At 45.6% G+C, this 72,089-nt stretch overlaps 1 protein-coding gene and 1 long non-coding RNA gene across 3 annotated transcripts; one reads left to right on the top strand and one right to left on the bottom strand.

The window, feature by feature from the left end:
• Nucleotides 1–25,769: 25,769 nt before the first annotated feature.
• Nucleotides 25,770–45,143, bottom strand: LOC119463719 (endothelin-converting enzyme homolog). Its single transcript, XM_037724544.1, has 3 exons — nt 44,745–45,143; nt 31,451–32,128; nt 25,770–26,810 (listed from the first exon to the last, which is right to left on the bottom strand). Exons 1-3 carry the CDS (start codon nt 45,141–45,143, stop codon nt 25,770–25,772), a joined length of 2,118 nt encoding a protein of 705 aa, XP_037580472.1.
• An 8,721-nt stretch (nt 45,144–53,864) lies between these two features.
• Nucleotides 53,865–57,653, top strand: LOC119464836 (uncharacterized). 2 transcript variants are annotated; one of them, XR_005194624.2, is made up of 6 exons: nt 53,865–54,252; nt 54,919–55,586; nt 55,657–55,842; nt 55,988–56,087; nt 56,165–56,312; nt 56,390–57,653. It is a non-coding gene; the product is annotated as an uncharacterized LOC119464836 (long non-coding RNA). The 2 variants fall into 2 exon arrangements; XR_005194625.2 differs by having other exon boundaries at nt 55,938–56,087.
• The last annotated feature ends 14,436 nt before the right edge of the window (nt 57,654–72,089 follow it).

Raw genomic sequence — 72,089 nt, 5'->3', positions numbered from 1 at the left:
TTCTTTGCAGTGACGAAAGGGCTTGTCATGTATGAACATGTTGTGGACTAGTCAGAATAATATGAGACTCGATTTATTCATACTGCTGCAATGTATTAGACAATAAGGATAATGTTAATAGGAAACGTGGTCGCCAGTTCAGCAGATAAAAGTTCGTAACACTGCTGCCCTCTGCCTTAGTTAGTCATTTCCAACTCCGTGTTTTTGGCCATTTGGTGGCGCACTTCAAGCACGGTCTTGGGGGTAGGGTGTACCGTTTCTAACCCTTGACCCCCGTCAACATTAGTCTACAGGCGATTGTGCTTGTCTGCAGAAAAAGCCTCCTTTAAGTACCAGTGCACGCGTTCACAAAACCTTCTTAGGCTAAGGTTGTTCGTAAGAGAAAATTTAAGCCAATCCTGTTGATGGACATATTGTTAGCGAAAGCGGTTGGCCAATGGCAGAGAGTACTTACGAATGTAAAGCTTTGTGAATTTGGTCACAGTTCTTCTGGCACTTACGATTCTATGCGTAGTTCACTTGTGCTTAGTTCACTTCGTTACAAGTGCCAAGGGGATCTAGGATGCTTGACAAGGAAATAATGGTCACCAGACGTACTTGCACTGAAAAGTATCGCACACGTCTTAACACATTGAAGGTTCGGCATGATTATTACAGTGGCACATACATACTCTAAGATATCGGCCATGAATTGGGGCAGCCGTATTCCATAAAAAGTAAACGAGGACATAACATGCATTGTGTCATATCATAAATAGATCTGGGAGCTACAGAGCCCGAATTTTACGTCAAGGTTTAATGTCCTGCTTTTTGGTTTCATGAATTTATGATTTTTAGATTGTTCACGTAAAAGATCATTCACGCTTTTTGTGGCTCTAGACTGCACATTATAGACTGCAATATAAGTAGTCTATTCAGGACGAAACATTACTTGCGTACAAACACCAAAATTGTAGGTTGGGCGGGTGGGGGTTGTTAGATGGAAACCTTTTAAAAGAACGAAAAGCGACCATGGACTAGTGGTAATTATTCTCAGTCTCAAAGTCTACTTGTGTTGCAGCGAAAGCGATGGCGGCAAAGATAATTATATGAGCCAGCGTGGAGGTTTCAACAATCAGGCGACATGAAATACTTGTTCAGCATTTTCGGTGACGAGAACAAAGCACCATACGTGGAAAGCAAATGCTGCGCCTTGCCTTCATGAACAGTGTTAGTCGCGATGGAGCTCAGCAATTTATTATCGCCTTTGTAGCGTCGTTCACCGGCAGTTTAGTCTTGATAATGCTGACGGATGCGAGTTTAAATCCAAAAAACAGCATGCACATATCATGCATACTGGCCATATTTGGAGTAAGCGAGGCTTTCGTATCTGCTGCACTGCTGTGTCATCTGACTTTCCATGCTCAGCTATGAAGAAGTCCAAGCAGGAAAATTTAAGAGGAGAGCTGGGAGAAACACGCTCAACCAAAAATTTCAGAATCCCGGATCAGGACAGTAGAGTCGAATTTGCTGACCTGATGAGGGTATACCACGTGGAAGGCCTCATCAATCACTTGTTCTCTTCTGTAACATTATGGTGTACAATAAAAGTAACCTAATTACACACGTACATGACAGTATGGAGAGTTATTGTCAACGCTTTCCATTTGTTAACGACACGTGAAGGTGAATGCGGGAGCGATTCCTCAATAACCCCTGCATTAGGTTGATTTATTGCGTGGTGCAGAAAAGGTAAGCGGTGGTAATGCGTGATGTGTGATGTTCATGTTACACCTGAACATCATGTGTGATGTTCAGGTGTAAGGGAATTCAATCATACGCCAATTTTCTAAAACGAAATGAAACCAGCCCACCCAATGCCCGCACCTGCCAGTATCCTGTTCCGTACTTTGTGGTCGAAACAGCGTGGTAGGAAAAAGGAGTATGCACAACCAACTAGCCCCCATCGGGCTAGTGGCCTTCTACAGGTGATGACGGACTCAAGACTTGCGGCTCACGTAGCCCAGGAGCAGCTGTTTTCCATCAGCGAAGCGGCAGATTTTTTAGTTTTTTTTTTGCTTTACATTGAGACCGTATGATTTGATTGGTCTGCGTTTTTTTTCCAAGGGGCCTGAGATGTATTTATGTTATAGACAATGATGTCTTCCTACGAGAAAGCGAGACAGGTCAGCCGCTTGAAGCGATCGAACATTGGGTCTATCAAGCTCTTAAATATTGCGTGCAACAAGCAAAGCCTAAATGGCATCATCATTAACTCGAAGAAGCCATCCGTCTTGTTTTTTTTTCCAGCAGAAACTTGGAATGCGCACCAGGCAGTGTAGGTGCCAATGCCTACACTTAATTATGAAGTACAAACAGTAGCATCAACAAGCGTCGCGGCTGGCGAGACCAGTGTGTGTTTCGAACTACTCAAGATGTTCCGTGCGTAGCAGCATTTGTTGGCTTTGATTATAAAAAAAGTGAACAAAGTTTGTGCTACCACCAGAAGTTCGTGTACATCAGTCCAAAGCGCCGCAGTACTCCACAGAAGCGTGAATCGGTGACTTTGCAGAAATTAATGGAACGCCCGAGTTTCATTACATGGCGCTGACGCAAACCTGCCTAAACCATTGCAACCAGCAACGTTCCAGTGTTATACAGGCTTATGGCGCGCCTCAATAAATTTGCTCGCACTGTGATGAAGCAAGCCATGGCTGCCACCGATGGCCGTGCTACCAGACGGGACTACAAGGCTTCCTTGCTAATGCGCCATGGCTGATACAACGCGAACAGCCAAGAAAGATTTCCGGTGATATATGAGCAACTGAACGGAGACCTCTTCGCTCGCCAGGCAGTTAGCATTCGCCCCAGCAGCAATTAATTGCGCACTAACTCTACCGAAGGGCGGTCTGGTAGCATTATCCGGAAAACTTAAACTGAAGGTAATCTGGGGACACGTAGGCGGTAATTTGAGGAAACTAAAACTGCGTGGAAGGGCACTCGAGTTCGCATACGTGGAAGTAGCGTAACAAAGCTGACTGGAATCTGCATTGTAGGACTCACCGTGCGGCCTTCGTTAATAAAGGTTCTTTGCTCACTCAAAGTTTTCCTGGGCGTGGTGTTCCCGAGCATTAGGAAGCCTACTTGACAATAGCGCTTGCATGTAGGCTCCCTACCGAGCATATACGCTGCAAGCATCGTCTCGCACTACAAGACAATAACGCTGTCCACAAACGCTATACTATGAATTAAGACTCGCAGTCCCCGCGCTTTCATTGTACTTTAAGACCAAGTCAGGATCCAGCTCCGCTCCTGCATCACCATATTCGTATGGGATCAAGAAGCAGCAGCAGACATAAAACGCATCGTCTTGCTTGGATGACAAGGCAATAACATCGGTGTTCGTATTGTTATAACATTTGTCGTGCTCTGCGAGGTATGTGAATGTAAGGTGTACTTATGACACACGGAAATGCTATTGCGCCAGCCTGTCGCGTAAAAAAATGTTGCTAGGCGCGAAAATAAAAAAAAAACAATTTACCTAAAGCAGTAGCCAGCCACTTCGCTGAGCACTGCCATATATTTGATAAAGAAAAGCTCTATATACTACAAATTTCAGTTCACCTTGCAAGAGGAAATATATGGACACATACCTCACACCCGACAGGAGTCAATTTGGCATGTGGCTACTTAGAATCCGCAAAAGCTGTAACTTAGCCCTGAAATGCTCATATCATTAACAAAGACACAAAACACCTTATTACACCACCTAACGGCGATTATTAAGCTAATTTATTCTTCAGTTTCCTGCTCTTCCTTGTCTATCCGCTACCACTCAATGTATTATTTTCTTTCACGCCTGTACACATATATTAAGCAAAGCATACGAGCCCATAAACTTGAAAGACCAAGCCACTACGTTCGAACTACTTCAATCCATGGCCTCTAGACTCCGTGTCACCATCTCCACTCCTTCAAAATTACTCGACGTATTACTGCTACGCTGCTTTTTTCAACTCATGTATTTTTGTTACTCCCGCACTGAGCGGATGAGCGGCTCTTCTAAAACCACAAACGCACGCCGCTGACGGCACGTATCGTTTTTGTTCAGTTCTCTGAAGGCTTCATAAAGTCTCGTTCCCTCAGCACCCTAGCTGCTGTGTTCATCCTTTTCATTGCGATACCAATTAAATGGGCACCCAAAGCGCATTTCTGCCGTTGCCATCGAGGTCGCCGTGATATTAGGTATAAAATCCAAACACAATGGTCGTGCGCTGTCAGCCGACGTCAGCCGACGATCACGGCTCAATCTGATGCGCGCGTGAGGAAGAAATGCGGGTCGGAAGCGCGCCGTCTTCCGTCGCGCACGAGGCACGGGGGCGAGGTGAGGGAGGGGGGGGGGGGTTGGGGGTATAATCCGGCGGCTGATGCTTACGGCGCGGCCGCGTCGGCGCCGTGTATTGATAGCGATCTCTGACGTGGGCAAAGTGCGCGCATGCGCGGGCCTCCTCTTCAAAGCGATCTGCGATGTGGACAAAGTACGCCCAGTGCCGGTAGCTTCATATGCGCTGTGCTTTCGAGTTTCCGCGGCCATTGTGCGAGATGTGTTCATATTCACCTGTGCGCGCGTGACACCGTGCTTGGTAATTACGTTAGTAAGCGAATCTTTGGAAGTTTATACGAGCGAATAAACTAATATCTTTACTTCGTAATAGCTGTCTACCAATTTGCTATCGCAATCCATGCTTCGCCTTTCGAGCGAATCTGCGACTTTTTCTTCTGCCGCCTTGCTACTCTCCCAATCTTGACCCCTTGTCTTAGAACCACGTCTACAGTCGGGAAGTGACAGTGTTCATTTTCCTTTGAGTATCTCTCTTTACAGGCAAGTCGCCACCGACAACGACCGCACGTGACGTCACTCTACCAACCTTGTTAAAGCTAACCTGCCGTCATTGAAGAAGATAGGTCCTCCTATCGCAACTTCGACCAGCCTTTCTGAAGCAGCTTATATCTTTTTGCAACTTTTAAGCCAGAATGTGCTACTCCATCTGTCCGCCCCCTTCTTGATTTTATACATCTGCATTCTGAATCTCGTATGACCCCAAATTTGTTTCTTGTCTGACACAACCACCCCAATGTGTCACTCATGAAAAACATTGCGATAGTTGAATAAACACTAAACATACACCCCTTCTTAATCTGGACGGTGATTTAAACTGCAAAAACTTTAAAAATACTCCGTTTCTTGGATTTTTGTGTGAGAAGTAGACCCAATACATTCTCTGAGAAGAAAAGAAAAACACATTTTCAGGAGTTGTGGTTCATATGGACTTTATTGGTTGGCCAAACACACAAGTGTAAGATTTATTTCACGGTAATCCTATTAGGTTAAAAGTACCTCTTTGATATATACCGTACATGATACATCCAGCGGTAAAGGGTGATTTATATCACAGTGCGTACTGGTAGCATTCAATATACACCTTGTCACATTGGGAAAAAAGGTCATAAAATGGTTTACATGGTACAACTGCTCAGGCATTTTGACAGAGTATTTAGTAATAAACCTATCATTAACGCATTGAACTTCAGACCTTCCTGGTGTACGTGCTGTCGCTTTATTTTTTATTGCATGTAATCACGAAACTCGCTCAGTTGGAACGTTCATGCGTGCAGTTTGTCTGATAAACACGTGACATAGATTTTAAAGTTTGGGTGCAGGAATAAGGTATGTACCGCACAATATCAATTGCGCATCCTAAATTGTGTGGCAAATTCTGAATATACGGGCATGTCATATGAATGTGTACTCATGATAGTGAATTCTTCCAACACGTTCTCACTTGACTGAATGCTTAAAATACTGTAGAACGTAAGATGACGCTCGTACTGCGAGGGGCGAGCATGATGGCCACGCAATTTGGTTGGACATTATTGTGCTTTTATTAACAGCGCTGCCAAGTTAATCATTCCATCCGAGGGCGCAAGTGGAACCAATAAAACTTTGCTACTATGCTCTTGTTTGGGTGCCTGTCGGACAGCTAGCGCTCGTCAGTGCCACGCAACACAATAATTGGTGCACAATAGCTACAAGGCTGAAATGGTTGGGTGACATGTATGGCGCACTATCAGCCATTTGTCTTCAGTTCTTTGATAATTTATTTGTCTTCTATTTACGGTATACATTATGCCAACATAGGCAGCTTTATTTCCTAGTCATCAGCTATTCTAAATGTGGGAACTTGTAATAAAAAAGTAATTGCCTTCCCATATTTAGAAAACAGGTTTGTATATAAAGAACCCGCATGGAAGAAGAAGAAGCTCTGCCGCTACTGTAATTCTGCAGGCATTCAACTTCCTCCTTAATGTATCACATAATTTTGATGTCCTCAGATTATGCATCACAAGGAACTAATATTTGTTGTAAAACAAGATCACCCTCTAGAGAGAGGTGTCGGTTGTCTTTCAATCCAGAAAGTATCAAGGCGTGATCCAAGTGACTACGTGTACAAATTTCGCTATTTGGAGGTGGACAGAGCTACAAGCGTAAAACGACTGTGAGTATAATAATTGCCTCACAGCCCTATAGAACTGCCTAACCATACAGCACTCTTCTCCGCAGGATTGTCTTTGTTGGGGAGTTCAATTTAATAAAAACGGGCGGTCACACAGTACCAAATGCTGCGAATTACAGTTTCTGCAAAGGTAAGGTATGCTTCTGCAAGACCAAGCAGAACCCATCTCATCGTGGGTGTCAACGTTTATTCGATAAGCATTGAAGCAATGTAGCGACACTTATAGCGACACAAAAACTCGTCATGTATAAGGCATTGTATGCAGCTTCGCATCTTTCTCCTGCTTCCCACTGGACACGCTTTGCCTTCTAGCGACAGTGTCACGAAACACGCGCGTGGCACGGGCGTAAAATATATATTCACAATACACACAAATACTATATACATATATATACATATCCCGAGTTTGATGTCGCCCACCACCAGCGAAATTTTAAAGGCTTTTTGTTGTCATTGAAGAGATACTCTTACCCAGCAGTATATACCGAGTGACTCAAGTTGGTGTCAAAGAGGTTCACTTAAGAGCAGCACATACCATGCGGCACGTACCGAGCCCCTAAATTTGACCCCAGTGGGTTCATTGAAGGGCGGCACCTGACCAGAGGCACATAACCAGTGAAGCAAGTCGGCGTTAAAGAGGTCCATTGAAGAGTGGGACATACCCAGTGGCACATGATAAGTGACCCTAGATGGAGTACGCGGTCGACTGAGAGCAGCACATGCTAAATGTCACATATTCACGGCCCAAAATGGCCGGGTGGTTGGTTTAGAACTAGGTTTCCTCAGCATAGCAGCCTGATGCTTAACCCATTTGACCATGGGCCACCTAGTGATCCAAGTTGGCGGGAAAACGGTGACAGACATAGTCAGCCAGCCAACGGTATTTGCGTGAAGTAATCTAAAAAATGCTAATCCGAATAAAACTTTCCGGTCCGAATGTACGAAACCTTCAACGCTCCTTTTAAGGCGAATAACAGTGCTAAATATTTCACACACTCTTATTCACAAACTCAATATTCACACAATAAATACTCCTGTTATCATGGGTCACACTGTAGCCCATGGTCTAAAGGTTAGTCCATCACGCGGCTGTGCTGAGGGAACAAGGTTCAACACCACCCATCCGACGAGTTTGGGTCACAGGCTATCTCCACTCATCAACGAACCCCAATAATGCCAACTTGGGTCCCTCGGTATGTGCCGTAAATCGACGCCACAAAATTTGACGAGCCCTTCAACAGGTTTGGCCATCGTTAAAAAACAAACGGAGAGTATACATTCCGCACTGACGATTGTGCCAGCAAAGTATTACGGCGCTGCCTGCCACAGCAGAGAGCTGAATTTTCAAACCAAACGCCGAGCTTCTTCACTCTCGAAGCAGCTTTCGCCTAGTCAGAGTCACCGTCGCAAACATAAATGGCTCTTCGCAGGGGATGTTTTGTTACTCGCCATGGCTAATCAGTCAATACGGAGAGCACAAACTCCAAGAAAAGTGGTGGGGCTCGACTCCATTGCACGTTCGTCCACTCCGGCATGGAAGAAGGTAGAGAAGGAACACCTTCTTGGGAACGCTTAGGGAACGCTACTAGCCAAAGCGAGATAGTTTCTCCGTAGGGTGGGACACTCGCGTCACGGCCAGCATGGTCACTGGAAAGTTAATTTCCTCTAGGTCCTTGAATAATGAACCAATATGAAAATTAATTTCAGTAAAACGCTCCTTAGACGACGGTTTAGAGCTTACAGAGCATCACCGAAGTTTTCAATGGACCCAGGTGAAGGGCCCTTCAAAATCTCTTAGGTGCCGGGTCTAATCGAACCCACTTCATGTAAAATTAGGCAATCTTGTCTGAATGTGTATTCGAGCACGTACGGAGTTCGCGGTGTAACCAGTGGAGAGCTCACCGCGTGCAGTGGAAAGCTCGACACGAGTCCAGCGGCATACACGACTCCTGCATGACGCGTTTCGGCCTTTCTAAATTCGGTGTGTCGTTTTATTTCTTCAATGCTAATCTCAATAACGTGCAAATTCATCGAGCAATAGGTTGGGTCGGCGTTATGAGACCTTATTATAAAAAATAGCCTCTGTAACTTTTCAGACTTTGATGGCAAAGTCTAAAGTTCTATCAAGTTTTGCATAGCATGCATCAAGAAAACACCAGAAGGATGTCTCGGCTATCGATACTATTATTCTATTTAGTAACATTAAATTGTGGCCCCTGCAAAAGAAAATAAACCAGCTACGTTCATCAGTGCTCCCTTCACGGAGCTTATCCGAGCCTCTTGTTCGAAAATATTTGGACGCTAATATTTCCAAAGTAGAAAATACAGATAGAACTATATATATATATATATATATATATATATATGTGTGTGTGTGTGTGTGTGTGTGTGTGTTTGTGTAAATTAGTGTTTCGTTAGCGAATTTTCGACTTGTAAAAGGTGTGTTTCGTTCAAATAGTAAAAATGAAAACAAAAGTTCGTGTAGTTTAGACGGAAGTTGATGCTAGTGCAGACCCTTTTGAATGATAATGTTACAGGAGAGAATTGTGGGTGATGTGGATGTGATACGGTTGCAGAATGAGCAGACAGTAGAGTCAATTATACACAACATTTATTAACTGTTATGTAAGCCTGTCTCGCCTTAGGAAGCCGAAAATTTTGCTACCAATTTACGCCAAAACAATTTATTATGCGCTCTGCAATGCGTTTAAATACAGTATGTGCTGCTGTAGGAATGCCCTGAAGTTCTTCACTTTACTACAAGCATGTGGGGAAGTAATATTCCCTTCTTCAATGCGGTCATTATCACGGTATACTATACACAGTCATATTTTTTTTCATTGGTCATTTACAAGTTCACTAGCTTTACAAAAATAAATTCTTCGCTTTCACGTGCTTCAACCAAGATATGATTATGACGCATGCAGTAGTGTGGAAACTACGGGTGTGATTTTGACCACCTAAAGTTGTTCACCGTGCACCCAATGCACTTCACCAGGGCGTTTTTGCATTTCGACCGGATGAAGATGCAAAGGGCATGGAATTTGATCTCGCACCCTCAAAATTAGCAGTACAAAGCCAAAGCGACCACGTAATCACCGTGGTCAGCTCGTTAGTTTACCTCAAGTTCAGTTAGATGGATTTTAAATTTCAAATATAGTGAACGTGGATTTATTTTTAACAAAAAAACTTCACAAGAACACATACTTTTTTCATAATCAAGAACGTCGAATATTTCATTCTCTATCTGAAGGCCTTTTTCATAAGTACATCTATTTTAGTATTCGACGATCTATATATCCGTATGGTTTTAATACTTCATCGCAGTAATGAAGGAGATGGCGGGCAGACGTTTGCGCGTGCAGACAAGAGCCGACAGCTGCTTTTTCGCCCATGGCAATTAGTTAACAAATTAAACTGCAGTAATGAAACGAGATTAAGAAAATTCACGCATGATACAGACACATTCTCGTAAAAGAGAAACTAAAATAAACAAAACATATAACGAATACACATGCAGGGTGAGTGAGCACACTACATGAACAAATTATCGAATCTTGCTGGTGCACGCATTATAAAAGGGAAACCTATTTTCATATAACGGCTTCGTTCTGTCAACAATATGTAGAACAATTTATGCTCACGAAAACGTTCTCTCTGCTGTGCTCACTTTCTAAAATTTCTCATCATGAATGTAGTGGTGTAATATTTCTTGCATGCTAAAATAAGCCCCCGGGATATGTCAACTGTTGCTGACTTTATCGGTAAAATCAATTCAGTGTAGGGCAAAATGAGGACCTGCTGAAACAGTTCACTTATGTCTTTATCACATAGAAAAAGAAATTGCACTTACATGGGTATTTTAAGCATGAGCTATAATTTAAGTATGTTCGTACAATTCCACCATTATGAATGTCTGTGATTCTTGGTATACCATTTTTGTAGATAAAGATTTGTTTCGCGCTAGTAAATGGGAAAGAAGAAAGAACTGACAAGACAGACAACTAACTTCCAAGGAAAATTTCATCCATAGAAAGAGGGCTATATACTCTTCTCGACAGCAGGTGCAATGCACTGCTTGCATCACCTTCTAAGCAAATTAACGTCTTTATCGCTCAAAAGCGCGAAAGGGGCACACACACAAGCAGAATAAAGTCTTAGAATCATAACGGCCTAAACAATTTTATGGGCCAGCCTGTCAAGGTCCCTACCTATGATGGTTCATGCATTAAAAGACGGCTTAGAACCCCAAATTTTAAAATGGTGACCAAACTAGCCACCCAGTGCGTTTTTAAGAATATTTATTTATTTATTTATTTATTGTACCTCAAATACTCCAGAGATTATCTGCTTACTTGCAGGTACTGTGAACTGCAGGCGATTGAACTAGGAGCCGATTTAATCAAATATAGTGTAATATGGCATACGTAAAAGCTTGCAACCGTTTATTCGCAATGTCTGATACGTCAAGTATACTGCAGTGTATGAGGAATGCAAACATCATACTAATTCTAGTGAAGGGAGACAGCAAAGTACTGAAGAATTGTAGGCCCATTACCTTGTTTTCAGAAATTTCCAATAGAAGAAAAGCAACACTTGGGTTCAATCAACATCTGTAACAGGCTTCGTTATATAGTACTCTACAAGGAACCTCTTCCGTGTCATTCATCAATTAATATTGCCAGATCCAATATGCCGCACGTAAAGAAGGTACTGCTGACAAACTTCAGCAAGGAACGACTATACATTGCGAAAGGCGCGCCAGTTTCTTACCTCGATGAGATTGCGGAATTCCACGAATTATTTGCATTACAACAGGGAGAGCAAGACACTTCGGCAGTACTACTGTTCGTGACGAAAGCACATGCTTATCACTAGCGGAAAGGGAACACCTTGTGGACCTGCTGCACCAGTTTAACGATTGCTTCGCGTCGACAGCCAGAGTTGGCCAGACGCCACTGACGAAGCGCCGCATTGTCACGTAGGAGACAGCGAGACAAATCCGGCAAAACTCGTGCCGTGTCGCACACAAACAACGTGACGCAATTCAAGAGCAAGTGAAAAAAAAAATGCTTGACTACGACGTTATCGAGATATCTGTGTAGTACATCCAGCTTCTCTACATAGTTTTCATAAATTACGAAAAGGTATTACGTTCTGGAAAGATAGCAGTCATGCCGGCATTGCGTATTTATAGTGTGCAGGAAGCGTACACGGATATCATAGTAGAGAGAGACACAGAAGGAAGGGGAAATGCATGGAGGTTAACCAGCGGATATCGTAGAAAATCTCAGTAAAAACCGCACAGCTAATTTCACTCTACATAACAAAAGCGGAAAAATGCCGATCAAGATAGGTGTCAAGCTAGGAGACACATTCATGACGTATAATGAGATCACTAAGCATTATTATCTGTCAAGACGGGTATTCCCCCTCCCGTACCCTGCCTTATGCAGGGCGCGGGCGGTGACCCTTCGACTTTTACAAGCTCGTGCGCATCCTAACCTTGCGGTTCTTCACGCTATATACCCTGAAAGGTATCCCAGTGCAGACTGCCCTGCCTGTGGACTAACGGCAACATTTCACCATGTGTTGTGGGAGTGTGAAGCCATCGGCTCCGCCTTCAGCGAGGTTAGGTGGGCTGTGCTTTTGGGCAGCCCCAAACTAAACGACCAAACCCGGGCCGTCCAGAGTGCCCGCGATCGGGCCGTCAAGCTCGGCTTGCCGGTCCCTACGTGGGACTAGCCGGGTGGCGCGGGGTGTCCCCTGCGTCTTCTCTGGACCTCAATAAACTTATTTCACTCATTCACTCACACAACCACTCCAGCGCCATTGTTGGTTGTTTAGAACTATTATACATGGTTTTAGACTCGGAAAAACTAAGAACGAGGATATATAGAGCTGTTCAGGAACACCGAAAAGCCGTTTTATCTTCTCCACAAGTAATCAAATACCAGTCATCACCAGCGTTGCAGAACAGCTACGCGGGTGAGAACTTTTAACCAATGTCTGGTTAGGTCAGTTTATTTACTTCATCATTATCATCAACCTATATTTATGTCGACTGCAGGACGAAAGCCTCTTTCTGCGATCTCCAATTACCCCTGTCTTGCGCTAGCTTATTCCAACTTGCGCCTGCAAATTTCCTAACTTGATCACCCCACCTTGTTATCTGCCGTCCTCGACTGCGCTTCCCTTCTCTTGGTAGCCATTCTGTAACTCTAATGGTCCACCGGTTATCTACCCTACGCATTACATAGCCTGCCCAGCTCCATTTATTTCTATTAATGTCAGCTAGAATGTCGGCTATCCCCACTTGCTCTCTGATCCACACCGCTCTCTTCCTGTCTCTTAACGTTAGGTCTAACATTTTTCGTTCCATCGCTCTTTGTGCGGTCCTTTACTTGTTCCCGAGATTCTTTGTTAACCTCCAAGTTTCTGCCCAATGTGTTAGCACCAGTAGATGCAATGATTGTACAGTTTTCAACGACTGTGGTAAGCTCCCAGTCAAGATTTGGTAATGCCTGCCGTATTTCCTTAAAGGCCCCTATATCATGGGTGTTACATAGAGGGTGGAGTACGTTCCAAGTTATTCTTATATCATTTCTGCAATTGGTCGTCCGACACGCACCGCCGGAGACGGTGTACGCATGTGAAGGATACTGCCGCTATGGATAGCGGCGATAGGTTCGCTGGAGGCTACCAATGGATCTGAAACAGATGCAGATTCAGCTTGAAGAAAAATTGTACTTACAAGAACTATTTACAAAAAAATACACATTGAGATGCAAGGTCGTACTGGCACCCACAGGGCGACCCTATATCGGCAGAGCCGTTGGTGCATAGCACCTCAAGTTGAGTCCAGAATGCTCGGCGGGACAACGGGACCACGTTTTCTACCCTTCGGTGCCCCGCCCCAAGCATTTACAGCCCAATCGTCACCGAGTGGCTGTGAGGGTGATCCGCCGGCGCACCAATCACTAATCCTGCACTAGGAGCGTCGTGTGAGTGGCCCGCCGCCTATTCAAGCATTGCGCTTCGACCACGCACCCTATATCCCTTGCCAACTTTTATGGTGCGTTCTCATCTCCCTAAAAACAACACACAAAAACGCCACACGAGAGAGGTTTACAAATGCATAGCAATCGTATCCCGTTCAAATCCACGGAGCGCAACACCATAGTCAGAATAAAATAATAAATAAGCCGGTAGATCCCACACCCTGTGGGAATCGATGTTATGCTTCGCATAACATCGATTGCTAACTTGGTTTGCCAACGTTTGCTAACTTGGTAGGAATCGATGTTATGCGAAGCATAACATCGATTCCTACCAAGTTAGCAAACGATCATGGGAGCACCGAGGCGTAGACGGCTCTTTCATGACCTACATTACACGCATGTGATAACATTCATGTCACGAGTCCCCAGGAGTCCCTTTAGCTACACCTAAGAGACCTTAAGGCGAAAGCCTTAGTCATACTCACGACTATGACTTCGACCATGAACCTTTAGCCTTTTCCGTCACTTCGTACCACATCCGAACCCATTTCAGTGGTTTTTGAGTGTTAACCTTTTTTCGCTGAGTCATTGTCAGTTTTGCTGAGTCATGCTCATGACTATGACTTCTACTACCATCCTTTAGTATTTCCTTCACTTAGTGCGCACGTCCGAACCCATTCCAGTGATTTTCGAGCGTAAATTTTTTTGCTGAGTCATTGCCATGTTTGCTGAGTCATGGTCATGGCTTAGACTCCTACCATTATCCTCTCGTGTTGCCTTCACTTAGTACCCACGTAAGAACCCATTTCAGTGGCTTTTGAGTGTTAATCTTTTTTTCGCTGAGTCATTGTCATTTTTGCTGAGTCATGCTTATGACTGATTTCTACCATCATTCTTTAGTGTTTTCTTCCCTTAGTACCCACGTCAGAACCCATTTAAGTGGCTTTTGAGTGTTAATACTTTTCACTGTGTCATTGCATGACCTATCACTTATGTTCGTCATACACTCCTGTCATACTATGCCAGTTTTGGTACCTACCAAGTTAACGAAACGACAATGAGAGCTCCAGGACGTAGGCGGCTGTTAAATGATCTACATGACGCGCATGTCATGACATATCATTTATGTTCGTCATATACTCTTGTCATAGCATGCCACTTTCGGTACATACCCATTTAACGAAATGACCGTGAGAGCACACAGACGCAGGAGGCTAGATAGATAGATACTGTCAAAGTAGCAAATGTTAGCCAAGAAGCGCTTCGCATTTAACAAGCAGCACCTTCAAACCGAGGTGGTAGGATGGTTTACCATGCTTTGTCGCCCCGTCTCCTGCTCCTAATCGCGTACACTCTTAGGAAAAACCCTGTGGCGTATAGTAGCTTAATAATTGTGGGCCGTAAGTCAACGAAAGCCGTAAATGCGACACTTTATGCTAGCGTACACTTGTGAAGTAATTGCTTGCTCAGAGAAGGTTTTCATGACGGTCAATAAGCAACGGTCTCCGCAACGGGTTGTCAAAGCGGCTACAATGGGAAAAGGTGCGCGCAGTGAATAATGGGTCGGCCGTTCATGCGTTCTGTGTCGATGACACGCCTGGCTCGCGTACGTCAGGAGCCCACGGTAGTAATGGACCTCTTAGCTTTTGCTGTCGGGACGACCGCACGAGATGTACGTGACGAAGCCCCGATATTCACTCTTCTGGAGGTCAGCTTTGTGCACTATTCAGTGCTAATTGCGTCCTCATGCACCCCACGCGTTTGCTCAGTGTCAGCCGGCTCTAATCTTCCCTCCGCGTGTCACGTATAATCGGCAGTGTCGTGAGTCGCGTTCCTGCCTCATCTGGGCGGCGTCACCGCGACGGGCATCCACCGCTGACCATCAATTATTCCATTGTGTTTCGCTCGCCAAGCAAGAACTGATGGCCACATACCACCCACCATTTCTTTACCCCCTCCTTTGCAGCCGTTCCGTTTAGTGAAACCAGGATGAAGGAACACGACAATCCCAAGCTTTCCGCGCAACAATTAAAGTAATAAACCTGCGTTTTTCACCCGCAGGCTTACAGGTGGGGTACATCATGCAGCGGGCAATGCAACGTCATAACCAATGGGGCATTTGAAAACTGATAGATACACAGTGCAAACAAACACACGTTAAATGATGGTTTTGTATAAGAAGGGGTATATAATTTGGCAACACAAAAGGAACTTCAGCTAGCCACACATGGAGACCATTTGTAGATACAACATTGTAGGGAAGGGCACTACAATTTGTCGCTGTTCAAGAGAAAAATAAAGCAGAGAAGGTAGTTGTGCGTGAGCATTGTTTTGAAAACTTGAAGCGGATGACCAGCGCGTTGTGATATCTTCACGCGTTCTGTGTCGATGAGGTGAACTGTAGAAGAATTTGTGAAAATGACCGACGCTTGCTATCTTACGGTGGTGCCAGAGCCACTGCAACTCGTATTTCTCTTTTAAGGCTGATATGCTTACGTCATATGAGTAGGATGAATGAATGTATCTAGCTGCGGGATTTTAAAGGATTCAGGTGATAATATTGGTATGCGTCCCAGAGTGACACATATTCAACTTTAGGCCTGATAAGTGATTTGTACGCCAGAGGTCTCACATCCAGAGGAGCATGACGCAAGTGGCCCCTCAGAAACCGACTGATTTGTTCGCCGACGAATGTATAAAGACCATGGCCGACAACATGCAAGAGTAGGGTTGAATAATTACACACGGAAGAGAGAGGTAACGTTCAGCAGCCTGGAAACAGAACGAACATTCATGATTGGCAGTCAACATCGACAAGCTATATGCAAGCATACTATCTAGGCCAGTTACTCACAGGGGAAAAATTTCACAAGTGAATCAAAACGGGATGGAGCGCGTACGGCATATACTAAGAAATCATGATTGAGAGCTTATTGCTATCCTGGAAAAGAAAAGTGCGCAATCATTGCATTCTACAGGTACTAAAATGCGAGGCAGGAACTGGCAGGTTAACGGCAAACTTTTAGAATGAAGAAAGGACTGCAACACAATTGATTGAACGAAAAATGGTAGGGCTATCTTTATGAGACAGCAAGGTAGCGATGTAAATTGCAGAGTATGCGGGATAGTCGGATATTTTTGTATTGACATTAGGCTAAAACGTTTACAGTTAATCCGAAGGCAAAGCATTCATTCGTATAGCAAATAATTAAGCAGATGTGTGAAATAAGGCTATAGATTTATCAGCCGTATAAACTGCAATAAATATTACTAACTACATTTAGAAACATAGTGTAACGGGCGCACAGGCAAACAGGAACCCAAGTCGCTCGACAACCGCGCACACTCACTGTCAGAACGCTGGCGTGATAAAGCGTGCGACCACTCAGGTCTCTTACACTCAGCACCCGCCATAGATTGCCTCCAAGATATATAGGGTGCGTGGGGCTAGGTATTTGTGATTATTCTTTTCAGCTTTCCCATATAAATATGTGCTGTACAGTTTGTAACTAAGAAGGTTTTAATAAATTAGGTAATATTGAATATATTGATTTGGTTTATTTCACAAATAACATTAGCCTTGGAAGATAGGTAATGTGTAATGACCTGATTGAAGTAAGCTTTGAGGGCTTTTTTTTATAATGTCCTCGGAAAAAAACTGTATCATGCATGTAATGGCAACTGAGTTGTGATATCGCATTTACGCTTGAAGATCATAAACAGAATCACTTTTTCGAGTCGGGATGGGTGCTTTTAAACGCACAATAAAATTGTTTTTTTTAATTGTTACAATCGCAGACTGTGACCCAGCAGTTCGAAAGATGATGCATGGCTATGCTACTGGCAACTGCATCATCCTTGTACGAGAGCTAGATGGAGGTAGACGAGGTAAGTGACTAACTACGATTTGATATTGCTGTCTGTTGATCAAAAAACAAGAGCCACCACATCAAGTTGCGGACAGACGTAGGAAGAAAGTGTGACTAAACGAACCCCAAGAAAGAGAAATGGAGATTGTAGAAAGCCCAGGGGACAGGAGGTGTTGGTTGAAATACGCAGCAAATTCAGTTTTTGAAAATACGCAGCGGAATATTTACTTTCACAGAATCTCCCTGCAAAAGTTCACCTGAATGCACTGAGGTGTCATCTAGAACGAGATTCAGAAGCTCAGCTGTAGTGACGTGTTCGGGAAGGTCAATGTCGGCTTCGTTCGCGACTTGATATTTCTGGAATACGACAGAGTTGCTGAAGTTGTCCACAAAAAGTGTCACGCACATATTGGTTCTTTTCGCCGGCTCTACGAACTTATGTAATAAGCCCGCACATATAGAGTACTCTTCATGTCGACATTTTTAAATTCTTTATTCTCTTCTGCTCGCCAGCCCCTTTACTTCGAATTTGCCTTGTCTTCTTCAACTTCCTGAATACGCTTCTTCACCAGGCCCAAGAGCCATCACCTACGTAACAGTCTTAAAACATGGCTGGTCTCATATTTCTCTAAACCAATACTTTCACAAAACATATACTACTATCTTGTAATTCGTATGTCCGCATTTCCAGCAATTTACTGCGGTCTATGCCGCAACCACAAGTCTTTATATCTGTGCCTGGAATGAGAAAGAAAGAAAAATGCCGGCAGCTACTCCTAAACAACTCAGTTTGTCTTCTATTAACGAAAAATACTATAACATTTGCTCTATGTTTGTAGACTGCTCTACTACACATATTCCTTCAACAACGGCAGTCGCGATGCCTACAGGAGATTTACACTAACGCTTCCATATCGTTCACAAAACCTCTTTAACATCAGAAAAACTAGCAGTTATTCGTGAGTCAGTAACACGTATCTGCACGGACGCACCACGGTGGCGGACAATGTGTTCAAACTTCAAGTCAACTGTGCAAGGAGTCAGACATCTAATAAATGAGTAGGGAACAAGTAATCATCCTAGCGTTGCTCTGTTTATTTAGAAGCACATGCGAAAGGTCACGTCTGAGGGCTCCAGCGGATACCCTGCCATTGCGGAATCTTAGGCAATGAGTCGGTAGATAAAGGTACAAAGTTCCCTAATACTGATGTAAACGCAGTACACCTTGCATTATGCAGACACGACGTTACGGCAACTTTCGACATGATCGTCTTTTCACGCTATACCCAGTTTTAACATTCATGATTTCACTCAAAGTATAGCGAAGTCATAGGACTTTACTAAACAGTCCGAGTCACACGATGTTATCTTAGTAATATTCGCCAACAAAATGTCCACAAGAGTAAGGTATATGACACCGCAGAGACAATTTCAGAATTTTGTGACTGATGTGGTTACCGGCATAACAACAGGCACTTGAAGCCACATTTTCTTGTTTGGACGACAGACCCTTTTCTGAGCTAAAGATACTAGAGCAGTGGAACAGCAGTATGGGTGCACTCGACATTTCTAATGGAGAGTGGCGACACCTTAAGGCGTTATGCCTACTTGACAGACGCCTGTGCATTCTGACGGGAATAAACTGTTTGCGCACTACTTATATGTATATCGCACGTATACATGGTTAAATGTACACTATCATTGCCATCCACACTTACTCGCTTAGTATTCCGATAATGATTTCCAATAATGAAAACATATTCACAATGACACGCCTTCACCTGTTCTTTCTTTGTTTTGCCTGTGCTAGTAGAGAATCCGCTCAAGCAATTTCAATCTAACGACCAGTGTTCTATGAAATAGTTTGTATAAAACGACTTTGCCAAGTCCGCTACTAATTTATTAACGATCTTGGAAGCGCGGAAAAGAGAGAGAGAGAAAGACGTTTATTGAATCATAAAAAATAAAAAATGTACATGTATGAAAACGCAACCCCAGTGGTTTTTCCGGTGAGGTGCCTAGAAAAAGAAATACATATTTTCGCCAGCTCCTTATCTCTTGTTCAGACACTTTAGATAAGCTCAGCCAAATTTTAGTAATAAAAAAAACGTGAGTGTAAACAGTTACTGATTCTGATTGCGCATTATAATGGTTAGTAGGAAGAACATATACTACAACCATAGGTATTCATGGTACTAAAAATATATTGAGTGGTGCATGACTTTTCATATGTAGCAGAACCTCGGAATGTATCATCTCCTAAAATGTTTACAGGTGTGCCAGTCTGTCTACCGTGTCTGCCAAATGCACTCATGCATAGCATATAGCGCCATCGTCCCAAAAGCGCTTATTTTGCGATCAATATTTTTTACCATAAAATTACAGTATTAATGTTATCCTTGTTTTCAAGAAGTTCTCCCTATTAACCTCTTTCATCATGACACTGAAGAGCGTGTAGATTCTCCAAGGCGAGATTATGATACTGGTCCTATCAATGCTACTCAGCTTTATCTGGGGGCTTCTGTTTATATACAAGAAAATAAAGAAACAGTTTTGCTGAGAAATCACTGCACCAATGTTCATAAGCTTTGTTGCACTTAAATAAAAACTTTATATCTGGTGACTGAAAGATGCATAGTTTTTGCTTTGGTCGTTGGTGATTTTATAAATATTGCTGAAAATTGCAAGATTTCAGACGTTTACGACTTAGATCCAGTTACAACTTCGTAAACCAACAGCCCAAACTGATGTCTCAATTGTGTACCACTGCACCTAATAATAAATTCAGTGTAGAAGACAATATGTAGTAAACATGCCTTACATGTTTTCCACTAACTTGTGTGCAGAACTTTTGCAATATTCCTGCAAACATTATAACAAACTCAGGTGAGCCATAAATATCAAATTTGTCTACATTAGATGCACTAAAGTATGCAGTGTACCGAACTTCGTCGGTTTTCGGCCCAGAGTTATCTATTTCTAGAGTAAAGGCTTCTAATTTTTTTACCTAAGAAATATTGCCATTTTATTTTTTTAATTGTGAACGTGGAATCAAATTATACTTCGTGCAGTAACTATAATTTATCTTTATCTCTCAAACGCAACAAACTTCACTCAAATCATCCAGTGGTTGTCTCAGAGAAGCATTCCTGTTTCTTCAATGCATTCTAAAAACAAATTTTTGTTTGCCACGAACTAAAGCTTCCTCCTAAGAGTAGCTCATAGCGGTCACTAAAAGATAGCGACTGAGATATTGGTTTTGTAGAGGGTTAAGCGGCACAGCCATGTACTCCCTACAGCTTGTGAATCCTGTAAAAAACTTCACACTTCACACTTCAAATCAAAATTGCCCATTTCAAATCAACCGCGTTACCTGGCGTACTGAAAGTCTAGGTTGTAAATTGTCACATAGGAAGTAATGATGATATTCTAATGTTACTGCCAGGCCTGCATTGTGTTACAGTCAGGACTTAAGCACTGCCCGTCGGCAACTTCAGTGCCAGTAATACTCGAAGCAGTGGATACCTCCATTTATATGTCCTAACAAATGATATATTACATTGTTTAAACAACATGCGTTTATATTATATTAAACACCATCGGAAGGTACAGGTCATACGCCGGCACTAATTCGGTTATAAATAATACTCGTTCAACCTATTTTTCTTTTGCAGGCTGCCAGCTTCTTCGGAAAGCCAACGTTGTGGACACGCCCATCCCTGATCAGTGTGAGACGTTGTACAGGAGCAACTGCGGAAGTGACCTGTTTGGAAGTTATCAAAGAAAGTGCAAGACATATCCAGACTATGTCGAACCACGCACCTTGTAACTGCTTGCCCGAACAAACGTTGCGCGTAAAAACAAATATTACGATTTTATACTGAAACATAAAATGAGGATCGACACATTCGTGCTTCTCAATGGAACGCCGAAATATTAGTAAGACCTTGCAGAAAGCTTCGCAGTAATATTGAAAATCCAAAACTAACATTTCTGCCGTCCTCGACTGCACTTCTCGACCCTTGACACACCTTCTGTAACTCTAATTGTCCGCCGAATATCTACCCTACACATTACATGGCCTTTCGAGCTCCATTGTTTTCTTCAAATATCAACAAGACCATCGGCTTTCCCCATTTTCTCACTCATCTACAGCACTATTTTCATGTCCCTTAATATTCCACCTAAAATGTTTCATTTTATCGCTATTCGAACGGTCCATAACTTGTTCTCAAGCTTCTTAGTTAACCTCCAATTTTATGCCCCGTATGTTAGCACCAGTAGCACCATGTTCTAACATTAGATGTTTGCACCGGATTTCATTATTCTGTCATAAGTATTGCAGTAGCCTGGGCGAAATTTTTTTGCTAGTTCGTTTGAGTTGTTTGACATATTTGCAAGTGCTGATAGAAAATGTATGCACTACACATGAATAAAACAGAACAGGCGCTGAGTGTACTTTCAAAATATGTCCTGCATTTCATCATCATCAGCCTATATTTATGTCGACTGCAGGACGAAGGCCTCTAACCTGCGACCTCCAATTACCAGTGTCTTGGGCTAACTGAAGCCAAATTGCGCCTGCAAATTTCCTTACTCCATCACCCCACCTAGTTTTATGTCGTCCTCGACTGCACTTCCCTTCTCTTGGTATCCATTCTGTAACTTTAATGGTCCGCCGGCTATCCATCCTATACCAAACATGGTCTGCCCAGCTCCATTTTTGTCTCTTATGTCCACTACAATATCGGATATTCAAGTTTGCTGTCTGATCCTCTCTCCTAACGTTAGGCCTAACATTTTTCGTTCTATCGCTATTTGTGCGGTCCTTTACTTGTTCTCGATCTTCTTTGTTGACCCCCAAGTTTCTGCCCCATAAGTTAGCACCAGCAAAATGCACATATTGCACACGTTTCTTTTCAACGACAGTGGTTAGCTCACAGTCAGGATATGGTAATGCCTGCCGAATGCACTCCAACCCAATTTTATTCTTCTCTAAATTTCCTTCTCATAATCAGAGTCCTCTGTGAGTAATTGACCTAGATAAACGTGCTCCTTTACAAACTCTAGAGGCTGACTGGCGATCCTGAAATATTGTTCCTTTGCCAGGCTTTTGAATATTATATTTGTCTTCTGCATATTAATCTTCAAATGCACTCTTGCACTTTTGCGTTAAGGTCCTCGATCATTTGTTGTAATTCGTCCCCATTGTTGCTGAATAGGCCAATGTCATTTGTAAACCGAAGGTTGGTGATATTCACCATTGATCCTCACTCCTAAGCCCCCCCAGTCTAAGAGCTTGAATACTTCTAATCCTGCAGTGAATAGCATTGGAGAGATTGCGTCTCCTTGCCTGACCGCTTTCTTGATAGGTAACTTTCTACTTTTCTTGTGAAGAACCAAGGTAGCTCTGGAATCATTGTAGATATTTGCCAAGATATTCACGTATGCCTCCTGTACCCCTTGATTACGCAGTGCCTATATGACTGCCCGGCCTGGGCCTGGCCTGCCTGGGCCCCTTTATGGAGGGGCTCGACCCCCCCCCCCCCCCCTCGGCAGGTCAACTGCACGGCAGGCCACCATTTCCACAGGTGCTGGAGGTGATATTATAACCAGTGATGCCTTGTGCGGGGCTATTGTAACTCCAATTTTTCAATAAATGATTTAATCATCAATACTTGGTGGATGTGACCCGGAGTGAAGGCTGGTCTCCGGCGGAAACGTCACTGTTTCACTGCGGGTTCCTGTGATGTAACGCTTCACTGATGTGTGTGTGTGTTTATATATACAGGGTGTTTAAGCTAACTTGGGCAAAACTTTAAAAATATGCAAATGGTCCGTAGCTATACTAAACCAAAGTAATGTTGTTTGCCGTCGCTTGGAGATAATGAGATATTTTTTTTCATTCCGCCTAATTAAATAATTAGTCTAAATAATTAAACAACTTCTCAAATATTATAGTTAGACGAAAGGTGCCAATGAGAAAATTGTAGAGCAACATGAAAAACTATGACTGCAGCATTGTGTTACTCAATACGTGCTACATAGAAGTGTTTTTGGAGCGTAAAAGAAGCCCGCGAATAAACGCAAAATTGACGAGTTACTGGCCGCTCGAGGCACTCCGCATGTATTCGCGTGTAGGACCAGTGCTTATCCTGTGTCGTCCTACCTCTGTGTTTTCAGCTGCCTTCGCGCTGAACAATAAGTATGCATCAGCGCGAACGCGGGAAACTTGAATTCAGCAAAACCTCCACTGCATCCATCATGAGAGGAGTGAGAGGAGAGGGGAAGAGCGTGATAGGTTGGTGGTGGTAGAAGAGAGGATGTTACGTATCAGGGGTGGTAGAGACTATCGTCTTTCGACGTCATTTGCAGCGAAGCAAGCAGATATGCCGCCAATTTTTTCCGACTATGGTCAGGGAACTGCGACAGCAGGCCACACCACGTTTGCAGTTGTCACTCGCTTGCGATGGCTATTTTCGAAAGTGCTGGAGCCATGTTGTTTTCTTGGAATGCCGGCAAGTTTGTCTTCATTAATTACATTACAATTCAGATCAGGGAAATATACCACGGAGACGAGCGAGAGAACACAGCCGCACAAACCGCTTCAACGGAGCCTCAGCATCGTCTGCTTCATTGCAGTTCCAACGTCATGCCGCTGGCAGAGCTTTTTTTCTACGAGATCTTCATAACTCTACATGTAATTTCGGGGGTTCAGGACACTGTCTGAAAGATGCTAGACGACATCTAGTGTCCTAACCTTAGTTATATTTAAAGACGAGGATTATATTTGTGCCGTGCGCTACCGCCATACATTGTGCTGACTCTTACCCTGCTTTGTCATTTCGATTGTTCTGTGCCCTTAACGTACGATGACCAATATGATTCCAATAAGGTTATTTTCTGTTTTTTGCACGCTGTCCACAGAAGCAGGGATAGCTCTCTAGCCCAAACTCATTTACCTAAGAATGACACGAAGAAGTACGAGCAGCATTTTGTACTTGCAACGACCACGCTAAGCAACATAATCCTTTAGTGGGCCAGTGCAGTGTGCAAGAGTTGGTAGCATATCTTATACTGCGTGTGCAACCGTTGCAGGTGCACACGTACACGCATCTCGCAATCAACAGACAACACAAAATATTTTGCGCATACATGTGCGAGATTGCTGATGGAGACACAAACTTCGTTAGGAACGATTGAACTTGCTTCGGTTGTATCTGCATGTGAGCATCACACAATTATAGCACTTGAAGAAGCCACACAATATGCCTAAGAAAAAAACTTAAGTCATTAATGGATGTGCAGCCCACTTTCTCGCCACCCGACTCATACGCTGCTTTATCTTTTCGCGTCAGGAGTGCCCGAATGCAGTGCCTTGCTGTACATTAATAACACAGGACATGAAGTCCGTCAAGATCCGTGCAGTCTTATTTTCCATAACGGAGCACGCTGCGCAGGTTATGAAGTCGACACGGGCACCCGAACGCTTTCAGCTTACATTTCTTTCATTGCGTTTTGGGTTTGGGTTGACCTCCATGGGCTTGCCGTCCGGAACGTGAAACAAGCAGCCGCAAAAACGCCCGTGCGCTTGCGTTGTAGTGCACGGTAAAGAACCCCAGGCGGTAAAAATTATTCCGGAGCCCTCCACTACGGCGTGCCTCATAATCAGGACTCGTTTTCGCACGTAAAACCCAAGAAAGAAGAAGCCGCAAAATAACGATTGCTAAATGTCGTAAACGGCCCAACACAAAGCAGCCATTTCCTCCCCTCTCCCGCAGTCACGGCAGCACCTGGTATTGAGGGTAGCGGCACAACGCAACAATGCTAATAAAAAATTGGTTTAAAGGCCACTTTCCAAAACAAGACGGCTGCCGCACTTTCGGAACCAGCCATAGCAAGCTGTTCGTGCAGTCTCCTCATTATCACCATCATCCTACCAAAAACATGGTGGCCGCCTACAGGTACCAGTCAGTCTGGTCTGTAAATGACTGCCCGAAGGTTCTAGCGTAATAGCTCGTACCCACGTGCGTTTCAGAAAGCCCTAGGCAATTAGTGTCGCGCATACAATATTGTTTCACAAGGTTTGATGAAAACAGACAACATAACGAAACTGCGAGAACGTTTAACAAACTTCTAGAGAAATGCGCGGATTTCGCTGAGCGATAACTTTGAACATTTGTTAGTTGCTGAAATGCTGAAGTGCGGTCATTGGAAAAAGACAAGCAAGTGCACGTGTCCACATCTTATTTGACTTCATAACAAAAATGTATGGCCATCAAAAAGTACGCGATATTTGAATTTCTATAAAAGTAGCAAAAATTAAAGAATGAAGAAGTATACAGTTACTGATAGTTAGGTATACTTTCCGTTGCCCCCAAATTCATGTTGCTAGGCAGTTTGTACCGTTCTATTGAGTGGAACGTGCACCGGTTTTTAGGGTTCAGCGCCACTTCACTGGGACAGCTGAACGCGGCTGCGAACCGCTTCTCGTTTCCCGCTGGCAGGTTGCACCGCAACACCTTGGCCGGGTACTTTCCGTACTGGTCCCAAGCGTACGCTCCTTCCGAGCAAAACTGGAAACAGCCGGCGATAAAGAACGACTGTTCCTGTGTGTATCCAAGAATGCCCTTCTTCGCCGGTAGAGAAGCGAACGCCAGCCGAGCCTTCTCAGTTCCGGCCGTGTCGGCGAACGTTTCCGAGGCAGCGTTGAAGCTGTGCGCTATGTCCGCAGTGTAATTCTCGAGCTGGCGTACGACGCAGCCTAGCCTATTCAAGAAGCTGAACACTGCCACCAACGACCACTCCGGTGTGTTTTCGCCGGTACTGCCATACGGGATTAATGAAAGGTCGAAGGCGTGCGACAATTCATGTCCTAAGATCGTTCCGATGGCACCGTAGTTGACCGCCGCTGGCACCGATTGAGAAACTAACGGCGGCGCCATGATCGCCGGCAGAGCAGCCACGAGGTGGTAGAGGTGGTAGTAGAACGCGTTCACTTTGAATGCGTCGTACGGAAAGTCATCGCGGTGAATGCTCACCGTGGGGTCTTCCTTAAGTAGGCGCTTCTGCTCTTCAAGACGCTGATGCTGCGTTTTGATCAGCCACCTAATAAACGGCTGCGACTCGTCCGGTTCCGGTAGGTAGCCGTAGGAGGCCTCGAGCGCTTCGTTAGTTTGTAGGTGTTCCGGCAAGGCGAAGATACCGAGTATGCTGTCAACATGCTCGCCGGCGATTTTGACTGTTGATTGGTCCATCCATGGGAGCTTCGCGAAGTTCTCTCTGGTGCCCAACTTCAGTGCGCTCCACGTGTCCTTTGTGGCATTGGCGTTTGGCTGCAGCTCCAGGCTGTCGACGATCCACCGGACAAAGGCGAACTGGGCAACCTGCGTTTTATATTTTTTAGGTTGCGCTGATGACTGAAAACGTTTAAAGTGGCAGTTTAGTGCCTCGCCATTGACACTAAATAATAGTTGACGCCACTTTACGAATACTGACGTTATTAAAAATAGTTACTTCAAAACAAGATTAACAGTGCGAGGAAAAGAAGCCGACGATAAATGAAATATGGTTGAACGCGCAGCTTTAACTGAAAGAAACTCCAAAGCCGACGACCATTCAATTGAGCGCCGCGTTGCGATGCATATGGGATTTGATTGATTTTTTTAGGATTGTACTTTTTCAACCTTGAAGTTGAATGAAGACACTTTTAGTTAAGTTGCGTCACCTTTATTTTAGATCACGTAGCGGCTGATTACACGCACACACTCACTATTTCACGGACGACTCTACACTTGCACAGTATTGCCTTGTGATCGCTGTGGTAGACGGTCAGAGGCTCTGCCATTGCCGATACATTGGATCGGCCTTAGCGGCATGATCGCGCTCGCGTTTACATTCACGTAGAGCAGCCTCTTCTGCCGTACGCTGCACCCGCGGTTTACCCATGGTGACGGCCGGGAATGCATTGCGTAACGCGCGTAATGCAATGCAGATATATGCAGTTTATCTGGGTAGCATGGCGTTGAAGTTCCCATTGTTCTTATCGGTCCAACTGCGAATGTAAACGCTAGTTCTACGATACGTATGGCGTGCACCGTTCTATTGCGTGCGCAGATAGATCCACTTGTAAGTTGGTTTTCCTGCAATGCGTTTTCGGCACCCATGGACGATACGTGAGACATGGAAAGCTTCGCTTTAAAAACGGTTGCATTCAGTCGTGCAAAGCTTAGGCACAACGAAACTGTCGATCCTCAAGTCTTACTGGCTGCTTTTGCTAGGTACCAACTTCGCTGCTGCTTGGTCTTAACTTGGTTTAACATAACTACGTTTGTAGGAAGGTGTTCAGAGGTACCTTCCCTTTCGTGACATTTCGCGTGACTAGCGCTGGATGCGTCGGCGCCTACGAGCGACAGCGTTCCTGGCATGCCACAAACGCCGGCAGGCTAACCAATTGCAAGGTTGGCACTGTGCCAAGAACGGTGTTGCTTGCCGACGCCGAAGGCGTTGGTTACTTTTCGCGTGACTAGCGCTGGACGAGTCGGCACCTACGACAGTGTTCCTGGCATGCCACAAACAAGGCAGGCTAACCAATGTTGGCACAGTGCCAAGAACGCTGTTGCTTGCCTACGCCCAACACGTTGGATGCAGAGGCGTACCAACTATTTCTCGAGTGGAGGGGGGGGGGGGCGAACCGCAGATCTGACTCTCTCTTTCCATATATATGTATATATATATATATATGTGTGTGTTTGTGTGTGTATTGAAATATCATGAGAATAAGTGCAAAAGCCTGGAAATGCATCTGTCAGGAATTTTTTATTTGTAACAATGGACCTATTTCTCAATAACACATGGGGAACCATCGAGGCCCGAAAACTTATTTGAATTTGCATTTATTTCTTGTCGCTATCAAATCTATATGTGATGCAGGGACAAATGGCTTGGATTGCCCAGAGGTCCCTGATCCAACCCAGTAGCAGCAGTGCAGCTCAGAAAAAAATGCACATTTGTTGCAGTCAATTTTACTAATTAAAAATTTTACTTGGTGTCTACAGCATAAATGTATCGCTAGTTAAGGTAATAGTACTGTCGAGGTTATACAGAATGAAGTGCAATCAACATAAATGACTCTCAATACTAAAAATAAAAAGACGGCAGAGGTGTGCGAACTTGGTGAATTACAACCCGATTTTTAGTGAAGCAGTTTTTTTTTCTAACAGTACCACTAAATGTTTCAGTTTCCTGTAATTACATCGCATTCTTTGAAAAGTTACGCGTATATTAGTGTTCCGTTTAAAACCTTGTCCCCGTGCAATGCTTTGAAGCACTTCTTGCTAGAAATTTAAAAAAACAATAATTCATCAATGCACATCTTACTTCGTTAGAAAATTTAATTATCCCCAGATATAAACAAGATGCCTTGTTTAGCTCACCGAGGACACCGGAGAAGCAACCTATACGCATCCCGTATGGTGCACGGGAACAAATGGGAAAACAAGGGTTTAGTAATTATCTGCAACACTTGCATTTAAACAAGGAAAGTACCATTTTCACAACGCACTGCGCTTAAAATTCTCCCTATTTTCATGGAATTTCAAGTCCATATCTCATGCAATTGTTTTCGGAGTCGGGAAAAGCGGCGGTATGGCACCCTGAAACACTTCAATATGTAAATTTCTACAAAGGCTTGCAATGAGCCTACACAGAAAAAAACATTTATCGCTTGTCACTCAGGATATTGTTTCGTACTTCGAATAAGTACTAACACCGTGTCCCGCATAGTTTACTGAGGATACCGGGATCAACAACTAAATGCCTTGTATAAAGCATAAAAACGGGGGGGAAAGCGAGTATTCAGTAGCAGTTCTTCGAGTACGTAAGCAACCACCGCAGTTCAAATTTCGGAACACGTCGCAATAAGATGGTCTTCATTCCTTCAATATATAAAATATCTGCTGTTCTTTCTCCTGCCGGGAAACAAGTAGTAGGGTAGCTCTTATTCAGAAACGGCTGGACAATGAAATCGATAAAAGCATAATTGACACAGGCCTTTAGAAAAAATTCAGTCATGTGTTCTATTGGCACTGAAATGGCTCTGCACGTGCGACCGAGGTCACTTTCACGAACATACCACCTCGCAGACCCTCATGTAATGTCCCGTTCAGGGACCTTTCAGGTATTATGAATAAATGAACTTGCATATAAAATCATAATCCATTCTAAACTAGAATATACCAGTGCTACCTATGACAACCATCATGTTATTATGATTAATTCCCTTTAATCGGTACAGAACCGTGCTGCCAGGTTCATTCTCTCTGACTACTCCTATAATACAAGTGTCTCAGCCTTAAAATCGCGGTTGTGTTTTCCCTCGCTCACCTCCCGCCGCAAAAGTGCTCGTCTTTTTATTTTTTAGGTTCTTTCATTCGCTGCCCACAGGTAACCAAATCATCATTCCAGCGCACCGTTTCTCCCGCCATACGCATCCCAATGCTGTATATCTACCACGCGCCCATTCCACCACGTGTCAGCGTTCTTTTTTTCTGCACACAGCCCGAGAATGGAATACCCTTCCTTCTGACATCGCCCTCATGACCGACATTTCCAGTTTCAAAACTGATATTGAAGGCCATATTTCAAGTCACGCCACCTAACCTGTCCCGTCACTTTTCTAGGTGCCCACCACTCATGTAATGTCCCGTTCTGGGACCTTTGAGGTATCATAAATAAATAAATAAATAAATAAATAAATAAATAAGTCGTGATTACACAAAGAAATTCGGTAGTTACATCTTTAAGTGGTTTGATTAGATTTTTGATGGTGATAAGATATATATTTATACTGCAACGCTACGTAGACTATCTCTGGACGGAGATTCAATAGTTCCAGCCATTTCAAGCAGTAATCCAACCAACCATTTCATAATCATTCATAATCCAACCATTTCAAGCAGTAAGGCACACGCATCGTTGGGCGCGGCTGATTAAAATACTTTATCCTGACCTCTCCCTCGCCCGAAGGTTAAATATATCAAGCCGATTGTTTTGTTTTTTCAAGTATGGTTAGGCCGTAATTTGTAACTGCGGGACCTGTCCAGCGCCAGGACTTTTGCGCAATGCAAGCGTGTATGGCAAATCTCGCGCGTCGCCCGCTACAGCGCGTCACGAGGAGGCACAATACACGCTGCCCAAACCGGGAATACGTAGTAAAGAAAAGAATTATTAACGTGGTGACTCTATTAAGAAAGAAAATTTAGCTTCAGATGTAGTTTTGTTGGACTGTCCAGCGTGTAGCCGAAAGTGCCCGCTTTCGCAAGTGTGTGTGTGTGTGGGGGGGGGGGGGGTCAAATTGCATGCTTTGCCCCTCCCCACTTTTGACAGTGGGGGGGGGGGGGCAAGTGCCCCCTCTGCCCCCCCCCCCCCCCGGTAGATACGCCTATGCGTTGGAGGCTAGCCGCTCTATATCAGTCGGCCAGTTTTTTTTTCTCCTGGCTCAGCGCGCCGCGGAGAGAAGGGATGAGGGGGTCAGTAAGGCAAAGTGCTGGCGAGGATGAGACCGCGTGCTCCTTCTCCTTCTTTGGGTTGCCATGGCTACGGCGTGGCAGTTTCTTGGCATGCACCACCAATAAGGGCTGGCTTAAAGAGTATTGCTGTTAAAAAAAGGGCACCGTTTTGCAGTGAAGTCCTCACTCTCATCTACTACCATCATTAATATGACCTCCTGACTCTGCACCTTCGCATGCGAAGCACGTTCTTTCCTTATTAAAGCCACTTTGCGGTAGTTGGATAACGGTCTCGCATAATTTTGGGTGTTTCGTTTTCAATGAAAAGAAAGACCCCCAGCTTTTACTTTTACACTCAAACTACCCTCTCCAGCTTCGTCGGCTGCGAAATTATTGCCAGAGAGGCCAGTTTGTCGGCTGCGGTAATATTGAGCTTTTTTTTCTGATCTAATGAGCCGTGGACGTTTGGCGCAGCCTCTTTAGAAACTATCGTGGCAACTAGCCCTAAGGACACAAACCTCATTCACAGATTTCAGGCACTCTAGGCCAGAGTCCAGCTGGGCGTGCAAATCGTTGCCTGCCACACATTCCACGAGCGAAGGCGACGCCGCTGCACGCAGGCCAACGACAATCTGCCAGCCAGCGTACAGTACGATGTCCGCATACCGGGACCGCTTGGCATTGGCCAGAATCTCTTTGAGAAGCAAGGCGCTGTCTGTGCGTGTTAGCACGTCTTCCGTCTTGCCGACAGCCCGGTCATGGGGCAGGTGGTTGTTAATGACCTTTAGCCAGGTATCTATCATGCTGGGCCCGCCGGTTTCATTGGCCAGTTGCTCGATGGTGTAGTAGAGGTACTCCCCCGACAGTGCAAATGCGGTCGTTTTCAGGTGGACGAGAAAGGTGAGGATTCGCCCAGCGAGTGCCATGGCCGAATAGCCTTTTACCGACGGCGCCACCGCTGTGATGCATTTGGCTATGGTTTCCATGTCCCTCGTGCCTTCGAATTCCTCATTAATACGGAAATAAAGGCTGTACCTCTTGTTGGTCTTTAGGTGCGGCGCGAGGGCTAGCTGAGCGGGCGTGGCCAAGTTGTATTCTAGCGGCATGCCCAGCAGGTACTCCATTAGGTCAAATTTTTTGGAAAGCGCCAGAGAAGGCCACTCGAAGTTGAACTTCCTGAAGATGTCGAACACTACCTGCGGGAAGAATATTAGTGAATGAATCAGTGCCCTCCAGATGAATCTCTTCCCACGGTTCACAAAGCTCAGCCAATATCAACGGCCGGGTTATAAATGCGTTCACAGTAAATATCCTTGATATTGAACAAGGCTAGGCAATATGCCATTGTTAAACCAAGCAATCGAAATCCTACACCTTAGATTCATTAGTACGCGGTGGTCGGTATTGTTGATGTATTCTATGTTATCACCCAGTGCTACAATTTGAGCTTCCAGTGTCCCCTGTGTGATTAGACGCATATTGACTCTCTAAACAAGCTTTGTTTTTCATCATAATGGGTTGCAATCGCGCATACAGGCCTATATAAAAGGCTATTTTTTTAATATGAAGAGACTGAGAACATCAAAGGATGAATTCTGAGAGCTTCTTTTAGTGATTTATGTTTTCTACTGGCCATCCGGCCCTTACTAAATACATATCGCTTTTGATTCGCTGGCGTGTGCTCTCAGAAAACATTCTATCTTGTGAGCATTTGTTTCAATGCGGGCCATGTTCCTAGATTGGTGTAGCCTGTTGCTAAACCTAACACTGTTTGATGAATTCTTGTTTACCGGAGGTGCAGATGGTGATGATGATTTATTGGCATCCCCATTGATATGGGGCGGTGACAAATAGTCCCCTAGCCTGCAAGAGTTATTCAGGTATGCTGTACATGGTAGGAACTGCCCTCGTGACATCTTTTGACGCGGAATTGAATAAACGAGAAGAAAAACTAAATGCCCTGCGACCTATGTAGTTTTCACAGCCTGGGGCAGAGCATGCGCGATGAGATTCGACGCAGTGCAGCGTTTTGCATTTCCCCGCCTTCCGAACGCGACCGGGAATAGAGCTCGCGACCTGTAGCACAGCAGCCTAGAGCCGCATCCGCTGAGACACCCCTACATCTATATTAGTGGAATGCCTAGAGCGGCTGATATGCCACAACATATTCGTCAATCTTGTGAACCTCAAAAAGGACACCAGATTACTCCTTTAAAATGGAAGTCGTTATCAAAAAAAAAAATGTCACAGTTTCGCCCTAAGGGCGAAGCAATGAATGCGATAGCAACACAGCAATCTCATACGAAGTAAGGTGAGCGGCTTTGGTAGCAACAACACGCAGAACTGTTGTCGACGCCATCGGCGTTTTGCCCGCGTTAGCTCTAAATGCGTGCGGCGTTGGTGACTGTTGCTGGAGCCTCTCATATAAATAGGCACTTGGTGCCGCAGCTAAACGTCGCGTCCCTTCCTTCCCCCTCCCCCACGGCCTCTCGCGCGTCTGAAGAAGGCGCGTTTGCTCTACATATATGGTGATTGTAAAGGAGAAACGAGACGCCTAATTCTGCAGCCCTTAAGCGAGCACGGCGCAGAACGCGCGTTTGTTCTCCGCCGTGCGTTCACTCCCCGTGAAAGACGCGCCCCTCGCGCCCTTTCACTCGCACATACAGCGTTCGGCGCGCGGCGACGATTTCATCTCCAAATGACGTCATACGGAACCTCACGGCGACGGCGACGGCGACGGCGACGGCGACGCCGACGGCGACGGCGACGCCGACGGCAGAAATCTGCTTTTGAGTGTCCATATAATTGCTATCGCAATAAAATGTCACAGTTTCGCCCTAAGGGCGAAGCAATGAATGCGATAGCAACACAGCAATCTCATACGAAGTAAGGTGAGCGGCTTTGGTAGCAACAACACGCAGAACTGTTGTCGACGCCATCGGCGTTTTGCCCGCGTTAGCTCTAAATGCGTGCGGCGTTGGTGACTGTTGCTGGAGCCTCTCATATAAATAGGCACTTGGTGCCGCAGCTAAACGTCGCGTCCCTTCCTTCCCCCTCCCCCACGGCCTCTCGCGCGTCTGAAGAAGGCGCGTTTGCTCTACATATATGGTGATTGTAAAGGAGAAACGAGACGCCTAATTCTGCAGCCCTTAAGCGAGCACGGCGCAGAACGCGCGTTTGTTCTCCGCCGTGCGTTCACTCCCCGTGAAAGACGCGCCCCTCGCGCCCTTTCACTCGCACATACAGCGTTCGGCGCGCGGCGACGATTTCATCTCCAAATGACGTCATACGGAACCTCACGGCGACGGCGACGGCGACGGCGACGCCGACGGCAGAAATCTGCTTTTGAGTGTCCATATAATTGCTATCGCAATAAAATGTCACAGTTTCGCCCTAAGGGCGAAGCAATGAATGCGATAGCAACACAGCAATCTCATACGAAGTAAGGTGAGCGGCTTTGGTAGCAACAACACGCAGAACTGTTGTCGACGCCATCGGCGTTTTGCCCGCGTTAGCTCTAAATGCGTGCGGCGTTGGTGACTGTTGCTGGAGCCTCTCATATAAATAGGCACTTGGTGCCGCAGCTAAACGTCGCGTCCCTTCCTTCCCCCTCCCCCACGGCCTCTCGCGCGTCTGAAGAAGGCGCGTTTGCTCTACATATATGGTGATTGTAAAGGAGAAACGAGACGCCTAATTCTGCAGCCCTTAAGCGAGCACGGCGCAGAACGCGCGTTTGTTCTCCGCCGTGCGTTCACTCCCCGTGAAAGACGCGCCCCTCGCGCCCTTTCACTCGCACATACAGCGTTCGGCGCGCGGCGACGATTATGCTCCTGATGGCAGAGGCCTGCTGCGTCGCCTCCAGTCCCGGCCTTCCTCAAGGATGGGTCAGCTGTGCCGCCTCTACGAGGAGGTGGTTGGCAACCCACCGCCGAATGCGGTACAGCTGCCCCCACCGCAGAGGCCTCCTGTCCCCATCGCCACGGAGCTGCCCGGGATTTCGAAGAGGCGCTCACCCGCTTGCGCCCTGCAGCAGACGGCCGCCTGCCTCCTGGACGAGACCCTCGGAGACCACCTCCTGGTGTACGTCGACGGTTCGGTGGTACCGGACACCGGCTCTGCCACGGCGGCCTGCACGGCACCAGCCCTGCAGAAGAGCAGGCAGTGTCGACTGCCCAGACACGCCAGCTCGACTGCAGCGGAGGTGGCAGGCCTCCACCTGGCCGTCGACCTACTCTCTGAGGAGCTTCCTGGGGTACCAGCGGCCATCCTCTGCGACTCCAGGGCAGCCCTCCTCGGCCTGCAGAGGCCAGAAAGCGCCAGCCTTGGAGTCGCACTGCTGTCTACCCGGCTGACAGCGCTGCAGGACGCAGGCCACCCGGTGTCCCTGCACTGGATCCCCGCCCACGTAGGGATCCCGGGCAACGAGGCAGCCGACACCCTGGCGAAGGACGCCCACCACACCACTGTGCCCCTCAGTCGGGCCGTGACGGAGGGCGACTTCACAGGACTGAGGCTGCGGCGACACCTGGCGACCCACCACCCAGACAAACGGGTGGCACTGGGATGCCCCCCACGACCACTCCCCCAGCGAGGCCTGGCTCGCAGGGAGACCTCGCTCCTTCTCCGGCTCCGCATCGGCTGCAGCTGGACGGCAGCACGCAGCTACCGACTGGGACGAGCGACGTCCCCGGCCTGCAGCTCCTGCGGGGAGCCGGAGACGATCGAACATCTCCTGCTGGCCTGCCCGGCGTACCTCCAGCAGCGGGGCCCACTCCTGCAGGAGTTCCGCCGCCTGGGCCTCCCCTGTGGCAAGGAGGAAGATCTCCTCTTCCCCGGCCGACACCACCTTTCTGCACTTCGAGGCGTCGTGGAGTTCCTTGACTCGTCAGGGCTCTCCGCACGCCTCTAAGGACATTTCTACAAGCGGGAAGGCCTCACGGCCTCCCACTCCACCCCGGGCCTGACCGGCCTGGCACAACACCCCTGCAGACTCTGCAGCACACCAAGGCCTTCCATCTCGGCCTGATACGTGCCGCCTATGCCTGCCGGTTTTGCTTCGCCCAGCCATGGCGTCTCCACTCTATCCCTTCTTTCGCTCCCACTTACCCCTCCCCGTTGGCGCTGAGCCGTGCTCCCTCAAGGGCTGCAGAAGATAGTGCCAACCTTTCCCTTTCCCTCAAGAACCACTTACCTACCGACGATTTCATCTCCAAATGACGTCATACGGAACCTCACGGCGACGGCGACGGCGACGGCCGACGGCGACGGCGACGCCGACGGCAGAAATCTGCTTTTGAGTGTCCATATAATTGCTATCGCAATAAAAAATGTGGGCAGCTTGGTACTAGTGGTGCAAGGATGAAGTAAACATAGGAGCGGGTTATCGACCTAGCTTCTTCCAGGTTTTACTAGGCTTGGCTAAGTTTTGCTAGGAAATGCTAAGTGCTCCTAGGTAACGTATTCCAAATCGGCTGGCCGCTGACGCGCAGATTCTCGCTTGGCCGTGCGACGCGGTTCAAGATGAGCGGCTTCTTCTTCGGGTGTCCTGATATTTTTGGTCGTGACATGTCAAGGCTACATGTACTGGCCACAGAGTTAACGAGAGTTCGGCCGCCGTCGCGCCGGCTCCAAACTTTACCTCCCCGGTGACGTCACGGCCACGCTGCGCCTCCACACGTGCCTGGGCGTGGCTAGTCGAAACCTGCCAGGCCGCCGCCATATAGGCGCAGGCTGCAGTCCCGTATACCGCGCGCATTCGGCGTGAGGGCGAACACGACGAAACGGGGAAATGCCATAGAGTTTCACTATATTACCCAGGAAATCTGGCGCTGCTGCGCTGTGGTATGCATGGGAATGCCGGTATATTGTGAATTCGGATTGGCATCGTTCTCGGAGAGCCAGGAAGCCTTGAAGACGCGCCTGGCTAGCACCGTTCTGTCTGTCACAATAATTTCCTGCTTAAACCGCACGTAAAAAGCTGTTTTAGCTTTATTATTACACAGAAAACATGTTTTGTTTAATTTCGAGGACTTATTATTGGAATTACAATTACATAAAATGTAAAAAGTATCACCTCGCCGCTAAAGTTGGAGAACAGAGGAAAAGATTCTCACTCGCTTTGGAACAACTTGTAGTCTGTTCTTGCTTTTCTTCAATTGATTCTGCATTGTAGGTGAGTAAACTTTATTGAGATGTAATATGGGTGAATGAAAGCCTTTTAGGTGGATTTTATTTTAAGATCACATTATTTGTGTGGCCATATCCACGTTTTATACGAAGCGTCGTACAACACCAGCCAACACAAGCCTCGCAGAGACATATCCCGTCCCCTTTAAGAAACTCGCATAAACGGTGGCGCCAGATTACCCTTTAGGTGTTATAGTGAGACACTCTATGGGAAATGCAGACAGCGTGGGCAGGAATTCGGCACGTTGCCTCGTTGGTGCTGCTACAATTTCTTTTTTGCTCTCTCGCTCTTTTTCTCGTTCTCTTTCTCGAGCATAGCGCGCGCTCGAGAAAGGAGCACGGCACGGAGCGCACGGCACCAAGAGGAGGCGAAGCACATGCACAACCACGAGGTGGTTGCTAGGCAACGCGCGGTGACATCATTGCCAGGAGCAGTTTTCGCACTACGCGGTGCAACCAATAACTTAAACAGCTCCGCTGTTAAAAGTGTCGGGAAACTCAAGATAGACGAAATGCCGAAAGCCTGTTAATTCATTGTATTCGAACATGAAATGCGGAATTGCGCGCGTTGGCCTGGGTTTTGCACAGGTTCTTCTCGATAACAATCATAAAGGCCAATCGAATAGGAATAGTGCGAGCGAAGTGGGGAAGCCGTCCTAGTATATACCAGATGGGTAACCCCGTTCCAGTCACACATGCAAACATAACTGAAACTGCAAAGCACAACTAACATGTGACGTTAGATAACTGAAACTCAATTCACATTGGCAGTACCATAAATTTTGTACGAATGCTATTCTAGCTATGTGGAAAAGGCCATCCAAACTGCAAACACCAATGCTCTGCAAATCAAATAATGTGAAGAAATAAAGGAAAAAAAAGTAAACTGCTGACAACGGACAGCAAATAATATAACAAGCAAATGTCTGATTTCGAAAGCCAGTGCATAAACCTTATTTCTGTGAAAACCGGAATTGCTTCTGCACGAAGCAATACCACCCAGATGGCTCACCTTAGCGCACCGTCAGAACGACGCTTACGAAAAATTCGGCAGATGCACCTAAAACTGCTTACGTGAGCAATGCAAAAGCATTAAGTCCCTTAGTGAATTTTTTTCCCCCGCACGTTCCTTCTCCGCGTTAGCTCTCGCCTGCGTACTAACTGCGTAACGGTAAGGCCAAATGAAAACGCGCCTAGCAGCTCAACGCACTCGCTTGGCCGCTAGGCGTTAATTGGAAGGACCGCTCAGCGGCGTTAAACTGGACATAAATATTTTTTTTCATACACTCATTTTTTCCACTCATGACGTGGCACCACCTCCTATCCGTTCGCTGCGCCGTCACGTGCTTAACGACACACGCACTAGGTCAGCCAGATGGCTGCGACGGGACGTGCGCAATGACGCACGCACTAGGCACACCTTTAGTCAACTAGAACCGTGGAGACGCTGTGGCCTCTTATGTAAGAAGTGTGTACGCTCCGCCTGACTTGTTGCACTTGTTTGGATGCTTGTGTGTGCTTGTCCAAGTTTTAAGTGTGTAGCTACGTCCGCGCTGTAATATATCTTCAGTTTTGATTTCCATGTAAGAAAGAAAAAAAAAAGAGCCGCTGTGGCCTCGTGGAAGCGTGCTCGTCTCGCATCCCGTAGACCCGGGCGCGATTCTCAACCAGACCGGAATTTTCGTAATTTTCTTTTGAAAACCATTGATTCACTTTATTTCCAGGATCCCAACTGAGCAACTGGACGTCAATCCGAGTACTTTGTGACGTGTTTTTACTCTTTGGTGTCGGTCATTTTTGGTAGCATCATACGGTCACACCGCCGACTACAACGCCGTATTTTAGCGTAATGGGGAATTTAATGCTTTCCCATTAAAAAATAATCCCGCCGAATTATTTTCTTCATTTATGGCTTTCTTCATTTTTCAATAAATGTTGCAGCAAGCGTTTTTTGAAATGTTCGCAACATTGCGCAACGAGGCATCGTAATGGCTGCAGATCAACGGTTATCACTCTCACTAGTTAGCATAAAATCTAAACTGTTCGATGGCTTCTCTGTCGGGCAAAAACTTCTGGTGCCTTGCGGGCCCTGATCATTATCAGACATGCCGTTATGAAATACTCCGGAATAATTTTGGGTCCCCCGGATTCTTTAACGTAAACCGAATGCAAGGTACCCTGTCTTGCGCTAGTTCATTCGAACTTGCACTTGGAACTTTGCAGGTGCAAAGTTCAACAGGTATGCAGGTGCAGGTGCAAAGTTCAACAGTGCAACTGGTATTTTATCCCCCCCACCTGGTGCTTACCAGTGGTACTACACCATAGCTACTAAGCCACCAGGTCGGGTCATAATGTCGAGCATTGCCTGAGGGTAGTAAATGGGGTCTGTACGAAACCTCGCCTCTATAGTTATCCATGCCTTTCTTCCAAACTTAGAAAGAAAAATGTGCACCACATAGACCCAGTCTAACGTACACTTTTGGGGGGATGTTTATTTCCAGAGCACAGAGTGGCTTAACCTGTTCTTTTTTGGGGAAATTTTGCACGAATTAAAAGAATGTGCTTGATGACTGCCTAACTTTAGCCTTACCCAATCAGTATCTCTACCCACAGCCGTAAGAGAATAAACATTGAACAAATTTATTACTAAACAGTGCGCCGGCTAGGTAATCGAGCCTAACAAACTTAAATGATAGCACTGACCGTAAAGCCATTCACGCCGTTTTCAACTCTGCCACTGTGCTACGCCAAGCATACACGAAAACAATTCCCTTCTGTTAGAAAGGAGACCGCGACGTGTGTAATCGTGAGCGTAGGGCTTTTTTACCTACCTTTAAATCCGCATTTATGGAATACACTATCTATCAAATTTTAAAGTAGGAATTCAGCATCTTAATCGAAGCACTCGCGCTTAAATGAATTTCCGCCCTATTCCGTAAAAACCGCGATGCACGTAGAAAAAAAAAAAAAACTTGCACTCGGCCGCGCAATGCTTGAAACAGCGAAGCTGGGCGATCGCAGCCCAGCATTTTCAGGAAGTGCGCGCGAACTTTTCATCGTATTACTCCTGATGATTATAATTTCTTTTCGCGCGTCTCGGACTTAGGGCCGTCACTGCGCGTAGCACAGCGCAGTTTGCAACACCGACCCCACGCCCCAATGCCGACCCCGCGTTACAGCAGACCCGCTCCGTGAATGCGCCTCTCTATCTTATAGCGCGCAAAACCTCGTGACCTCACAGAGCACGAGCGTACGAACGCGCCTGCTGTGGACGAATACAACGACGCTCGAACGCAATCATATGGTTCGCACAGCATAAATGCATGTTCTGCAAGCGTAGCTGTGTAGCCCAGGGGTTACGATGCTCGCTTTGGCACCGGGGGCACGCGGGTTGAAATCCCGCCTAGGCAAGAAAGTTCGTTCGATTTTCTTTCTTAGTAGTTCCTGGATACGTACCCCAAAATACACCAGCCTAAACAGCTTCGCTGTTAAAAAGAAATGCGTTTGTCTTATAGTCAAGACACGTAGCATTTTTTTGCGCATGGGACAATTCTCTCAGTACCTAGCGTGCAAACATAGATCAAATTAAAATACTCCATTTGGCAAAAAAAGTAAATCGCGAAAATTATTGGACACACTAATATTCCACAGCTGGCGCGCATATCTACACTCACGAACCAGGCCTATTGGCGCCCGTCCTGGAATATGCCAATGTGCTTCACTCTGTGTTGGCACTATGGTATCTAATGAATCACCCATTCTTGTGCCACCTGAAACCGGCACTATACATTATCCACCTTACCTAATACGATATATAGAGCAAACGATATCTCACAATATTTCACATTTTTATTGCGATAGCAATTATATGGACACTCAAAAGCAGATTTCTGCCGTCGGCGTCGCCGTCGCCGTCGGCGTCGGCGTCGCCGTCGCCGTCGCCGTCGCCGTGAGGTTCCGTATGACGTCATTTGGAGATGAAATCGTCGCCGCGCGCCGAACGCTGTATGTGCGAGTGAAAGGGCGCGAGGGGCGCGTCTTTCACGGGGAGTGAACGCACGGCGGAGAACAAACGCGCGTTCTGCGCCGTGCTCGCTTAAGGGCTGCAGAAGTAGGCGTCTCTTTTCTCCTTTACAATCACCATATATGTAGAGCAAACGCGCCTTCTTCGGACGCGCGAGAGGCCGTGGGGGAGGGGGAGGGAAGTGAGGCGACGTTTAGCTGCGGCACCAAGTGCCTATTTATATCAGAGGCTCCAGCAACAGTCACCAACGCCGCACGCATTTTGAGCTAACGCGGGCAAAACGCCGATGGCGTCGACAACAGTTCTGCGTGTTGTTGCTACCAAAGCCGCTCACCTTACTTCGTATGACATTGCTGTGTTGCTATCGCATTCATTGCTTCGCCCTTAGGGCGAAACTGTGACATTTTTTTACCAAGTTGTTCTGAGCCCGCAGTCATGAATCACCAGTCTTCAAACTTCCTTTCATGTACGTAAAACGTGCCCCCTGGCTCTTTTCCTGGTCCCATCCCCTTCAATGTTGATCCAATGTCGACGACTTTGTTATCTACCGTAGCATCACTAACAACTCATATACCACCACCTCGACCGCCTCATATAAAATTACTGGCTTAAAAATCACTTTCCAAATCAACACCAGAATACCCCTCTCCTTTCTCGGAACCACCCTAAGCGTTTCTGCTACCATGCTTGTCAATTCGGTTATTAAGCGAATGTGTCAAAGTTTACACAGCCGATAAAACTACTATCCTTACTGCGTATAGCTCTATACTAATTTGCTATCGCAATTCATGCTTCACATTTCGGGCGAAACTGCGACTTTCTTTATTGTTTACTGTTTCCCCGAGGCGCGCGCGTGTCCAAAACCGAGACGCACGCCATCGAGATCGCTTAAGCTTCGCCTTTAAGAGTGCAACGCGATAGCATTCACAGAACCCTGGCTGCATATCAGGCTTTTTTCTCGTATATTCAAATTACAATTCCACGCTTTCACGTCTGTAGGTTGGAGTTAAGTCGTACTCTACAATTTTTCTGACGGATTTTCCTTTGTGAAATTCGATTTTGGTTCACTAACCCCTTGCGGCTTAGGGAGGGCCTGTGTGGCCGGGGTGGCTCAGGATGAATTTCTCTGCCACGAATACTCCCGATGGCGATGCTTACGCCAACGCCGGATTTTCTTCGACAGGGGGAGGTTAACACAATCACGTTATAAGCGAGCTCGTGGTAAACAAGTTGCCTTAAATCCGCATATCTAATCAAAGAGAAACCACTGGTTAGCTCTGAGTTCTTACTTTTTATTGTGATAGAAATTATATGGACACTCTAAAGCGGATTTCTGTCGTCGGCGCCGTCGTCGCCGTGAGGTTCCGTATGACGTCAACAGCGATGAAATCGTCGCCGCGCTCCGGACGCTGTATGTGCGAGTGAAAGGGCGCGAGGAACGCGCGCTTTCACGGGGAGCGAACGCACGTCGGAGAGCAAACGCGCTTTCTGCGCCGTGCTCCTCGAAGGGCTGCTCTCTTTCCTCCGTTACAATCACCATATATAGAGAGCCAACGCGACTTCTTCCGTGGTGCGAAATGCCGTGGGGGGACGGGAGGAAGGGAGTTAGGCGACGTTTAACTGTGGCACGATATGCGTATTTATGTAAAAAAAAATTCACTGCATATCCACGGGGTGAATGATGATGAGTGGGCGAAGCTCCGGAGGGAATCATCGGATCTCCCGCTTAAGGGGACGCTAGCACAAACGCGTTAGAAACGTGCAGTACTCTCTAGTAAGGGGGAGCGGCCACAGCGTCTTACGCAGCCATTTACACATGCCGGAACGTGCACCGCGTTTGCCGACGCCATCACATGACTGCCGAGAGAGCATACCCCCCGTATTCATAAACGCTCCTCGACTTGAACTTGACTTGCCACCGCTTTGGGCAGCGCGTTCGAAACGCGTTGAAGGTAAGGCGGAGAGGCCACATCGTCTTACACCAGCTTCTTACACGGGCCGTAACGCGCTAGCACAAACGCGTTAGAAACGCGCTAGAAACGCGGCCTTTCGTTAATGTTGGGTATTTATTGCCATCATGGTGCGTGTGTCCATGTCCGCTTCGTGGCGTAGTGGGCTAACGCCGCGCGCTCGGAAGCGAGGGGTCCCTGGTTCGATTCCGCGCTACGGACACAACTTCGGAATTTTTTTTTCTCATTTTTCTCAGACTGGTTACGCACTACGACTACGACGAGGGACGAACGGGTGCCGCTTTAAGGAGCTTCGCCCCTAAAACGTTGCGAGGCGAGAAGGTAGGTAAGATTTCCGACGCTGCTCGACGAGTGTCCCATTGTGATCTCGTTGAAAACCTCCGAACCGCCCCCATATTCACCGGCAACAGTCACCAACGCCACGCCCGTTCGGTGCGAACGCGGATAAAACGCCGACGGCGTCGACAACAGTTTTGCGCGTTGCTGGTGCTGCCGCATGTACAAGTTGATACAGCTGATAAAACTACTATCCTTATTCCGTATAGCTCTCTACTAATTTGCTATCGCAATTGATGCTTCGCCTTTCGGGTGAAACTGCGACAATTATTTTCTGGTAAGCTTTGCAACAGAACAAAACCTAGACTAGATGGGGTTACGTGTATGTAATAAAATGAATATCATCTTTCGCCTCACCAATTCTGATAATTGCTTTTAGTGTTTATGTTTCTAATCCACCATGGTGGAGCAGGGGCTATGCCGCGGCGTTGCTAAGCCAGGAGGAACCCGGATTCAATCCCGGCTGTGGCGGCTGCATTTTGATGGGGACGAAATGCAAAAACGCACGTGTACCGCGCATTGATTCCTCAGTAAAGAATCAGGGGTGATTAATATTGACCGATTTGAAATAATTCGATAATTGCCTTTCAACAAACCACTTTAGATGGGAGACTTTCTTTTCTTTTTGCTCCTTCGATACAACTTTTTTTTTCAAGCTTTTTTTTTTTTTTACTGTGAATAAAAAAAAAGTTCTGTGAACCAGAGCGTTCGTGGGGAGGAGGACACGTAGTGCAATTACATCAAGTAGTTTTGCTTATATTCAATCATTTTCTATAGTGCGCTTGTGACTAAATCTGTATTGAAAACAGTGTTCCTACCAACGTGCCAAGTGCGACTTAACATTATCATCATGTGCAGCTCATTATCATGATCTTCGCTATCGTTACCGACAATCGCCCACACCCAGGCTTATCAGTATGCACACATGCACTAGACAACTTTCGCGAATGTCGTCCCTGGAGAGGGTGTTGAAACGCCTGTTTCAAGTATAGTGGTAGCGTCGTCTGCTACCCTGTGCAACACATAGAAGCCAACTAGAAAGAGGTTTGGAGGAGTGCGCGTGGCTCGCGGATTGCGGGGCATGGGCACGGGAGACAAAAAAAAAAGAAAAGAACCCTCAAGACGAGCTGATGCATTGTCTCTTTGTATATCAAGGCTTGTCCGTTCCTGACGACGAAACCTGCTCTTTGCTTCGAAGAGTCTCTCGCCTTTACAGAGCGACCGCAGTGGGTTACTCCCATTCTTTTCTCGCTTACCGTCTACTCAGGCAATCGAAATACTAAAGCGATAACTCACATTGGTGTGGTCTGTTTTCTCTGCAAAAACGTTGAGACAACTCTGGTAGGCGGAAACGCTTCGGCGAACCGCCTTCACTGGGTGCTCGGGAGGCGTCTGCTCGAGCTCGTTCAGCGCGAACACGTATACCCGGCTTTGGAGCACACCAAATTGACCACCTCTTTGTTTCCCGCGAGTCGGGTAGAGCCTGTCCCAGTTGCCGCAGACGTGCTCGTAGAGGTTGTCGCATGGGTCCACAGTGGGGTCCACGCTGGCGGCCAGCTCCTTCTCGTAGTCGAAGCACTTCGTCGGGTGGTCGCAGTAGGGATACGCGAGCAAACACACCACATCGACCAAGAACCAGCCGACACCGTACACGATCCCGAAAGCGGTGACCATCTTCAGCCTCAGGACACCCATGATGTGAAGCGTGTCTTCGGGTCGGTGGGATTCAACACAGCTAGACGTTGATGTAAGCCTAGATGTTGAAAGGAAAGAAACACGCCTATAAGGCTTCTTCTTCGTCTGCTCGAGGCAAAGTGTCACGCGTGATTGCGAGACAAGAATGCAGCTCTTGGCGCCCATTCCAAGGTTGACTGTCGCCGTCCCACGGCGTTCGCGCGCGATCGCGCTCGTGCCACAAGTCGCGCGTTCGTCGTCGTCTAGCTATTGCGTGGTGAACGCGCGGATTCCAAATTTGGCTTTTCCAACAATGTATTTAGCAATTTCTTGCCATGACCTCTGTACGTCAATGCACGGATGCATTGACGAGAGTGGTGACCCTGGTAAAAAAATCCAGATTTATTGTACTTGCATTAAAATTTCGCAGTTTCGCAAAAGGCGAAGCATAAATTGCGATAGCAAATTAGCAGACAGCTATACGGAGTAAGGATGGTAGTTTTATGGGCTGCATAAACGTAAACACATTCGCTTACTAACTGAAATAACAAGCATGGTGTCAGCGCGTCGAAGCACCCATGAATAGATCACACTCGATGGCAGCAGACAGCCACTGTCAAAACGCTGGCGTGAGCAAGCGCGGCACTAAGGCGGTGTACAGTGCGTTGCCAGCTTGCCGAGATCGACTTCAAGCACGATAAGAGAAGCCGCAACTCGCTGCTTATCGACCGGGATGACATCACCAATTGGCGGAATCGCTACCTCCGTGACGTGGAGCGCTACCGGGCGGAAAGCCGAAAGATCTTCTACCTCGACGAGACATGGGTGACGGCGGGACACACTCGGTCGATCGTGTGGACAGACACCGTGGTGCAGAAGCGCGGACGCCTGTTCGCTCGAGCAAATGGCCTGACGACGGGTCTAAAACAACCATCTGGGAAAGGTCAGCGCCTGATCGTGACGCACATCGGCAGCGAGGATGGTTTCGTCGACGGCTGCTTGGATGTATTCAGAGGCAAAAAGACAGGCGACTACCAAGAAGAAATGGATGGCAATCGCTTTGAGGGCTGGTTCAATGACGTTCTGCAGAAGTTGCCAGCTGGTAGCGTCATTGTTTTAGACATTGCACCTTACCATAGCCGGCGAGAAGAGAAATTGCCGACGACGGCCTGGAAGAAGGAAAAGATACAGGAGTGGCTCACAAGCAAGAACATCACCTACGGTGAAAGGATGATAAAGAAGCAGCTGCTTGAGCTGGCGGCATCTGTAAAGTCACGCTTTCTGAGCTACATCGTAGATAACACAGCTATAAAGGCCGGTTGCATTGTACTCAGGCTCCCGCCGTACCACTGCGAATTTAATCCCATTGAGTTTGTGTGGGCCAAAGTCAAAAATGGCATCGCTGCGGACAACAGAGACTCCAAGCTGTCCACGGTTGACGTCATCTTGAGGGAGAAAATCAAGCAGGTAACGGCGGAAGACTGGAGGAAGAGCATTCAGCATGTGATGGACTTGGAGGCAAAGTTCAGACTTTACACGTCTGGGAGTGAGCACATTCAACCCATCATCATCCAGCTGGGTGAAGATGACACTGAAAAAAGCGACTCCGATCGCGAGCTGTCTGGCATTGAGCCACGCGACGAACCATAAAGGCTTCTTATTAACAAAAGAACAGCCCTTATTAGGGCTACCAAAATTTTGCCGGTGGGTTCGCAACAGCCAACCATCCATTCCGTGACCTCTCAAATAAATAAGCAGTTCCATTTATGGCATATTCCTTATAATAGAAGCTCAATTCTGATAAGCAACGTCCTGCACACATTGTGCTCGATTTAAGAAGTGGCATAGAAACACATTTAAATGCTGGCATATCTGAATTGAAACACTACTGTTAACCCTGATTATCGTTGGCGGGCTCAAAATGCTCATTCGGGCAGCCACCGTCGAGTTTGACGCGCCCCATAGTGAAATAGCAGTAGTCAGAGCGCGCTTTATGGTTCTGTTAGCAGTCTGCACTGGAAATCAGTCATGTCATAGTGAGTCGTGGTGAAATAGCAGCAGACAACACGAAACTGACAGCCACTGTCAGCAGCTTGAATGTCAAAGCACGTTCATGTGGTTGCAATGTTTATTTTGTTATCTGGCTCACACAAGTAATGCGAATAAGAAAACAAATATAAGACATCATTAGCTCAGTGATACCCAAAATGCTCATTCAGGCAGCCACCGTCGAGTTTGACGTGCCCCATAGTGAAATAGCAGTAGTCAGAGCACGCTTTATGGTTCTGTTAGCAGTCTGCACTGGTAATAACAGTCATGTCATAGCGAGTGGTAGTGAAATAGCAGCAGACAACACGAAACTGACAGCCACTGTCAGCAGCTTGAATGCCAAAGCACATTCATGCGGTTGCATTGTTTATTTTGTTATCTGGCTCACACAAGTAATACGAATAAGAGAACAAATATAAGACATCATTGGCCAAGTGAGGCCCAAAATGCTCATTCAGGCAGCCACCGTCGAGTTTGACGCGCCCCATAGTGAAATAGCAGAAGTCAGAGCACGCTTTATGGTTCTGTTAGCAGTCTGCACTGGACATCAGTCAAGTCATAGTGAGTCGTGGTGAAATAGCAGCAGACAATACGAAACTGACAGCCATTGTCAGCAGCTTGAATGCCAAAGCACGTTCATGTGGTTGCAATGTTTATTTTGTTATCTGGCTCACACAAGTAATGCGAATAAGAAAACAAATATAAGACATCATTAGCTTAGTGAGGCCTAAAATGCTCATTCAGGCAGCCACCCTCGAGTTTGACGCGCCCCATAGTGAAATAGCAAGATTCGGAGCACGCTTTATGGCTCCGTTAGCAGTCTGCACTGAAAATTGAAGTGTTGTCATAGCCAATTTTAAATTTATTAATCTGACTCGAGCAAGTAATGCGAATGCAAGCACAATTATTAACGTGATTAACTTTGCTAGCATTTTTTTGTCATGTTTACGTACCGGAAAAATGCTCAGTAAAGTTGAACGTGTTTTAGTGAGTCACTTTGTTCATTAAAAGCCGTAGGCAAAGTGACGGACAGATTCAGACAGTGGTATTGGGGAAGTAATAATGGTGTAAGTTGCAAAAGCTCTCACAGCACTGTTTGCTGGACTCTATCCACTAGAAAACTGCATTTGTAATGATGAAAGCGTCAAGACAGGAAATGATACCCCACTGCACAATGTTATATATGTGTACCACCACATGTGACGAGCAGCAAAACCATCTGTTTATTAAGACTGAATTCAACAACATAGCAAGGTGCTGTTTCACAATATGGCACCTTTTCATGTGCAGTTCTGGCAAGCTACCGTATGCAGTGATGCACAAACACATTAACAGGGGTAAGAGACGAAGTAATTGTGCAAGCCACGTGATACTTTTAACATTTTGTATCTGTGAATGTTTCTGTTGTCACAGCTGATAGAACTTTCTTTGGTGAAAGTTGGTTAATCATGTTGCGGCAACAGCACAAGAAGCAAGGTCAGAATAGTAGGAAAAAACAAAGCAAGGTGACAGACTGAGGAGACAAGGTAGACAAGAGAGAATGGCTTTAATGACATCGAAGAGGCCAGCCCTGCTATTCACTGGACTTGGTGCTTTCAATGAGACGAGTTAATGGAATTGTAAAGAAAGTCGTGGCTGCAGCATGCTTACAAGAACAAAAGCAAAGATAAAAGGATAGAAATAGGAATAAATACATACACGCACGGAAGAACTCACATATTCACACACATGAACACAAACGCGAGCACGAAAACAAAGATCTAAAATACAAAAAAGGGCAAAATAACAAATATACATAAACGCACAAGAAAACACGCACACACATTTAACGCAGGCGCGAGTAGTACGATTAGGAGTCAGTTCACAAGCAGCTGTGCCTACTTTGTCGTATCTTTTTTAATGTACATATTGGCTCTGTTGCCTTCACTGTCATAGGAATTTTTTGTAGCGACATATCACGACAAAGCGCAAAGCTGTGTTGTGGGAAAGCAAGTCGAGCGCTGACAGCACAGCTTATGCGCGATTGTGTCACAGCAGGCTTTCTAGAGCTGGCGCGTGCAGTGAGCGAAGAGTTCTAAGCCACACAGCGACGCGAATTCATGCCAAGCTCCCTTGCAACGGCACCAGTGTATCAGTCAATTTTATATTAGCATTCAGGCTGACATTAAGGAAACAAACACTGCTTCCAAACGCCTGGCCGTTAGCAATGCAATGACGTTCGCTCAAGCAGCGCGTGTTAGTCACTGATTGTTAGCATTGGCAGAAAGCAATCAATCGACGGTGCTACACAACACTCGAACGACGCTGCTAGACGCTCGGCTATCTTATCACACTGCTGCCAACGATTGGTCGTTTGCACGCTGAGCTGGCAGCAACAAATCTTTGCGTTGGAGGTTGCTTTCACAAATCTTTTCTGTTTAGAAACTCGCAGGTTGGTTTCATCGGCGCACGCTTTTGTCATTTATCCTGAGAATGGTTTTGCTCCATCACTTCACCACGTCCGACGAGAAACGCAGGGGCACAGTACACAAACACACCCGCCGCTCACAGTAGGCACCAGACTTTGGCGAACTCTCGTCGTTGTAACTTCACTTAGGATCAAAAGAAAAGGAAGGAAGGAAATCAACTTTATTAAAGGTCCTGCAGGCCACGAGAGCTTTGGGGCTCTCAAGGAGCGGGCGTCTCCCACGACGGAACCGGGAGGTTGAGCTTCCTGGCGGCGTCGTGGACCTGCTGGACGGCCCAGAGTTGGGGAGCGAGTTCTTCGCTCCGGATTGCTTCTTCAAACTTGTGCTTGTCCGGTTTGGAGTTTATGTGAGCTTGCCAGCACGGCCAGAGTAAATGATTGACGTTAAGGGATGTATTAGAATTGGTGCAATAAGACTTGTCGTAGAGCTCAGGCATGTAGTGGTGTAGTCCGTTTTGCGTGGGGTATGTGTCTGTTTGTAGCATTCTGAGAGTAACCGCTTGAGCTCGAGTGAGCATGCGGTGTGGCGTGCTAAACTGTCTACGTTGTAGGTAGTAGTGTTTAGTGATTTCATTGTATGTAGTGGGGGCGTCCTTGTTCTCCGAGTGGTCGGGTGAAGCCGCGCGGTCTGTAAACGCGCGCGCAGCCTCGTGTGCCGCCTCGTTAAGGTTGCGGACGTCGCCGATCTTCGGTACTAAGTGTGCCGGGAACCAATATATGACGTGGTGCTTAATCCTATTCTTTGTGACAATTCTTAGAGCCTGTGCGCAGACCATGCCCTTTTGAAAAGCTCTAATAGCGGCTATGGAGTCGCTGTAGATGTGAGAAATATTGTCATTGGTCAGCGCAACAGCGATCGCAACCTGTTCAGCCTGTTCAGGCTTCCTTGCGATTACCGTGGCTGCATGTCTTTTGGATCCGCAGCCGTCCACCATCGCCACTGCGAAAGCTTTGTTTCCCGCGTATGCCGCCGCGTCCAAAAATGCTGAGCGTTCGCGGTTTGCCAAGGCTTGGTTAAGCAGGAATTGTCCTCTCGCTTGTCGTCTGCCTCTGTTGTTTTCGGGGTGTACGTGTCTGGGTTTAGGTCGGACAGTGATCTTAGCGCGCATGTCCCGTGAGAGGTCCGCAAAGTCTTTTTCTATGTTTCCTTGAGTAAAGCCTAGCTTCGCTAGGATCGTGCGCCCCGGAGGCGTCGTCGAAAGCCTAGCAAGCTGGGCGCGCTGCTGGGCCTCGGCAGTTTCTTCCAGGGTGTTGTGCATGCCCAGGTGCCCCAGCTTCTCGTTGCTGGTGCTGTTCAGAATGCCGAGGGCTTGCTTGGTGACCTTTCTGATTTGCGCATTGAGTCTGTCTCTTTCGGATCTGGACCAATTGAGCATTGCCGCAACGTAAGCGAAGTAACAGGTGACGAACGCGTGTATGAGTTTGACGAGATTATGTTCCTTGAGGCCCCTGTGTCTATTGGCAATTCTTCTGATGAGCCCGATAGCGTTGTTAGTCTTGGTGATAAGCTTCTGAACAGTAGAGGCATTGACGTCTTTAGTCTCTACTATCATACCCAATACTCTGATTTTGTCGACGCACGGGATGGCGTGTCCCGAATTGGTTCGTACGGTAATTTCCTGATTGTAATCGAAGTCTGTTGAATATGGCCTTCGGCCCTTCTGCGTGGGTCTGCGTACGAGCAGCTCTGACTTGGTAGGCGAGCATCTGAGTCCTGTGGGAATTAGAAATAATTCTACAGTGTTCACTGCTTCTTGCAAGATGTACTGCACCATACCAGGGGTTCCTTTGGAGACCCACATGGTGATGTCGTCTGCGTATATGGTGTGCTCGAGCCCATAGATCTGTCCCAGTTTCTCGGCAAGTCCCGCCATGGCAAGGTTTTTTGAAAAGCATAGGGGAGATGACCGAGCATTGGGGGGTGCCCTTCCTCCCTAGCGAGAGTGTCTCCGTGGAGAGGTCGGCCAATCGGAGCGTAGCCGTCCGAAGAATGACCCAAGAATGACTTGACGTACAAAAGAAAACACCACGGAACAAACACGTACTATGTTTCTTTGCAGCGGTATGTCGCCGCGGGATCCTGTTTCCACACGAAGCGCAGCGCAGCGTCACCGATGTTCGCTGCAATCTTTCTTCGCCGGCTCACGGCTCAGAACAAATGCACGCGGCACAAAGTGTGCATCGTAAGCTCACAATAATATTTCCGGCATGACAGACCACCACAAGCCATTCGAATTCACTCTGACGAAGGGAGACGCACAGAGCTAACGCGACTCGGCCCAGTTCGAAGCGAGGGCGGCCACGTTAGGCATGTTCTCCGTCGGCGGGGACACCGGCCGTCCGGATCATGACGTCACCTGAAGTGCGCGCCTATTGGTGCCGGCTCGTGTGCATCCGCCTTTTAGGGGCAAATGCCGCTGTCTTCTAAAGTTGTATCCGACAATAGTATTTAAATATAGGTATACTGCGTGTAGAGGCAAAACGTGCGAAAGCGGTGAATTGGCGGCATTACAAACCAAAGCAAATGCTTTTGCACACATGGCGTAGAAAATACCCGACTCAACCCAAACAATACCACAAAATATTATAACATTTGATTTCCAAGCATTCCCCCATTTCCGGGCATTATTTCTTGCACTTTAGCAGCACAAATACAGGGGCGACTTCGCGTTTCCAAAACATGGCCTCGGGCGACGCGACGGTACGCTATATATATATACACAGAGACGCATGCAACAGAGGCTCCCCGTCGGACCATGCTTGACGTTCGCAGAATACCTTCTACTCGCACTCAAGACAAATGCGTGGGTGAAAAGACTGTTTTCAGTCCTTTAGAAGACAGAATTTTCGAATTACAAGTTTCTGATATGTTCCTCGGCTTTATCTTTTGCGCGTTGTGCCGGCGCCAGCAACAAACTCCCATGTTATCACTCTTGGCAATCGTCCATCGCGTTTTCGACAGACGTGAGTACCGAAAGAAGGAATATGTTGTTGCAGGGCCACAAAAAACGTCACAAACTTGTCCCTCTAAGATTCATTACACACTGTAAAATAATTTACACCCCTAAAAGTAAAAAAGGGTGTAAATGTGTCTATAACTCACACCCTTAGGGTGTTACTTATATAAATCACACCCTAAGGGTGTGAGTTAGACACATTTACACCCTTTTCACTTTTAGGGGTGTAAATTATTTTACAGTGCATGCCAAACTGTCATCACGGCCGAGATGTTTATCTCTAACTGCGCCACAGCGCGCTGTGCGACCAGCGTGCCTCAAAAGCTAGTACCCCAAAAAATAACGAAATTACTTTTCAGCAATGTCTGGCGTCAGAGAAAGCATCACGAACTTCTCCTAGCAAGATGCTCTAGACTACGCACCACGGCCGAGTTGGTTCTCGCTGTCACAGCACCCTGTGCGGTCAGTGTGCCTCAACAGAACCAAAATAAGTTGCAATAATCCCCTAGGAAGCGTCGGAAACATGTCCCAGCACGATTCATTAGCTCAAATTAACTGCGCCAGGACGGCCGAGCTGTTTTTCGCTAACTGCGTATTAAGTCTCGGTCCCGTGCCGTAAGCCTAATTGCGCCGTAGCTTGCGAAACTAAATTTCTCACCTTGCCGTAGTCCAATAGTGCAGTGTTGTCTTGTCCCAGTGCAGAAGGAACGCAAGAATACGCCGGGAGCCCAAGAAACCAGACTACATTAAAAAAAAAAAAAAACACATACAGATCGCCGATACAGTCGCAAAGTTTAAGTTCATTTATACGCAAAACATTTCAGTTTTCGCGGCAAAGAATTCAAAAACTAAATCAATGTCTGTTACCTTAATTTCACTTTCTTTTTTTTTCGATGCTCGCGGCAGCTAACGTTCGGCATCAATACGTGACGTATGGTGACGTGTTCCCTGTTGCCAGTTAAAGCCGCTTTATTGCCAGTTTTTGCCGAGTGCCCCCTCTTGTTGAATTTCTTTCTCTATGCCAGCGGCTTACGGAAAGCTTGATTTCTTTTTTTTTGGCAACGCTCATTTTCCTTCGGTTCGTCATATATTTTCTTGCACTATCGCTATTGCGCCGAGTTGATCTCGGCGATAACGTGTACGGGGCACGAAGGAAAGAAGCCTGGGCGCAGTAGCGCATGCGCGAACAGTTGATAATCGCCAGTGGAATATACATCTAAGAAGCGGCCGCCGGGAGGCCGGCCCGTCATATACTGAATTTGACGTGTCAGCTGAACCAGCGATTGACGACTTAAAACGCCGTATCTACCACTTCACCGACTCCTTGCACCGCTGGGTTTTAAGCTGTGAGGCGTGCTCGAAGCTTTGCGTCGCGGATACTCCAGTTATGACCTCAAATTCTGCAAGCACGGTTACCAGGCTAGCACGACCCATTGGTGCTCCTGGAATGCATTTCCTCCGCCCCGCGGCCATTTCATTCCTTCTCACGCATGAGCTGTCACGCTTGACGCAAACGCTTTCGCTGCTGTGTGAAGTCGCGCCTGCAGTCAAGTTTTGTTTTGTTTGTGTGCGCCTGGATAATCAACTGACTGCGCCAATCAACCGGAGGACAACGAAGCAACGGTCGTCGCCACGTGCCTCCCAGCTAACCTACAAGGTGGGCCCCTATATACGTCTATACCTAAGCGTGACGCGGCTCTATTCAGTTCTTGCTGTTTTCTCTACACGATGGTCATTTCTTAGTTTAGATGTTGCTACGTAATTACCGTATTTGCACGCATATAACGGGTTTTCTCTTTTTTCCTTCGACATTTCTTGCCGCGGAACGCACGTCACCTTATATTTGGCTTCGTGACACGAACATAACGTTTGCTTTTTTACTTTCATTTCGCCTGCTTACCGTCAAGCTACTAACTACCCGCGTATTTTGCGCAGTCTTCTCCTGATAAAGAGCGCCGTTCGTGCATCAATGTGGTAATGGCGTAATTATCGCAACTCTGAGCAAGTCGATAGACGCCGTTGTGCAGGTCTTCAATGTCGCACGGTGGATCGCCGTGCAATCCGTGAAATGCCTTGTGTTAAATTGTGTCGCGGCCATTTCTGAGTCGCTGTTTGTACGATAACCGTAGTGGGTGTCACAATTGACGATGCCGTTCTCGCGGACAGTGCCAGTGCCCATCCTTTTCCTTTATTCTGCGGCGGCAGCTCATACTGTCCGAGACGACCCCTCCCCCCCACCCCCCTCGCGGTATTTACGTGACAATACGGTACGTTTCACGTCTCGCATGCAGTTGACATATTCTTTTCGTATTCCTCACCGTAGGTGACTCCCGTGCAACCAAGTGACCGTGGCACTACTCCGAGGGACAACGGAGCAACCGTCGTCGCTACGTTCGATCTTCGGCAGTTATATTCACCAGGTGCGATTCTAGCTTGCGAGGGTGGCGCGGCTATTAAATCAACTAATTGGCAATGTTAACTGTTTGACTGATTGGCAAGAGAAGGCTGCTGCCACATTGGGTCGTCGTCGTGACGGAAGCGAAGAGGACTGGGTGGGGCGATTGTAGCTTTAGGCTTAGCTAACACTAGGAAAGGCAGCTCGCACTGCGCAGGCTCCAGCTGGCAGGGGTCCTCTCTCGTTTGCGACACGGACATCGGCCCATTCCGAGTGCTATTGCTTCCCGGTCATAATTTCGCGTGTCGGCGCGCGCCAAATTCGCGTGTCGGCGCGCGCAAAATGTGAAAGTAAATTGCACCCGGAATTAATTAGTGCCAGGTTTCTTCCAGCGAAACAGAAGAAAAACAGACGTTGCCTACGGTCTGCAGCGCGGCGCGCTGCAGCGAAGACGGTGGTGGGTGGCCAATTTTCTTTTTTTTTCTTCCGTATGTTCTCGTCCCTATTTTTGTGTCACGCCGTGCGATCGTCGCTCGACAAGCCAACCACCGTTGACTAGTCCCATCGCCCAATCCAGCGCGACGACGCTTGTCTTGGTGAGTACGTGCTTTCTGGTTACTTTCCTCATTTAACAACTGCCCCCCCCCCCCCATTTTTTTTATTCAGGTCGGCAACCTGTGCCTTGGCCCCAGGCACCCAGTTCCTGCACCCGACCGTGTCTCGCACAGATGACGTTTAGCACCTATCGTCCAGCAGCTGATCGTGTCTTCACTTCTGTTCCTGCCCCACTGCTATTGTGTCCTGGTGAATGAAGCTGCCTGCAATCCCCGCCCTGCAGAACGTCCACTGCACGTAAGTATATCGAGTTCTTCCTGCTCATGCTGTGACGGTGTCATGACAAGTTATCCATAAGACGCCTGTTTGTCATTTCCGTCCGCATCCTTTAGTGCCAAACGCACTCGACGGATTTTGCTGCAACCGGCCGTGTCTCGCACAGATGACGTTCAGCAGCTGATCGTGTCTTCACTTCTGTTCCTGCCTCACTGCTATTGTGTCCTGGTGAATGAAGATGCCTGCAGAAAGTCCACTGCACGTAAGTATATCAAGTTCTTATAGCCCATGCTGTGACGGTCTCCTGACAGGTTCTTCATAAGATGTCTGTTTGTGATTTCAGGCCTTGTCTCGTGCAGATGACGTTCAACACCTGTCTGTCGTCCAGCAGCTGATCGTGTCTTCACTTCTGTTCCTGCCTCACTGCTTTTGTGTCCTGGTGAGGGAAGATGCCTGCAATCCTCGCCCTGCAGAACGTCCACTGCACATAAGTATATGAAGTTCTTCCATCCGATGCTGTGACGGTGCGCTGACAGGTTATTAATGAGAAGGCTGTTTGTCGTTTCAGTCTGCAACCCTACATCTGCGGCCCATCAAGGTTGTCCCACCAGCGTAGTAGGCAATGACACCAAGTACAGACCGCAGGGAGGCAGGCGTTGCTATCGCCACTCATCACATTGCTGCTCCCGAAGGCGTCGTGCTGCCGGAAACGTTCTTCGCTGCGTCGACGAAGCCATACAACTATGAAGTCTCAAGAAACAGCCCGACGTCGCGTGACATGAATGATCAACTAACATCCCGGTTCGAGTTGTTCGTTCCACCCCATAGCAGTGCGACGGCCACTCGATGAAGTCGCACGTTATTCAAGGGCTGTGACCGTATGATGTGGGTGGTGAACAATCCCAGGTAACATGCAGTTCTAGCTCATCGTAGTAGTACAATGCTCAGACTCTAGCATTATGTTGATCTGGGGTTCTTGCTTCTTACGTTCATTGACATTCTGTGCTTTTGTAATGGTACACTGATGCTGGTTTGCGTTGCGGAATTGTGTGTGTGTGTGTGTGTGTGTGTGCGCGCGCGCGTCCGTATGGGAGTGTGTGTGCGCTCGCGCGTCCGTATGGAGTGTGATAGTGTGTTGTGTGCGCATGCTGCTGCGCGTATTTCATCTGGTCGTTAACATCATTCTGGCGGGGGTGCGTTTCCTATTCAACCACGAATTGTTTGACTGGTTTCTTGCAATTGGTGACATCCTTCAGTAAGCTCGTTGAATGCTCAGTAGTGATGGTTGCAAATTGTTTCGGCAACTCTTGCAACGTACAACTGGTCCACTCGCATATTTAGTTTTGGCAATTGTCAAATTCTTTGGTATTCCAAGGCATTTCTGTCGGTATCTTTTCGTTATTCTGATGTTCTTGGTCTTTCAAGTGACTCATCATGGACAATGCAAAACAGCATCAATGTACCATAACAAAAAGCAGGCGTTGGGAATTAAAGGCATTAAATCTTATTGTCATTAGCACATCGTTTGAAATCTGGTGCTGGCATGGCACCAAGCTCTTACATTTTTTACCTGTTTGCTGTCATTAATGATGCTGGTAATAAAGCAGTGTACCACTCTCAAGGCATGGCAGGTTCTCGATCACTCTTCGGACAACACGACCACACATGCCTGCTGTCTTCAACAGACAGTTTTGCCACAGTTCCGTTTGTCCTACATGAGTGTTCACTGCCCTGTGTAAATTTACCTGCCTGTGTTTATTTAGTGGACATTTCTATGACATGTATTTGCTGAACGATATTCTCTGGAACTGAATAAAATCGCGAGGATATTTTTTCATGGTACCTTTTGTCAGAACTACCTCCTACACAATAAATCGTTTGTCCTGTTGCTTGAAGTGTACAATTCTGAAAATTAATATTGAGCCTGCTCACTGGTGTTACAGGCCAGCTGCAATTAAATTTTGGACATAGATCCAGAGTACATGGTGCAGCCACCGCAAAATTATGCACTTGAAATGCCTGTATAAATTTTCAGCATACTTGCAGCATGCTAAAATTTGGAGACCAAGATCTGGGGATCTTCATCACATCATTGCAGATTAAGCTAGTTTGAGTGCGTTTTGTTATATACATGCTTACGTACGTACATGCATACACAGCACGTCGAAAGTACTTTTCGTACCAAAAGAAAGCTAACACAACAATATTGCGCAAGCAAGCAAGTAACCCATCGTGCGATGCCGTCCGACATCCCTTGGCTGAGCCTTACCGCCGAGAAGCTTATCAAAGAAAGCGGAGTTCCTCCCTCGACGTGGTACCCATGGCGAGGATGGACGGTGTGCTCGACGATCTCTTTGTCCACGAAATCAGACTCATTAGACTTCATACGTACACACCGTACTTCTCAAACGTATATTTCTTATGCATATACTTCTCATAGGTGTACTCCTCATAACTTATGCGTCTGATACCTCAAACGTATACATCGCCCTATCCTTATCACCATCAGCGACAAACGAGAAGAAGATGCAGTGTTATTTAAAAGCGCTGCCGAACCAATGGTCATTTCGTCCTAAACTGTGCAAATGTATAGAGCACACATGTCGCGAGAAATAATGCTAATTGCGTTACCGTCACCAATCATCTCCGTAGGATGAATGTGCCGCCAATCCTTTCTGTCTCGCAGATGGAGCGTGACGCAGATTTTCTGGTGGCAGATCTTGTCACCAACGGGGAATTTCTGAGTGTGAACAGGGAGTTAGGATTGCGTCACCTTATGACAAGGGCAGAAAATGTGACATTCAGTGAGCACTGGTCACAGCGTCAAGCTTATCAACCCATGGCTAGCTCGGGAAGCTGCACGCACTAAAGGAAAAGAAGAGTCATTCTTGCTCACCGCCATCAGTTTCATATGAACGTGTTTGATACCGGCCGTCTTTTCACCCAACGGCAACTATTCGCCGCAAGGGTTGCTGGCTTTTATTTTATGGCGTGGCTTTGGCCATGTGTCGTAATTTTAGGCGTATAGACACGCGCGCCTGACACGCTCTGTTTTGGTATTTCGCGGAAAATGAGTCCGATATTTCATGGAATTGTACTTTAAATAGTGCGTTTTGTCGCGCTCTTAAAGGGCCTATTTTATGAGCTCAGCATTGGCTGCAAACGTTCTCATGGTAGTGGCGACATAATGGCAATAATCAAAATGTTTATTGATCAGCTTAATCACCAGACTGAAAGTTTTCTTTCTTCCGCATCTGTTGCGGATACTTTTTTGCCTTCGAACTTAATATTGTGCATCAAATCCCATGCTTTGACAATTTAGCGGCGAATATGTCTGCACTACCAGTATATTCGTCGATCTCTATGATCTTCTTAAACAAGACAGAAAGGTTTTTGGACAAGAAAGGGAAAATTATTCGGAAAAAGACTCCCTCGCTTGTCAAGCACCCTTGAAAACAAACACGCTTGACCACATCGAGGAAGGCGTAGCTATACTGCACAAAATTCAGTAGGCGCCGTGCCAGTCCGGCACCACTACTTGCAAAGTGAGGTACCTTAATAAGTTCTACACGTAGAACTTATTAAGGTACCTCACTGATTTTACAGTTACGGTTAGTTTAAGTTCAGAAACTCGGAATCAAAGCGAATCACTGCGAGAGCAAGCTGACCCGTATAGATACCAGTAGGCGCACAGGCACATTGGTACCGTGGGAAGGTTGCATGTACCTATATATATATATATATATATATATATATATAGAAACGTTATTTGACAGGAAAACATTTTAAGGAGCGGTGGTCTGAGCCCCTCAGTCCAGGGCCCTACTGGCCTGTGACGCCTGCCTTACCTGGCTAATTCAGGACTTTTGTTCTGCCAAGTCGGACCGGGCAAGCTGTACCTCCCACTGCTCCATTGTGATATTGTTATTTGGCCTTCGAGGGTGCTTAGTGAAATCCCAGATTACATGTATTAGGGTGGGCACGCCACCACACCAAGGGCACTTAGCCCTATAGCGAATGGGATACATGGCATGTAGCATCTTTAGATGGGGGAATACCGCGGTCGGTATTTTGCGCCAATCGGCGGCCTCTTCTTCGATAAGCTGTGGGTGAGGCGGCGGGCATTTTCGGTGGACTGCGTGCTGATGAGCAAAGATGTCTTTTACATTTAAATTGATGAAATTTGTGAGGGATAGTCTGAGGGGTTGGGGTTCGAAGAGGACGCCATCGCTCGATTAGTAGACGCTCGAGCTAACGCGTTAGCCTGTTTGTTCCCCTGTACCCCCGCGTGTCCCGGGCATCAGAGTAGGCGATGGCGGTGGTTGAACGATTTGGGGATTATCGTGAAGCTAGCCGCAGTCACGTGCCCCTTGAGAAACAGGCAACATGTCTTCCGGGAGTCAGTCACCACGACCGAGTACCTTTCCGAACGTTCCGCGTGAGCGAAGGCGATCACCACTGCTAACATTTCGGCCGAGGTGGGGGAATCCGCCGTGGCCGATGCGGTTAGTTGCTGCTGGCTGATAATGTTCACGACTGCCATGGCGTTCCTCCTTTTAGCGCTGCCCGGGCGCCTCTGCATACGCAGCTGCGTCTGTGTAGTACGTATCGTACCTAGCGTTATTGGCGTACATCGATTGAATATGTGCGCGTGCTTTGCGCCTTTCCTTGTTGTAGTCGGGATGCATGTTCTTGGGAATTGGGGCTACTGCAATTTTGGATCTCACTGAAGGAGGTAGAGGTACGGCCTGTTCGGTGAGATAAATGATAAGTTTTACTCGAATGACTACACGCCTGTTCACAGAGCGCGAGCTGAAATGTTAGGACACGTCAAATATGGCCAAGAAGAGGACCATTGTCGCAATGGTCAACGCTATATTCGTTCTGTATTTAAAATGTGTCGGTAACACGCCGCCCTTGTAAATCTAATGCGGGTAGTGCCCACACACGTAGGGTAGGCTCTCGCATGGGACGTCAAAAATTACACACCGCGTGATTTAAGAAATACATAATTTAGGAGCAGTCTTGACCGTGGCCAGTGCAGCAGCAACAATGTTCTCACACAGTGACATACAGCTGATACGTAAATACAGTACCATAGTACTGTCTGGAAACCTGATTAGCAGGCAGCGCTATGAGACTTCGGAGGTACTCAGCTTTTTCTCAGATGGCATGTGCCAAAAATTTTTGAGCTCGACTGTACCAACTAGTACGACAACTAGCTTTACGTGCACAAACCGCAGTCACTGATGCCAAGCATTAAACCGCGGAATGCAGCTAGGGCAACACTGAAGCCAATTCAGCCACACATTTCGAGAGTGGAGATGACACCGCTGTGCGCAGATTGACGAGAATATTCCAGCCTCCGTACAGCATGAGATCAGCGTAGCCGGACCGCTTCTTGTTGTCGAGGATCGTTTTGAGAAGCAAGTCGCTGTTGTTGAGCGTCAGCACGTGCACTGTCTTGCCGACAGCGATGAGCAGGTGGTTGTTGATGACCTTAAGCCAGGCTTCCTTGTTCACACTAAGAAAAAAAAGAGTATCCCTTACTCTTTTCGCGAAGTGTGGGCTCGCCATATATATGACACACTTTGGGGGAGACACCCGAACTCTCTTTTGCAAGAGGGTCCAAAGACTATCTGTGATGTATACAAGGTGGTTACTTAACTCCTCACGCAATAGTCACGCACACTCTTTTCTAGTAGTCTCCTGGACCCTTTCAAGAGGGTTTCAAGACTACTGCTGAGGGAGTCTGTTAACTCTTCTGGATGAGTCAGACGACTGAAGTAAAGGGTCACATGACTACTGTTGAGGGAGTCAGGTAACTATTCTTGACGAGTCTGATGACTCCATTAGTGTGTGTCGCATTACGCATGGTGCAGGACTCTTGCAAATAGAGTAAACTAACTAATCCATTTAAGTCATTCGACTCTTGGCTGGCAGTGTCGAGCCGCTTTTAAAAATGAGTCAAAAGGTTTTGCTGACAGTGCAAAGTTACAATTGCGGAAAAACAACATAGAACAATAACGAATCAATAGCTAATCTGCTAAGAAGCATGTGGCAGGTTAGCAACAAAAAGTGAATATTTCAACACTTTGTTATTGTCTTCTTGAAGTGTCACATGTATCAGTCAGCAGAGAATCACAATGTACACAAGATAGTTCTCTTTACTATTAAACTGGAATCAATGGCCAACCAAGCAAAACAGTTTAAAGAAACACCCAATATGCACCTTGCAGCTACATGTGTATGACATGCAATGTCACTCTGAGCCATAATGACACCCCAAAATAGTATGTCACTCCTAAAAATTTCAATTCACCCCACTCAAGTCATAAAGTTATAATATGTCAATAGGTTCTTAAGGTAAACCTATTTCACTCTTCTCACATGTGTATTTTATTTAGAACTTAATTTAACCTCCTATGCAAATAAAGTACACATAAATATAACGAAGGGCTACACTGGTGCAAAAAAGGAGAACCAGATAATGAAGTGCAATAAGAACAATATTCCAACTTAGATTACATAATCCATGCATTACAAATTGCAGACAGCAACTGGTTGGCAATCGATAACCCAATTTAACAGTAAAAACAGCTGTCTTAACGTATGGTACTCTTGTTGGCACTTTTCCCACACAACTCATGCATGTTTCTTAGCTTGAGTTGAAAATTGATCTGAGAAACACCACATTAAAAAGTTGTGCATCAATTTTATTCTTTCATGCAATCTGCAACAGTGCATAAAAACTTAATTAATGACAATATTAGTGAAAGCATACGCAATACTTAAGCTAAACATTTTATTTACGTTGACATAAACATGTTTTTTAAGACTATGTTTTTTAAGACACCAACAATTTCACTGAATGCAATAAGCACTAATACAAGACTTGCCATAAAGCAAACACGCTGGCAACATATGTAGCACACGTAGCTGTATTTTGTTACGACAAAGATAGCGCATGAATGACGAGGACAAGGAAGGAAGCAGACCAGGTGATAACTAAACTGTACCCAGCTACACACATGCAGCTGTAACAATACAATACACATGGTGCATGAAGAGCCAAAAGACATATACAAAAAAGTAGAGACGTGAGGAAGGCTTCATCTACTCATCAAAAGTCACCCTGTAAGAGCAGATTAGGTAGCGGCTGTAATCTACCATCAGTAAATGCATTAAGTTACATTAGGTGCCACCCTTTGCATGTCACTCATATAAAGTTCTTGTGAGTTTACTTGTTCTGATTTTTAACTTAGCAAGCATGACTGCGTTACGTAAAGCCTACCTATAGCTTGGCACGTACAGAAAAAAGGGGTTTCTATGAACACTGGAGGTCACAGAAGGTTGACTGACACATAACACTAATTTTTAATTCTTTTGTCTTTGTGATTACCTACCACAGTCACGGCTGCTGGATAAAAAAGGTGCTGTCTGCCGCGCCGGGCGCGCTGCTATGGGAGCGAACGTGACGGCCGTAGTTGCATTGTCGGCCGCTTGGGTGGGCCGAACGGCGCTAGCTGACGGGGTTGGAACGCGTCAACTTGCACGCGCGACGGCGTTCCAAGCGCGTTCTTGACGCATTTGCTATGCCGATGCCAGACAACAGCCCCCGGCGTGTGGCGCCGCGGCGGATCACACCGTTTTCAATGCACGCGGCAGGCCTCACCTTTTTTTTATCCAGCGGCCGTGCCACAGTAGTCTTTTGTACAGTGAACACATCCACACAATGCACAGTAGGCAGCCAAGTGTGAATATCTGTTTTTGATTTCTACCTTTCTCTGGTGTCCCCTTAAGGTATGAGGCCAAGTTCTGGGGAAAAAAGTTTAAAAAAGGATAAACAATACAAATTACTTATTAATATTATTTATTTAATATTACTTACAATATTAAATTGCTTATACAATACTTTTTAGGCCCATGTGAGCCTTATAAAGTTTGCATTATTTTTGCAATATTTTTATGATTTGAAAATTTTAATTAAATATAGGTCTCACGCCAATAGTCATAACTCTAACATACCTTGATTAAAAAACACAATTTCTGGTAGTGATATAGGAGAGTCTTTGCTCTGTGCAATGAACCAAAATTACTGAGATCAGATGAATTATCGAAGCATAGTGATGAAATAACCAAAAACATGTGCGCTTCCATTGGGTGTGCCTTGGTGTAAAAGGCATCCATATCAAAACTTGTGGCACGATTTTACTTGTTGAGGTTCATTGCACACCCAATAAAGTGAGAAAGAATTGTGCCAAGTTTCACAAAAAATCTTTATTAGGGAAAAAGTTATGAATGTTTGCGTTTGAAGAAATCGCGAAAAGATGGGTTCTGAGAAAATCAACAAAAAGATTTCAAAGCATAGCGCTTACATAAGATGATCAGGAGAGCTAAAATCCCCTATATTTGTAGCCAGTTCCGTCTTGGGTCTTGCTCTTGCCTGACTTTGCTCGTGTGGCACCTCAGCTTCCTTTTTTTCTAGCTTGCTTTCCAGTATTACAGGTATTTGCCGTACATCTCCAGGTCTGTCGCCTTGTACTGATTGCCGACAAACTATAATTTTGTGCGTCTTTGCGCTCTAAACTTCCCCATTCTGTGGCTGCCAGTAAGAAAAAGTAAGCGACAGAGAGTAAACACATCCATCGAACGATCCGTTGCTCCTTTAACGCGCGTGCAGCCTCCAGAACGTAAACAACACGTGGAAAACATTGCACGTCCACCTGGGGAGGCGTATATTATTTTAATTGATAAAAATGTTGAAAATGCAATTATGGAATTGCCACACCTTTTACGTGATACGATTCTTAAATAACCAGAAAAGAACTGCAAACCATGGCATGTTCTCTGTTCCACAGAAAACTTGCACTTTCAGTTTTGGTTTCGTAGACGCCGGGTGGTTTTACATTTTTTTATGTATCTTTTGAAAGAAAATGCGTAGGAAGATACTTTTTGCAGAAAAATGATGGATAATAAATTCCTCATCTAACAAGATGGAGAACAAAAATTTGACATTTTGAAAAGAAAAATTTCAATTTTGACTTGGCCTCACACCTTAAGGTAGCATTGGTGCGAAGGCTAGTCTACTGAACATATGCGTTCCCACACAATAGGAGCAGCTGATAAGCCACATTAATGGTGCATGAAATAAAACATTTTCTGTGCTAAACTTTCCACCGCCGCTCCTATCTAGAGTGACTTTTTGCTTTGTTGTGTACTCTAGCTAATACGCCAGTCAGTTCATTTGATGCAGAAAGCAACTCTCACACCATAGGGGGATGTCACATTTTTTTAAATTGTATACAAACTTTTGAATATACGGCTTGGTATCTTTATCTTTTCGTCGACCTTTAACTTTAGCCACTTTGTTACTTTTTTTGCAGGTGCAGACAGGCCATTGCGCCAATGCTAAGCTACGAAAACACCAGAGCGAGGTAGAAAGAGAGAACAGATATTCATAATTTGGGTGCCCACTGTGCAATCGGTGAATATGTTTCAATGTACGACAAAACGACTTGGTAGATAAACATAACATCAAATATAAGAAAATTAAACTTGAAGCCTGCGATATCAGTAACCGGAAATGTTATGTGTAAATTAACTTTCACAACTCGCAGTGATCAGGAAACAGTTTTTACAATATGCGTCGAGGCAACCTACATCACTTATGCTCACAAAGGAATCAAAATAAAAACAAGCAAGATCACAAGAACTTCTCACTTGCAACATACAAATAAGACACCTCACATAATTGATTTATGTATTTACTGAGGATAAATTACATCTGGCGAATAATATGCTCTTAAAAGGTGACACGCAACGAGTAAAAGCCTTGGGTGGCCATTACTTTTTATCTGTGATGTTCAGCTCTTCTGAGCACATGCACATTGTATGGTGCAGCTGCTTGGATATAGCTGGGCACAGCTGTGAGTCAACGCCAATCCTATTATGGTCCTACACTATCATCGTTATAATGTATAATAAAAATATCCGAACTATCTGGTCTATCAACAGTATTTTAAACAGGACATACTGACAGATTTCACTGTACATTGCTGAGGGGGCGAGTACATAATTTCAGATTTCAAGAAACAGTTGTGGGGCAGAACAAATGCTGAAGACAAAAAATCTACGAATGACTAGTACCTGTATAATTAAATACAATGCACTAGCTCTTTCTGCAATGAATTTCGCTATTACCAGGAATCATAGGCTGAAAAATAACTGGCAAATATTTACAAAACTGACAGAGATTACAAGTGCGTGATAATTGCCAATGTCTTCTTGAACAAGATCACAATAATTAAAGTAGAATAACTTCAGCAATTAAACAACTTCAGCAGAATGCTGACATTGCACTATTGAGGATAGTCACTGCTGAACCTATAGCTAGTTGGTAAGAGAACTTAGGCTGGCAGCCCTGAAATATGTGTTACCATACTTGGTGGAGCATGCTTTGTTGTTTCAGATATTACTTTGCCAGAAAGCCTTTTGTAAGCCCTGTAGCACGATTCTGTGTGGAACAGAAATCTATTCTCTCATTGCTTTTGGGGATGTGTTTCTCAGAACTGGTGCTAGTCTATTTCTTACAAAGCAAAAATTGCCGCACTGTCTTGAAGCAGTTATGTTCAATAATTAGAGGCAGTCACCACTGAAACACTCAGTAAAAAACACAAAACACAAAACAAAGGTATGGATTCAACATGTAAATGTTGAACAAAGTGATATTCTTATCTGGCTTTCAGGGAACCTTTCTTCCCCCTGTTAGGGGACCTTCACAAAATCTTTAGTATTGTACTTCTGCAGAATGCAGGTAAACTCAGTGCTTAACAGCAGCTAATGGGAAGACAACCAAGAGTCGCTTAGACAAGAGGACTTGCCTTCAACTTTGAAGGCAAGTCCTCTTGTCTAAGCGACTCTGGGCTGTCTTCCCAGCTATGTTACAGGTGACTATAGCAAGGGACACGTTTTGTTTATTAAATATTGTGTGCAAGGGTGATGCTACTCGAAATGTTTTTAAAATGTTTTTGTACTAGAGGTTTGAAAATTAAGCCAATTAGAGAGTTCTTCAAGCCGATTTCATATATGTTATTTTTGTTTAGCTGCTACATTTCTTCAGTTATGTCTTAAACAATGGCACAATATATAGCGATATTTGCGGGCGCTTTCTTCTGTATTAAATTTTCATAAAAGCATTGTGCTGTAGCTAACTTAGCTCGCTGTAGGTGCAAAGTGCCGATATCTATCCATATAACATGTAAACTTAGTGGGACTAGGCAAGTAAAGTTCAGTACACTTCAATAATTTTTTCACAGTCCCGTGAGAATAACCTCGTGCACTTACAATTGTACGATACTAATGAAATTTGGCATACATACTCTTCAAGATATGTAGAATGCTAATATCTACTTAAAATTTCAATGTAATGCGTAGGATGGATAACCGGTTGACCATTAGATTTACAGAATGGATACCAAGAGAAGGGAAGCGCAGTCGAGGACGGCAAAAAACTAGGTGGGGCGATGAAGATAGGAAATTTGCAGGCGCAAGTTGGAATCAGCTAGCACAAAACAGAGGTATTTGGAGATCACAGGGAGAAGCCTTCATCCTGCAGTGGACAAAAATATACGCTGATGACTATGAATATTTTGCATACGTTCAGTCATTTTACATGCTGTTTGGGTAGATATCGGCACTTTGCGATCTACAATGAGCTGAATAAGATACAGCACGATGATTCTTGTGAAACTGTTATATACACTAAAGTGCCTGCAGATATTTTGCCACTGTGTAGGACATAACTAGAAAATATAGCAGCTAAACAAAAACTACTGGCATACTTAAAATCTACAAAACTCTATGCAGCTGTTCTTTTTTTCAGATCTTCCGCAGAAATAATTTTAAAATTTCTTTCGAGAAGCATTTCCCCTTAATAAGTGGCTGCCAATGTATTCAGCCGAAGCGCTAGACAATGCCTTTAGGCAGACCGTAGGGAGTTTTAGAAATAGCAGACCAAAGTGCCTACAAAGCCCCATGCCCTACTTGCATTCCTTTGTTCTTTCTTGCATTCTCTTCTATACCACCATTCGGATCCCTTAACATAGAGTGCGCAAAACCTTAAACACCCCATTAATACATAGAATTTTAGCCTGTAAAGGAATGGTGTGCAAATGGGTGCCATCAACTGTGTTGACAATAAACAAATATTTGTTCTCACATTAATAAAGCCAGTCATATAAAATATATCACAAATTTCGAAACGAATGCAGAAAGAACTTTGCTGATTCTCAAATTGGTGTCACGAACAAGATATTTTCATGTTTATGATTCACTTCCCTCAGGTGCAGGGACTCTGGCCTAGAATTCTCAATGTAGTAGACTAACCCAGGCCTGCAAGGCAATATTTAAATCTGAAATAAAGACATACATCCCACCACCACCTGTCGTTGCTATGTCATCAGAAGAAGCGTTACAGACTATGGGCATATACTCTGTAAAATAATTTTTACATGAGCTGTACCATTACTCTTGCATTCATAAATTCTGAAAATTAGGAAATATATTTGTCATTCCAAGCACTGCTGTAAACCTTGATGTTCAAGAAATGCAATACTCATAAAGTGTAACACAACCAATGTCTGCATGAAACCTACAATACCGTTGGCATTCTTAAGTGTGGCAAACCCATTTGCCACGCTGATGAATGCCAAGGGTATCATGGGTTTCATGCTTCAAACGTTGTCCACCAGTGCCACTGGTATCATTGCAGTGAAACGAAGTCACATCACTTATGATGGGCAGCCAGGTTTCCATACTTTAATACTGTTTTCTTTTTGACGCTCCTATGTTCTTTCTTTTTTTTCAAAAATAATGGGTGCTTGAAATAAGTGCCATATGTTCCTCTTGAATATATCTTGCCATAGAGCCCCAGTTAAGCTAAATTCGTTTAACATTCTACAGCGCTGCAAATTGATAAATGAACAAAACATTACGTAAGTCAGCATTTTAGCCTTATGCATTACAAGAGTTAAGAACCTATCAATTACATACACAAGTACAAAAGAACTATGAGAAACTGGGCATAAATACAGATATAATAGAAGGAGATGATGCTAAGAATTCCAAGGGAAAGGAAATGTTAAATCTTGGGTACTAAAAACACATAAATTATAACAGGAGTATTTGCTAAGAATAATAAGGAGCAAATAGAATGTCAAGCCCAGGGAACACTTCACGCCAATATTTGCTCATGGTTCGATAAGTGGTCACAGCTGGCGGTGCTGTTTGGATAGATGGCAGCCGAGGTACAGCTGCGAAATGGGTGAAACATGTACAGGGGTCACCAAGTGTTGAATGCTGGGGCACATCAGGTTGCCTTCATCCCTTGCATCATCTGACACCAACGCGTGGAGTCTGGTTATGCGTCCTTTCGAAGAGGCCTGGCTTAAGTGTGTGGCACAGCTTGCGTAGAATTTCGCGGCAACCTGAGAAACAGAAACCCACATCTATGAGCACCATAATATTCTTCACCAGAGGACAAATCTGAAGCTTACCATCTATGATGGTAAGCTAATAATGAAAGCAGACACAGGTTACCAGACTGAAGGTAAATAAATGTGCAAAAAGTATAAATAAATGTGAGGAACTATTTATAGGATGGAATGCTTGTCATTTTGTGTTGTGTGTACAATAATTGCTCCTTAAGGAAATGTCAATGGTACGTTACTTGCCCCTCCGTATTCCAAATTACTCCATATTATTTGGCCCTCCATTGGTCCTCCGAACTAGTGTAAGTTCTATGTGAGTTTTGTTCTAAGGCACCAAAAGGCATAGCCAAGATACTGGTTCCTTCAATATGAGAGCAGAACAAATTTTTCTCGGGAGAATGAAGAGGTCTTACACCTAAAATTGTATCCCTTGAGCATTGACCATTGTCAAGTTTATTATGGGCCATTAAAATGGCCAAAATGGCCCATTTTATTTTAAGCGAAATGGCTTCTAGCAAAAACTGACAACTAACTTGACCCAAGTGCTCAGGACATGTGCTGAGTGCACAAAATGGTTTCAGAATTATATATCTCCTGCAGAAGTGCACAAACATGAGGATGAACTTGCAGAAAACTCAGTTTTGGCGTATGCTTATCCGCAGGCTTAAAAATGCGGCGGTCCTAGGAAAAATATGCCAAATACCAGATCTGCGAGCACATTGTATTTCTTTCAATTTGGTAAAGCTTTATCAACATAGTGTTTGTGTTAAGCAAGAAAAAAATTGTATAAGTGGTCTCCACTAGTATCAAAATATGCATCGTGGTTCGTCTAATCCACATAGCCTTTTGATGGCTAAAACAAATTGTGTGGACTTGAGCATTGTTGCACCAATAGTGGTTCGTCTAAAGTACTTGCAAGTTGATTCATTGCCGAGTGGCGACAAGCTGCTTCAGTCAAGAGGAGGGTGCTGGATTACATGTATTTACTGCATCTTGCTGTCTGCTGTTGGCCTGCTTGGCATCATCACTAAGGCTGCCAACTCTCCAGTGGACGCAGTCGGGAGAGGGTGGTGGCGGAAGGCAGGAGCAAGAGCCGCCAAGTTGTACCTGCAACAAATATGCACAATTGTTCGAAGTTTTACCATGTCCTGATTTACAAAAATGCAGCAGTTGTCTGTGTAACATGGTTACCAATACAAATAAAGGTAAACAGTTAGGTCCTACAACACAACTAGAACCCCGACAAAAACGAAGCAGCAGTTATGTATATGAAAATGCCAGCAAAGACAAAAAAGAGTGTGCAAACCGAACCTGTGCTCACGCCATGAAGTGTCAACTGCAAGCCTGCCATCTTAAAATGTCATTGTCTATTTTTAACCTGCAATGATCCAAGTTCAACGTCTCTTGACATAAGTAAATTATGAAGCTACTTCAATTAACGAATTTCTATGGTCATTAATGCACTAAAGTGCAAGCTAACAAGGAAATTTATTTACCCGTAGGCACGCGTACAACAGTTGTATGAACGCCGAGTACAATATAACGTACCACACATGCAATACATCGTACTTGATATAAACAAAACAGATGAGCAAACAAAATAGTAAATTGCATCTGCTTGACACTGACTTTGCCACACATCAAAAACATGCGAATGAAGCTGGCCAACCGGGTAGTGATGAATAATATTGTGCTTCTCTAAATCTTATTCTTGTTTTTTCTGCCGGTGTCTTGGCCTCTAGCATTAGAATAGACAAAAACTTTCACATTCTTGACATTTCACCCTGCTAATTTTTATTCCATAATGCATAATACTTCAGCATGAGCAATAATGGTTCCTTTTGACGGTAAATAGTGGTAGAACAAGGAATGTCGCTCGAGCCAACGCGTCGACAAGAGGACTTGACTCCTACTCCTTCTCGAAACATTGGCTCCAGCAATGCTTCTTGTTCTATGGCTCTTCATAATTTGAAGTATCAGTCTTTCTCTGTGTGTACATGTCTTTTCAATGTTGTGTTGATGAAATTGGAATAACAGAGAATTAGCAAACGTACCTGACGAGAAATTTTGGCTTGTTGGTAGATAACGACCGAGTAACTGCGCAACATTGAGACACGGACAAAGGAGGCTTGTATGTCTTGTCTCCCCCAGCCATGTCTCGTCCTTGAGCGATTACTAAATCTCTATGCAAACGTATTACCATTTGCACAATAATACTAAAATGAATAAGACAGGAATGAGGACAAAAAAATTACAACATATAGCATCATACTGCTAATGAGAAATTCCAAAGTGCCTGTGCGTTTTCTCACCCATAACTTGCTGGATAAGATGGCTACTTCCTGTGGCTGTTGCCGCTTCTTCAATACCTAAAGTAAAATACATTTCAAAATTACAAAAATATGCAGGAAAACAGCAGTAGAGTAGGAGATAACACAGCATTGTTTCTACAAGAAGGTAAACTAATCTCTGATACACGACTGACGAAATTAAAAAAAAATAAAGTAGTAAAATAATACAACACACCTCATTATATTTCATACAACGCTGTCGGAGTAAAATAATACCAAGAATTGCACTTTTACAATAAAATATCCCACAGCGATTAAGCAAACTACAGCTGTACTTCAAATTTTTACACGTACATTACAATAGCCAAGACAGGTTTAACTTGGGTGGATTCATATGCAGCTCACTGGGAGGTACAACTTTGCAATGAACTGATTTGTGCTTGCCAAATATACAGATACAAATATACTAACATAAAAATACAAATGA

This window comes from Dermacentor silvarum, chromosome 9, assembly GCF_013339745.2.
Source record: "Dermacentor silvarum isolate Dsil-2018 chromosome 9, BIME_Dsil_1.4, whole genome shotgun sequence".
Classification (NCBI taxonomy): Eukaryota; Metazoa; Arthropoda; class Arachnida; order Ixodida; family Ixodidae; genus Dermacentor; species Dermacentor silvarum.
Note: the sequence above shows the minus strand (reverse complement) of the source record. Positions and strands in the feature narration are given on the sequence as shown.

Bases quoted from the DNA above. Each gene is read 5' to 3' on its own strand.
- LOC119463719 (XM_037724544.1), bottom strand. From the start codon at position 45,143: ATGGGTGTCCTGAGGCTGAAGATGGTCACCGCTTTCGGGATCGTGTAC. The intron at 32,129-44,744 runs GTGAGTTATCGC...TTCTTCCCGCAG, and splicing joins AGAAAACAGACCACACCAAT to GTAGTGTTCGACATCTTCAG. The intron at 26,811-31,450 runs GTTTGTGTCCTT...TATAAAACGCAG, and splicing joins GCCTGAAATCTGTGAATGAG to GTTGCCCAGTTCGCCTTTGT.